The sequence below is a fragment of the Mirounga angustirostris genome, unplaced genomic scaffold (assembly GCF_029215605.1).
Source record: "Mirounga angustirostris isolate CCGP_5_RB_7025 unplaced genomic scaffold, mMirAng1.0.hap1 SCAF_8, whole genome shotgun sequence".
Classification (NCBI taxonomy): Eukaryota; Metazoa; Chordata; class Mammalia; order Carnivora; family Phocidae; genus Mirounga; species Mirounga angustirostris.
Window position 1 is genome coordinate 33,426,134 of NW_026991716.1, and position 70,290 is coordinate 33,496,423.

General features: G+C 51.8%; 1 protein-coding gene across 3 annotated transcripts; it reads left to right on the forward strand.

The window, feature by feature from the left end:
- The first annotated feature begins 7,615 nt into the window (after positions 1-7,615).
- On the forward strand, positions 7,616-31,374 carry FGD2 (FYVE, RhoGEF and PH domain containing 2). Of its 3 annotated transcripts, none has more exons than XM_045866813.3 (16): positions 7,616-7,871; positions 11,533-11,767; positions 13,384-13,464; positions 14,164-14,312; positions 16,283-16,439; positions 16,654-16,792; positions 17,335-17,393; positions 17,639-17,785; positions 18,526-18,585; positions 25,090-25,169; positions 25,255-25,285; positions 25,704-25,796; positions 26,412-26,543; positions 29,685-29,831; positions 30,381-30,527; positions 30,874-31,374. In XM_045866813.3, the coding sequence occupies exons 1-16, from the start codon at positions 7,807-7,809 to the stop codon at positions 31,087-31,089; spliced, it is 1,938 nt and encodes a 645-aa protein (XP_045722769.1). In that variant the 5' UTR covers positions 7,616-7,806; the 3' UTR covers positions 31,090-31,374. The 3 variants fall into 3 exon arrangements, with proteins under 3 accessions (XP_045722769.1, XP_045722768.1, XP_064453615.1); XM_045866812.3 differs by having other exon boundaries at positions 18,493-18,585; positions 30,874-31,370; XM_064597545.1 differs by having other exon boundaries at positions 7,617-7,819; positions 18,493-18,585; positions 30,874-31,368.
- Positions 31,375-70,290: the final 38,916 nt, after the last annotated feature.

The following is a 70,290-nucleotide window of genomic DNA, read 5'->3' on the forward strand; positions in this document are numbered from 1 at the left end:
TTCCAGGGACCCAGAGATAAATAAGCCGAGGTCCTGCCCTCTCAGGCTTTTGTAAGGACTAAGGCCTCAGGCAAGCTTTGGGCATATCCTTTGTTGTCTTTTCCCAAGTTCCTAGGACAGGGGCTGTCTGTTGGAAAGGAGGAAGGGAGAAAGCTGTTAGGAAGAAAGGAAGGAATCGTGCCACTCTTTGATGGGAGAACTGGATTTGAGTGGGCTCGTGCGTGGGGGGTTATGGAATAGCACTCCCAGAACCGTGTAAGAGGGAGCTTAGTAACAGAGCAGGTGCATTAGTGGGGGGCTCACAGGCAGAGAAGAAGTCCCGCTGTTGTGTGGGAAGATGGGAAGAGGTAGCTCAGGTTGGGAAGTGGGTCGTGGAAGAAAGGTCGCCGTGGGCAGGGCAGCGGGCTGTGCAGGAACAATTTGTTCTCTTGTTTCCTCTCAGAAGCCTGTCAGTCCTCTCCAAACCGCTCGTGTTTCCCCGTGAGCTGCTGTGGAGGCCCCAGCAGTCCTCGAGAAAAAAGCCCACAGCTGTGTGGAGAGAAAAGGAGTGACCCCGGGTGTGAGGCCCCACATGCTCACCGTGTGCTCACACCCTGGGCGTCCACTCGGGTGCGGCCTGGCACCGTTCCTGGGCTCTGGCCTTGCCCGGCTGGCTCCCTTCTGGCGCCCAGGCCCTGGCTCTGCGGAGAGGCCCCCCTCTCCTCCCCCAGAAACACAATCCCTCCCTCTGCCCCTTCGCAGCCTCCCAGGGGCCTATCTCCTGTCTCCTGCACAACCGCGCCTCCCTCTTCATTCCAGGTTTCCCAGGCCGCCTCCCGTGGCCCCACCTGATGCCGCCTCTGGTGACCTTGAGTCCTTCCTGAATAGTGGGGTGGGTGCCAGGGCCTGGCACAAACCTTGCCCAATCCGCGAGAATACCAACTTGGGAACCTGATCGTTTGCACGCTGAAGAAGAAAGAGCTGTTCTGTTCTTCACTGACGTCCCCGCGGCCACCCACGTCAGGGCTGACACACATTTGCTGTCTTGTCCTCAGCCAACTCCGTGGCCCGAGAGCAGCCCCTCCGCCCCGGCGGCCAGCCCTCGGCTAGCACACGCTGGCGGAGTTTGCTTTGGCCTCCCCGTGCTCCCCTCGGGGCTGAGTGGTTCTGCATAATGACACCCCGAAAACATGGAGGACCACCCAGACCACAAAGGGCAGGGGTGTACAGCAGCCGCATTGGGGAGGCTTTCTGAGAAAGGTGACGGGCAGGAAGGCAGACGGCCACCTGAGGCCTGGCACCCACGCCCGCTGAAGGGGGCCGGCGGCAGCACCGAGTCCTCCAAGAAGGCTTTGGTGGTATTTCCGCCCAAGGGACAAGTGGGACAATCAATTCTGGCTGTTTGGGGGAGGACAGGGGTCTATGAGGGACGTAGCTTTTTCCGCTTCCTCCCCCTAAGTCAGGGACTGGCAAGGCAGGCCATTGACACGGGTGGTGTGGCCTCTTCGCCCCCTTCCCCCCCAACCGCCCCCACACAGGGCCTCCCAAAGACCGGTAGTGGGGTAGAGGACAAATGGGGGGGAGGGGGCGCTGGAGGTGGCAGGCACGGGGTGGGGTGGCAAGGCTGCACCAGCGTCGAGAGCAGGTTTCAGCTGGCTGCCAGCATCTTCCCTGGAGTCACATTATCCCATGCTCGCCAGCCTGTCTGTCACAGGCCATTAAGCTCTCAGCAGGTGCTGTGCTTGCCTGAGGCCGGGGGCGGGGCTGGGGCAGATGCTTGGGAACACACCGGTCTGTCTCCTCCTGGCCTTGGCTCGCTAAAGAGAAGTGCTCCCCTCGGGAGTCTTCATCCCCCGTGTAAAAGCTATGCCCTTATGAACCCCTGGAGATTTCCTGTGTGTGCACACACGTATACACACACCACATCCACACACCCCAGACACAAACATATCACACACACACACACACAGCATCCAGGTCCTAAATTCTGACACTTCTTCCCTGGCAGCCCCCTCTCCCCGAATGCCCCCTGCTGCTCCAGGGCTGCCAGTAAGAGACCCTTTGGATGCCTCTAGTCTGCACACAAAGTCCTCTGCCTCTCAGGGCACAGCGGTCTTGACAGCTGGCCGTGACTGCCCAGCCCTGCATTTCCTGCTTGGGCATCCCTCCCTGCCTCTGTCCCTCCAGCTTTCCCCCTGTCTGGGCTGCAGGGGACTGAGCTCTTCCAGCCTCCTTAGGGTTTGAAAGCAGAGGAGTGAAAACATGAGACTTACCCATGCCAAGGACCCCAAGGGCCCTGGAGATGTTGCCCCCACTCAGAGGGAGACGTGTTCCTGCCCAGAGGATCAGGGACTCCTCTGCTTAAAACTCTGTACCCACTCCCCTTGGCTCACAATCACCTCAGCTCAGCAGACAAAGCCCCATCAGGGCCAGACCCCTGGGCTCCCCTCAGCCTGTGTCCCTCCATTCCCCAGTGCCAGGACACCCAGATGTGCTAGACTGTCTGCTCTTCTTCCCGGTCTAGCCTTGGTCTCTCAAGTCCACACCCCTTTGTACATGCTGTTCCTTCTGTTTGTTTTTAAGATTTTACTTATTTATTTTGAGAGAGAGAGAAAGAGCAAAAGCGGGGGTGGGGGTGGCGGATGGGAAAAAGGGAGAGGGACAAGCAGTCTCACCGCTGAATGGGGACCCTGATAGGGGCTCCATCCCAGGACCCCGAGATCATGACCTAAGCCGAAGTCAGATGCTTAACTGACTGAGCCACCCAGGTGCTTCTATTCCTTGTTTTGAATGCCTTTTCCTACCTTGTCCACCTGGAGAGTTAATTCATCCTTCCCTTCAGGTTGCCTCTGCCAGGAAGACTTCCTTAATAGCACCCACTATTGTCTGCAGACTTTGATGCCCTTTCTTTGGTCCCTTGTTCAAAGCATTTCCCACATTATATTTTAGTGGTTAACAGGCCCATCTTCCTCATTAAACTATGAGCTAAAGGGCAAGGGACTGAGTTTCATCTATAACTTCTATCCTAAGTCTGACACATGAGTAGGTGCTCAAGAAATACTTGGTAACTGCATGCATGAATTAATAATGTGGGGCAGAAGAGATCAAAATAAATAGAGAGGAACACCAGGTCTCTCAGGAGGGAAAGGAATGCCAGTGGTAGGTAGCAAGGAAGGCTTCCTGGAGGAAGCGAACAGGCTGTTGACAGATTAGAGACATTCCACGGAAAAGGAACTGATTGGTCAAGACGGGGTAACCATAGCAAAGGTCTTCGGTCAGGAGCAAGAATGTTTGTAGGCACCATTCCCTGAGTATCTACTCTGTACCAGGCCTTACTCTGAGCCCTTACATGTTACTATCCCATTTAATCAGCACAACCACCACGGGAGGTTGGCCCTCTAATGATCCCCATTTCACACATGAGGAGAAGTGAAGCTCAGTTACTGGCCCAAAGCAAATAGGTTGGATTTGACGAAAGAATCAGAGCAACCAGGAGTGATAGATATGGGATTTGACCTTCTATGACAGGGAAGCTACTTAAAGAGAATCTTTTATTTTTATTTTTTGACAGAGAAAGCAGGGTGGGAGAAGGGCAGTGGGACAGGGAGAGAGAAAATCCTAGGCAGGCTCCACGTCCAGCACGAGTCCGACCTGGGGCTCAGTCCCACAACCCTGAGATCAGGACCCGAGAGGAAATCAAGAGTTAGATGCTTAACCAACTGAGCCACCCGGGCGCCCCAGGGAAGCTACTAAAAGAATCGATGCCTCTGAGTCTAAGCTCCTCACGCGAGCAGTGGGGAAAGGAAGACGGATGTGAAATGGGGGAAGCAAGAATGGACTGAACCAGTGAAGAAGAGCTGGGGGTCTGCAGGATGGACGGGCCGCCACCTCCAAGCCCCCAACCTCGATGACCCAGGTGACCTGCAGAAGCAGCCAGCACTGTTTGTCCTGGAGCTAACCGCCCAGCTGTCCCGGAAGCTAGATAAGCTGAGGGAGCTGGGTGGAGAACCCACAGACCCGCTTCAACAAGTGTGAGCTACCCTGGCATGGCCTCCGGAGCCAGCATGGCGGTGGCAGCCCCTCCTGAATCCACGGTCAGTTTGCCGGGGAGAACATTCTGGAACTGGGTTCCGCTCAGTTCAGGTGACACAGCACAGAGCTACCGCTCAAGATCACAATCCAGACCTGGCAGAAATGGCTGGGAAGGTTGATCAGAGCCAGACTGGGAGGGTCTTGAGGGCATCCCAAGGAATTGGGATTTTTCTGGCTTTGAGTTGGCGGTGAGGTGGGGCGTGCCCCTGGTGATGTCCTGAAGGTGTTGGGCATACTCGGGCTGAGGGGGGAGGGCAGGAAGAGGTGCCTGTGGAGCCCGGGGCTAGGTTCTGAGTTGGTGGTGCAGGCTGTGGGTCAGTGAGGCCACAGGGCCTGCGTGGAGCCTCGGGTGCTGCCGAGGTGAGAGGCAAGTCAGGCAGGAAGGCCGGCAGTGAGGGGCTGAGGTCAGGGAAGTGGGGGCACCAGGGAGCCCGAGCCCTGCGAGACTGTTCGGGCATCATGGCTCTCCTTCCTGGGCCGAGGCAGCTCTGAGGCCCGTGCAGGTGGCCTCCTGCCCATGCCCCTGTGCACTCTCCCAGCTCCACGTGAGGGGCAGGTCGTGCCTAGAGTGCGCTCTAGAAGCCCAAGGCACTGAGGGCTGAGACAAGCCTCTGGGCTCAGGGTGTAACATTTGTCCGTTCCACGTGCCCCCTGAGGGCCCACTATGTTCTGGACACTGGGCCGGGCTGGGGATCCGGGCCTGGGGACATGCCCTGCCCACAGGGAGCCGGTGTATAGTCTGGCGGGAGGCAGAGGAAGCAACTGGGTCCTGCAGTCGAGGGAAGAGGAGCACCAAGGAGAGAGGCCTCCCCAGACCTGGAAGGATGTCCAGGAAAAGTGGGGCTTAAAGATTAGATCTAGGGCGCCTGGGTGGCTCAGTTGGTTAAGCGACTGCCTTCGGCTCAGGTCATGATCCTGGAGTCCCAGGATCGAGTCCCACATCAGGCTCCCTGCTCAGCAGGGAGTCTGCCTCTCTCTCTGACCCTCCCCCCTCTCATGCTCTCTATCTCATTCTCTCTCTCAAATAAATAAAATCTTTAAAAAAAAAAAAAAAAGATTAGATCTAAGCAAGCCCCTGGACCGAACCACCATGGATAGGAAATCCAGGGGTCAGCCCTGCAATCGGCAAAGTCCTGACCACGGGACTTGTAGGGCCAGCAACCAGTGTCCTCTTAGCTGCATTGTGTGGGAAAACAAAAAGAATGAAGTAAACCTGTGAATGGAAAGGGAGTTCATAGATGGGACGTTGTAACATGGGGACTTTATTTGAATCCTGATTTTTATTTTTATTTTTTTCAAGTTATTTACCCCCAATGTGGGTCTCGAACTCACAACCCCCGAGATCAAGAGTCACACGTTCTACTGACTGAGTCAGCTGGGTGCCCCTCGCTCCTAATTAAAAAAAAAAAATGATGATGGATGGGTCTGCTCAGGCTGCCGTAACAAAATACCACAGCCTTCGAGGCTTAAAAAGAACGCGAATTTATTTCTCACAATCTAGAGGCTTGAAGTTCCAGATCAAGGCACTGGGGTTCTATTTCAGGTGAGGTCTCTCTTCCAGGTTAGCCTCACATGGCCTCCCCTCAGAGAGTGTGCAGGCTGTGGGGAGAGGTGGGTGTGAAGAGATTGCTCTTCTTAGAAGGCCACCAGTCCTTAAAAGGACCTTACTCATATGACCTCATTTAAGCTTAATTACTTCCTGAAAGCCCTATTTCCCAATATAGACACCTTGGGGGCTAGGGCTTAGTAGATGAATTTTAGGGGAGGACTCAGTCCATAGCAGATGACATTTATGAGGAAATTGGCACTTTGAATGCAGACTCAGTATTTGATTATATTGAGGAATTACTGGTAACTCTCTCTTGGGGTATGGTAATATTGTTTTATGTATATACATATACATGTATATAACATATGTATGTATGTATGCATAAATAGAAAAATATTACCATATATGGATGTGTGCGTGTGAGTATATATATGTCTCCTTATCTTTTAGATACACACCAAAATATTTATGGGTGCAATCATCTGACATCTAGGATTTGTTTCAAGATGATAAGGGGGAGTGAATGTGGCTGCAGATGAGTTAGGGCTGGCCATGAGTTGAGGGTTGTTGGGTCTGGGTTATGGTTCATGGGAGTGCATTATATTATTCTGTCTACTTTTGCATGTGTTCTAAATTCTCCATAATAAAAAGTGAAAACAAAAAGTGAAGAGGATTGGGGCGCCTGGGTGGCTCCGTCGGTTGAGCATCCCACTCCTGATTTCGGCTCAGATGGTGGGATTGAGCCCCCTCCCCCCACCTTGGGCTCCGTGCTCAGTGGGGAGTCTGCTTGGATTCTCTCCCTCTGCCCCTCCCCCCACATGCTCTCTCTCCCTTTCTCTCTCTCAAATAAATAAATCTTTAGAAAAATGAATAAATAAATAAAATCTTTAAAAAAAAAAGTGAAGAGGATTAGTGAAGTTCAGGGTTGGGGGGAGGAGCCAGGCATCTGCTTAGAAGAAATTGCTCAGGCGAAGCTCTGAGCTGGTGGGGCAGGTGGGTGTGTAAGGACCCAGGGGTTTACAGGTGCTGGGGCATGAAGCTGTGTCAGGCATATCGCGTATCAAGATGACTAAGGCTCAGTCCCTACGCTCCACGACAAAGACGAGTCTCAATGGGGGGGCCTGCTTCAGGACCAGTGAGACTAGAACCCAGTGGGAGAGCCCTAAAGGCCAGTAAGGCTGGAGTCAGGGGAATACAGGCGATGGGCATTTGTTGTGGAAGGGCTGGGAGACTGGGTGATAGAGGAAGCTTCCAGCAGAGACAACCCAGCATGCTAAGAGCTGGGAAGTTTGAGGATGTTGCAGCAAGAATGTGGTCATTCCGGTTCTCAACCAAATCTCTGCTGGAATTGTAGGCCGCTCACCTTTGCTTTGGAAATCTGACTTCTTTTGTGTCCTTACTGGGTGACTTTGGTCAAGTTACTTGATCTCTCTGATCCTCAGTTTTTTCTTCTGTAAGATGGGGGCAGTAATAGGGCCTGCCTCATAAGGCTCTTGTGGGATTAAATGAGAAAATGCTTCTCAAGCACTAAAAAGAGTATGCGTTAGCTGTTACTGTCAGAGTTTCAGGGAGGAAGCTGCTCTCCCCTGGGGCAAGGAGGTGGAGACGGGTCAGCCATTAAAATGAGAGCCCCAGTGGGGAGGCGAGAACAGCTCTGTACTCCTCCCTGCTAGCCCTTAACAGGTTTGTGATCTATTTTTAATTAAAAAAAAAAAAGTGGTTTTCTCACAGCAGTGAGCAGCTGGTCAGATACAGAAAAGAAGTTGCTGAGAAAGCCTCAAGTAAAATCCACGGGGCCTTATGCGAAAGCATGGTTGGCCAAGATCAGCCATGGGCTGGCTCCAGAAACTACCTCTGGGCCCCGTTGCCCACTTAAGGTGGCATTTGGAATGAGGTGTGCAGGAGTGAAAGGTCAGACCCTGTGAGGGAGGGGTGGGGCCCGAGTGGGCTCCTCCCTCTGTGAGGAAGTACGGTCTTTCCCCTTCGGGGCTGTGGCTCTGGGACCACTTCCTCCTTCCTTCCTCTGAAGCCGGGAGCAGGCTTACTGAGCCCTCTGGAAAGACCAGGGCACATTCCAGGATGCCTTAGCCCCTCCGTGACCCCAGGTGGGGGTGGCTGAGGGTGCTGATTGGAGGCCTCCCTCCCTGCTTCAGGGGTGGCTGGGGACCACTGTGGAGGCCTGCAGAATGGAGGGAGAAAGTAAGAAGCTGGCATCTGTGTCCAATCTGGTGACTGTGTTTGAGAACAGCAGGTATGGGGTGGTGGGGGTGGCAAGGGTTGCCAGGGCCAACTGGTGGCCTCCCGTAGCTCCTCTGTCTGGCCAGGACCCCCCTCTGCCCACCGCCAGGCCCTGGAGCACAGACCCTCCCAGTCTCCAGGCTGAGGATCAGTGCCCCGGCTGCCTTGGGCCCTAACAGTGAGCAGTTCTCTCTCTGGGCCCATCCTGGACACCTCCTCCTGTCTGGGCAGGGCCTGGGTTCCTTGCCGCATAGAGGAGTGTGGTCAGGCCCCAGGAGCTGGGCAGCGGGGAAGGTGTGTGCACAGATATGTTGGGGAGCGTCCAAATGTGTGTAGTTATGAGTGAGCGTGGGTGGGCCCAGCACAGCGTTTGGGCTGCAGGACTCCACCCATTGCCTCTCCCTCAGAAATAATAGTAATAACTTACCGAGCACGCACTCTTTATAAGTAGGACAGCCATATAATTTATTATTCAAATCAGGGCACAGTTAAAACTGGAAGTGGATGCCATTAAATTTTTTTGGCAGAGGGGAGGGGGCAATAGGAAAAGCTGAGACTATTAGGCAAACCCGGATGTATCAGCAGCCTACCTTTGGGGTACTGTTCTAAGTGACTTGTGTGACTTTTTTTCATTTAATTATCTACCAGCCTCCTGGGGCGCCTGGGTGGCTCAGTTGTTAAGCGTCTGCCTTCAGCTCAGGTCATGGTCCCAGGGTCCTGGGATCGAGCCCCGCATCAGGCTCCCGGCTCTACGGGGGTGGGGGGGGGGGTCTGCCTCTCCCTCTCCCACTGCCCCTGCTTTTGTTCCCTCTCTCGCTGTGTCTCTCTCTGTCAAATAAATAAAATCTTTTATTTTTTTATTTTTATTTTTTAAAGATTTTATTTATTTATTTGAGACAGAGAGAATGAGAGAGAGAGAGCCCATGAGAGGGGGGAGGGTCAGAGGGAGAAGCAGGCTCCCTGCCGAGCAGGGAGCCCGATGCGGGACTCGATCCAGGGACTCCAGGATCATGACCTGAGCTGAAGGCAGTCGCTTAACCAACTGAGCCACCCAGGCGCCCTAAATAAAATCTTTTAAAAAAAATTATCTAACAGCCTCCTGAGGGTAGGTCTATGTCTATTCCCATCTCTTGATGAGACAGTGGGTGTACAGAGAGGCAGGGAGGCTTAGAAGGCTTTAGGTTCGTGGGTAGGGGCTTCCATCTGAAGGAAAAAAAACTGGGCCAGATGTATGGTGGTCATTGGTGGCCCTGGCAGGGGTGGTGTGTGTATGTGTGTGTGTGTGTTTATCTATCTGTCTGTCTGTCTGTGTCTGTGTGACATTAATCTACTCTTCAGGCATTTCTTTTCTTTTTCTTTTTTTGAAGATTTTATTTATTTGTCAGAGAAAGGGAGAGAGAGAGCACAAGCAGGGGGAGCTGCAGGCAGAGGGAGAAGCAGGCTCCCCACTGAGCAGAGAGCCCGATGTGGGACTCGTCCCAGGATCCTGGGATCATGACCTGAGCTGAAGGAAGACACTTAACTGACTGAGCCACTCAGGTGTCCCTCTGCAGGCATTTCTTAAACCCAGGACTATGTTAGGGACTGTTTGGAAAGACTCTGAGGTAGAAATTTGCTTCAGTAGATTTACTGGGGATAGTTTTCAGAATGACACCTGCCAGGTGCGAGATGCAGCACTGGGAGAAGTTGAACTGTGCGTACTTGCAAAAGAGGCCCCATCCTGTCCCAAGGAGCTCTGAAGCTGAGATGTCCCTCAGGTTGTTCTAATTGAGGCAAAAGCAAGTCCACATGGACTAGTCATTGGATATGGACTTGACCTGGGTTGAGGCAGCTGTCTTCTAGGGAGAGCAATTCCCAGAGAGCGGCCTAGTCCACGGCTGTCAGCCACCATACCGCCAGCAGCTGGGGGAAGGGAGCCTCAGTCCTGGACGGGGTGGGTGGGTGGCACAGCACAGCATCACCCAGGAACCATGGCGGACACAGGAGCTGTAAGAATGATCCCTGCCGGGAGGATTTCTGTCTTTGGACGTGAAGCTCATGGAATTACTGTGATGCCAGGTCACAGACAATAGATATCCGAGAGGAGTCTAGATCCTGTGCTGAGGGCCCTCAGAGCAGACAAAGACTTCTGTGGGCTTCATGGCAGATGTGGCATAGATGTGGGCCTAGAAGGGCAGCTCAGCTTCTTGAGCTGCTGACCTTACCCCACCTCTCCCAGGGTTCTTTGCCAAGCACGGTCTAGTTCAGCACCGAGGACAGCTCTAGGCACCGCCATCCTGGCCCACCACCCGCCCCTTGGGGTGTGGGGAGAGAGCACCACCCAGGCATGCCCGGTGGAGACCCTCGGCATGTGTGCTGTGCCCAGGCAACACTGGGCAGGAGGAGGCAGCCCGCAGACCAGAATGGGGTCAGAGGAGGCCTTGTCCGCAGGGTGAGAGCCACCCCTTACCATGTGAGGGGCCCCGTGCCAGCAGCCTTGGTTTTGGCTTTCTTGTGAGGTCTCCTAGCACCTTAGCTGATCTGAAACTGAGGGGTGAAAAGGAAACAGAAGCTGGCCTGGGGCACTTGGCGGGAAATGCAGAAGCTGAAACCAAATGTAGAACAGAAAGCCTGAGGCCCAGCTATTTCCGCGGGCTGAGGAACCGGGCACCGGGGTGCCAGACAGGGGTGGAAGAGCCCATGAGGAGCCACTGGGGACTGGCTTCCAATCCTCTCTCTACCGCCAACCAGTTGTGTGACTTGGGGCGGATATGTTGACCTTCTGGACCTGTTTCTCCTTGACTCAAATGGGGAGGGGCAGTTTAGGGCGAAGGCTCAGGAGCCAGCATGCCTGATCTGAATCCCATCTTTGCCACCCCCTAGCTGCAGGGTTACTTAGGCTGTCTGTACCTCGGTTTTCTTAGCTGCAAAACCAGAGTAATGAAAACCTTTCTCAGAGTTTTAGAGACTTTGTACCTGTCTGTGTCCTCCACCAACCAGCCCGTCTGTCTCATTGCAAGCCTTTCCATACCAAAGGGAATGGGCACAACCCAAATCATGGGATATATTCAGTAAGCGTGGCCTCTGTTATCTAAAGAATTTAACTAGCCTATAGACCCTGTAGGTAGGATAAACACACACAAAGTTACACTTCAAAGGCCCATTCCTGGAGGAACAAGGAAACTGCTTCCAGATTGGCTTTTCCCCCCACTAGAGGTATAGAGAGGGCACAATTCCCATTGGAAAGCCCCAGCTTTAGCAACTCTGCCCTTCCTGTGGTGTTCCATGGCTCCCATCTTCTCTCCATATATAAGTTACTAAGATTTTAGGGCCTTTCCTGCTGCAGAGACTAAAACCAGATGTGAGGCGTACAGGTGAGGGTGATCTGGGGCCACTTAGAAAGCACTGTATGCAGAGGGTTCCTCATCGCATTTTAAAGAGGGAAGTATGTAGTTCCACAGAAAACAAAAGTCTATGCTGACTCATTTTGAAGACTGGAGTTCCCTCCAAGAAGCTAATGGGGAAGGAAGTGGATGTTTTTTTTACTTAGCAAATTCCTCCTGAGTGCCAGGCACTCCGGGGCCACTTCAGACCTGTGATTTGCATTAACCACCCCTCGATCCCCACCAGGTAATTGCTATCCTTCTTCCTATTTTATAGCCAGGAAACCCTCAGATCTGTTTTGTTCACCTCAGGACTCCAGGAGCAGCATCCAGAGTCTGCAAGCTGGAGATTGAACATTGCCACCCTGGGTGCAGGCATCCCCCACCTGCAGAGCCGTGGAAGGAGCCCAACCTTGGGGAGACCTTTGAGGGGTCCGAGCCCAGGACAGTCAGCAGGAGGTACCTGAGCTCCCTGAAGAACAAGCTGTCCAGTGGGGCCTGGAGGAAATCTTGCCAGCCTGGGACCCACCCTGGGCCAGGGATGCAGGTGCCTGAGGGCTAGAGCAGAAGTGGGGAGCTGGGGGGACCCCTTCACTGACCTCCTCCCGGCAAATTCTCTCCCAGCCAAAGCCAGCACTTCCCCAAGTGGGGGTCTTGTGTCACCAGAGATCAGTTGAAAGCTAGATTCTCCCCTCTTAATGGCCTTAGATTAAATGCCTACAATGCACCCCACTGTTGGCATGATTTCAGTCCCCCTCACTGTGGGAGTCTTTTAGGCAAGGACATTAAAACTCAGCTTTAAGAATTTGTCCAAGGCCACACAATTTAGAATGGTCTCCATTTTGTGAACCTGGTACCCTTCCCAGGTGTGTCCTCAGTTTACCCACCGAAGGAGGCAAATAATCCTCCTTCGAGGGGGTGATTAATCCAAGTCCAGGAATATTAGTGCTAATCCTGCCCTTAGACTGATCCTGGACAGGTCACCTCCCTGGTCAGGGTGTCGGTTTGGTCATCTGTGGAGTTTAAGGGCTAGGCTGTATGATCCCGGGTACTCTGGAGCCAGACTGCCAGGGATCGTGCCCCAACTCTTCTGCTTCCTAACTGTGTGACCTCGGGCAAAGCACTTTAACATCTTTGTGCCTGTTCCCTCATTTATAAAATGGGGAGGGTGATCATAGTAGTATGTTCTGGTTACCAGTCACTGCATAACAAAGCATTCCAAAATGTGGTGGCTGAATACACTTTATTATTTCTCACAGTTCTGTGGGTTGACTGGAATGCTCCAGGATGGTTCTTCTATTGGTCTCACTTGGGGCTTGTGGTAGTCAGCTTGGGGCTGCCTGACAAAATACCACAGACTGGGTGACTTACCGGAACTAGATTTCCTTCCAATTCTGGACTGGAAGTCCAAGATCAAGGTGCTGGCAGGGTCGATTTCTGGTGAAGCCTCTCGTCCTGGCTTATCGATGGCTGTCTTCTAACTGTGTCCTCATGAACATACTCTCCTGGTGTCTGTCCCTCCTCTTCTAAGGACACCAGTCCTATTGGATTAGGACCTCACGCTTATGACTTCATTTAACGGTAATTATCAACTCAAAGGCCCTATCTCCAAATACAGTCATATTGGGGGTTTAGGGCTTCAACCTATGGATTTGGGGAGGGGGGCACAATTCAGTCCATAATAGGGTCTCTCCCATGACTGCAGTCAGATGGTGGCCAGTGCTGGAGTCCCAAGATAACTCAATTCTCAAGCCTGGTGCCTGGGCAGGGACAGTAGAAGCTGGGTTCAGCTGGGGTGCTGGCACGGCTGGGCCCTTGGCTCTCTGTCTATGAATGAGGTCTTTGGGCCTCTCCTCTCAACGTGGCCTCTCCATCAGGGCAGCCAGACCTCCAGATGTGGTGGTTCATGACTCCCAAGACACCGTAAGCTTCCAAGAAGTTTCCAGGCCTCTTAGGCCTTAGGCCCAGAACTGGCACAGCCTCTCTCCTGCTCCGTTCTTTGTTAAAGTGATCCCAGCACCAGCCCAGATGCATTGTGGGAGGGCATGAGCGCCAGTCGGTGGGCATTCACAGGGACATCTTTGGAGACTCACCCGGGGTCCCCATCAGAGGAGACCAAAGCTGTCTCTCTCCTTCTCCTTCTCCCCCTCGACCCACCTGCAGGAGCCTGAGGAAAAGAAGATCGTCCAGGAGCTCCTGGAGACAGAGAAGGCCTATGTGGCACGACTCCATCTACTAGACCAGGTCAGTGGTCAGAACACCACCCTATCCTGCCCCGAGCCTCAGCACCCAGGTCTCCTCACCCCACCTCTGTTGTCCCTTCTGTACGCCTCACCGGTGCTGAGAGTTAGGACCTGGGATGTGATCCGAGGAAGCTTCAGTCCTTTACCCCCGTTGGCTGGAGTTGGGGCAGAAATCAGGATTTAGGACATTCATGCCACTCACCATTCCAGCCCTGGTACTTGGGCTGGCCTCGCGTATAGCAGAGCACACATGGCCTTCACAGCCCCACACAGCATCTTCCTCTCTCACCCCCACGCCCAACATCCTCACCATTATTACCCCTTCACACGTTCTTAAGAAAGCCCCAAGCCAGAAGGTTAAATATTCGTGCATCTGGAACAAGATCTTTAGCTTGGTGAAGTCCAAGACCTTGGAAATGGGCAAGATGGGCCCATTTCTGACATTCACCAGCTGCCAGCCCCTGGCCAAGTCCCTGAGCCTCTAGGCCTTCGTTTGCCCATCTGTAAAGTGGCCAGAATACAGCCCTTTCTATCCCTTCCTGAGGCTGTTTTGAGGATGATGGGAGACTGAAAAAGCGAAAACATCCAGTAGACTGCGGAGTGGCCCCAAAACCCCCAGGCTGTGCCCGTCTCCCCCTGGGCGGGTGTGCGGGTGGCTCTTCTCTGCCACGGGCCTAGTGACTGGCCGTGGCGGCTGCAGGTGTTCTTCCAGGAGCTGCTGAGGGAGGCCCGCGGCAGCAAGGCCTTCCCCGAGGATGTGGTCAGGCTCATCTTCTCCAACATCTCCTCCATCTACCAGTTCCATGCACAGTTCTTCCTCCCGGAGCTGCAGCGGCGGCTGGACGACTGGTGAGAGGTCCTCCACGGACCCCTGAGCCCTGCAGCCCCGGCCGGGTCAGGGTGCTGCCCCCCAGGGCACAGGGGTTGGCCTGTTTGGCCCCCTACGCTTGCTGTGTAGCCATGACAGTCTCCTCCTCTGGGCTCAGTCTGTCTTCACAGTAAGGGGCTTGGACACATGAGCGCTGAGGGGCTGTGTGTGTGTGTGTATGTGTGTCCTGGGGGAGGGGAGGGGTCAAGTCCCCACTAGGCTGAGGGACTTCGGAGCCAGTGGAAAGAGCCAGTGCTAACTGAGGGCTTCCTACACTCCCGGCCTTGGGCTTCACACCTATGAACTCACTGAATCTTCAAACCCACCTGCTCTGCGATGATGCAAGAAACTCTTCATTTTCAGAGACGACCATTGAAGCATTTGGTGATGGAATTACTTGCTTTATGTATTTTGCTGAAGAAATGCTGTGAGGACTGAGGTGTCCTTTAAAATTCTTCAACCAAACAGAAATGTCTGTAATTGTTAAATCCAGTGTTGGATATATAGGGTTTCATTATTATTTATTTTATGAAGATTTATTTATTTATTTATTTGACAGAGAGAGAGACAGCGAGAGAGGGAACACAAGCAGGGGGAGTGGGAGAGGGAGAAGCAGGCTTCCCGCGGAGCAGGGAGCCCGATGCGGGGCTCGATCCCAGGACCCTGGGATCATGACCTGAGCCCAAGGCAGACGCTTAACCGACTGAGCCACCCAGGTGCCCCTAGGGTTTCATTATTATATTCTTTTTCCTTTACCTTGGCTTAAAGTTTTTCACAATAAAATGGTTGGTTTGTTTTTGTTATTTTTATTTTTTTATTTTAAAGATCTTTTTTTTTTTTTTTAAAGATTTTTTTTTTTTTTTTTTTTTTTTTTCATGAGAGACAGAGAGAGAGAGAGAGAGAGAGAAGCAGAGGGAGAAGCAGGCTCCCAAGGAGCAGGGAGCCCGATGTGGGACTCGATCCCAGGACCCTGGGATCATGACCTGAGCCGAAGGCAGATGCTTAACCATCTGAGCCACCCAGGTGCCCCTATTTTAAAGATCTTTTTAAAAATATTTTATTTATTTATTTGAGAGAGAGAGTGAGCAGGAGGGTGAGGCAGAGAGAATCTGAAGCAGACTCCGCTCTGAGCTCAGAGCTGGATGAAGGGCTTGATCCCATGGCCCTGAGATCATGACCTGAGCCAAAACCAAGAGTCGGACGCTTAACCAACTGACCACCTAGGCACCCCTGGGTTTTGTTGTTGTTGTTTTTAAAGATGACCCTATGCCTACCATCATTCTCATTTTTTCCCAATGGGAAAGTGGAGGTACAGAGAGGTTAGGTGACTTGTCCAAGAACACACAGCTAGAGTAAGTGGAATAGCTGGGAATCAAACTCAGGCAGGCCAGCTTCAGTGATCGTGGGGCCCCTCATCGCTCTGCTGTCACAGCCCCTGGCCTGACCTTCCGGCCCTACCACAGTATGACCCTCATCGCTCTGCTGTCACAGCCCCTGGCCTGACCTTCCGGCCCTACCACAGTATGACCCTGGATATGTTCTTACCCCTCTGAGGCTGCTCCCTCATCGCTAAGATGGGCCGATGACCACCCCCACACAGAGCTGTGAGAATTAAGTGGGATCAGACCTGCCGTGTGTCTTGGACAGTGCTTGGCTTGTGGTGTCATTATGTCAGAAGCCTCAAGTGGTTACAGGATATGTGTTGTGGGACCACTATGCTGGGTCTTTGGGTGGAAGAGAACAGCATCTGCCCTCAGGGGCTCAGAGTCTAATGGGGTTGGACCACACACGTGTGGGTGAGGATGATGTGCCCCCATGCCTGCACCCAGAAGGGCAGCGGAAGGACTGTTTGGGGTGGGGGGAGTTTAGAGAGCCTGGCCTAACCTGACCCTGTCAAGTCAACAGAGGAGGTCCTCAGGCTGAAGGCAGTACCTGGGTGGCCTTGTTGCAGGACCGCCACCCCCCGCATCGGGGACGTGATCCAGAAACTGGCTCCATTCCTGAAGATGTACAGTGAGTATGTCAAGAACTTTGAGCGAGCGGTTGAGCTGCTGGCCACCTGGACTGACAAGTCTGCACCCTTCCAGGAGGTGATCACCCGCATTCAGGTGAGGCTGGGTGAGGGCTGGGGCCGAGCCCGCACCGCCACCCCCAGTGTGTACTGGCTCAGTTTCCCCGAGGGATTTGGGGCACCTCCGGCTCAGCTGCTTGCACGGGCTCCCGCGCCAGCCTGCCTCGCCCATTCCCCCAACCCTCTTGGCAGCCCAACCCGCCCTTCCCCACTCTCACCCCACACTCTTCCTCCTCCCATCCCTCCCCAAGAGCAGTGAGGCCTCCGGCAGCCTGACTCTGCAACACCACATGCTGGAACCTGTGCAGAGAATCCCACGCTACGAGCTACTGCTCAAGGAGTACGTCCAGAAGCTGCCAGCCCAGGCCCCAGACCGGGCTGATGCTCAGAGTGAGGACAGCCCCCGGGAATGCACATGGCTGGGGAGGCCTGAGCCACTCCCCTTTATTGATTGAGCACCTGCTAAAATGGTCGGAATAACTATCAGCTATCAACATTGATTGCTGACACTTCATAGACATTATCTATACTATTAGCCATTTTTTATAGACACTAAGGCCCAGAGAGATCAAGTGACTTGCCCAAGGTCACACAGCCAGAAAGGGGCAGAGCTGGGATTTGAAGCTATGCCTGTATTATGCCAAAGCCCGTGCTCTTTCCACAGCACCCTCTGGGTCTGGCTTGGTTTGGGGAGCAATGAGATGGTCACAGAAGCCCAATGCCTAAGCCTTGTCTTTCAGTGGCTTCCAGTCTCTCCACTCTGGGTGGGAAATGGCCCCCATCATCCAGTCATTTCATGTGCGGGGCCAGGTTGGTCCTACGGTCACACATAGCAGGCCCTGAGGCCACTTTGTTAAGCCTCAAGAACTTCCTGCCTCAGCCCCCAGCCCCACATTTTCAGGAGGTAATTCTGGCCCTGCACCTCCCTTCAGAAGCACTCGACATGATCTTCTCAGCCGCTCAGCATTCCAACGCAGCCATCACGGAGATGGTGAGCAGCCGGCCCTCAGGGTGGGAGTGGCAGGCGTCCCCAGGGGCCCTGTACCTCCTCCCTGCAGCTCTCGGCCTCCCCCAGCCCAGCCTGGTCTCTCTCCCCTCATCCCCTGATCCCGCCCCGTGATACCTGGCCCACTGCTGTCCTTCCCCTTGCCTCCCGTCCCTGTCCACACAAGGCAAACCTTCCAGAAGCAGGTGGGTCCTGCCTGGCCGTGGCTGAGGGTGCACTCCCTGTCCCAGGAGCGGCTGCAGGACCTGTGGGACGTGTACCAGCGCCTGGGTCTCGAGGACGACATAGTGGACCCCTCCAACACCCTGCTCCGCGAAGGCCCGGTCCTCAAAATCTCCTTTCGCCGCAGCGACCCCATGGAGCGCTACCTTTTCTTGGTACGGGGATGCTAAGTGGCCCCCTTGCACTGGAGAGCGCAGTCCAGGGACCACCCCGCCCCAGGTCCTGCCTGCCTGGTGTCTACCTGGCACCGAAGGAGAAACAGGGAAGAGCCTGCTTCTCTGTCCTTCTCTGCTTTGGCACCCAAGTGACTTTAGACAAGTCACATGCTGCCTCTAGGCCTCAGGGATTTCCAACCAAGGGGTTTCTCAGATAGGCCCTAGGAAGCAACAGAGTCAGAACTGGAACCCAGTCTGTTTGGCTCCAAACCTTGAGTATTAAACCGTGCTCTAGGGAGTGCAAAGCAGGAGAGAATCACGTTAGCTGCTAAGAAGAACTACCCAGATTTGCACTAGAGAAGCCAGGGGGTCTCCTGGAAATCTGGAAACTGGTCCCGCCTGGAGGTCTGGGGGAGGGAGCTGCAATGTCCCATAAGCCCCTGCGGCCCTGAGCCCCCGTGAGAAAGGCCTTATAAGTCTGATGCCCACAGACGGGGCGACCCTTCAGTGACCATCCTCGTTGGATTGGAGGCTAGATAGGCAACCCCTTCCTCATCACACCTGTGACTCCTGTGAGCTGGCCCGGGACGTGGCGAGAGGACAGGGAGATGCAGGGGTGCTCCCCCCACTCGCAGGGAAGCCCTGCCCCCCACATCTTTCTTGCCCCGCCACTACACCCCCACTCACCATTCTGTGTCCTCTGGCAGTTCAACAATATGCTGCTCTACTGTATACCCAAGGTCATCCAGGTGGGCGCCCAGTTCCAGGTGAGGACCCGCATCGACGTGGCCGGAATGAAGGTGAGAGGCACCCCGCCCACTGTCAGGCTTCATCCCGAGGGTGGGCTCGAGTATGGGGAATAGAAGCAGGGTCCGTGCTGCGTTCTCAATCCAGGAACCTAAATCTGGCAGATCCTGGGCCAACATGGAGGTGGAAACCTTTGGGACTGGAGCTCTCCCATGTGGGCACCCACAGGCCTGGCCCACTCTTTGGGGCAGCGCCCACCCCGACCTGGCCTCTCTCTGCTTTCCCTCTCCACTACCCCAGGGCTTTGACAACTTTAATATGTGCATGAGGCCCCTGGGAGTCTTGTTAAAATGCAGGTCCTGATTCAGTAGGTCTGGGGCGGGCCTGAGACTCTGCATTGCTAACCAGCTCCCAGGGCACACTTGGAGTAGTAAGGGGCTACCCTGTCAGTTCCACCGCAGGACCCTGTGTGTCGTCAGCCAGAAATGGCTACAAATGAGTGGGGACAGCAGCCCATAATAGTGCCCACTGACTGGCTGGTCCCTGTGGATCGGGCCCTGCATCACCCCATCAGACTCTCATGTATCCCTATAGTGGAGGGGCTGTTATTTTCCTTTGCATTTGGGGTTTTTTTTTCTTCTTTTAAAAACAACACTTTTGCTACTTAAGAACATAGATGATACACATCCCCAAATCAAATATAAAAAGTGTATACAATGAGAAGTCTCCTCCCCACTCTATCCCCTAGTCCCCTTCCTGGAGACAGACTTTGCTTCTTCAGAGGCCTTCCGGGGGCAGTCTTTACAGACACCAATTAATAATATGTTTATTATTGCTTCCTTACTTACGTTCCACATAAATGGTGAAATCGTTTTCCATGAACACTGTTCTGCACTCTGCTTTTTTTCACTAAGTGCTACCTCTGGTGATCGGTGCACGTCAGTATCACTAGGAGCCCCCTCACCCTTCTGCAGGTAGCTGCGGAACATCCCCGTGTGTGCAGAGTACCGTGATTCATTCAGCCCACCCGCTACTGAGGGACAACTAGATCGTTTTCCATGAATAACTAAAAATGAATAACTAGGTACATGCCTGTGTGTGAGGATATCTGTAGTCAGTCCCATAAAAAAAAAATAAGGAAATAAACTGTGGCACATCTAGACAATGGAATATTATTCAGTGATAAAAAGAAATGAGCTCTCAAGCCATGGAAAGGCAGACAGGAAGCTTCAGTGCATTTTGCTAAGTGAAAGAAGCCAATTTGAAAAGGCTACACACAGTATGGTTCCAGCTATCTGACACTCTGGAAAAGGCAAAACTGTGGAGACAGTAAAAAGCTCGGTGGTTTCCAGGGGTTAGCAGGGAGGGAGGGACACATAGGTGGAGCACGGAGGATTTTAAGAGCAGTGAAACTATTTCGTGCAATACTATAGTGATACCTGTCATCACACATTTGGCCAAACCCACAGAATGTACAACACCAAGAGTGAACCCTAATGGGAACCGTGGACTCTGGGTGATCATGACGTGTCCATGTAGGTTCATCAATTCTAACAAATGTCCCGCTCTGGTGGGGGATGTTGATAATGGGGAGGTTCTGTGGAGGGGGCGGGGGGGTATATGGGAAATCTCTGTATCTTCCTCTCCATTTTGCTGTGAACCTAAAACTGCTCTAAAAAAATTGTCTTTTTTTTAATTAGTTTCAGGGGTAGAATTTAGTGATTCATCAGTTGCATAAAACACCCAGCACTCATTACATCAAGTGTCCTCCTTAATGCCTATCACCCAGTTACCCCATCCTCCCACCCCCTCCCCTCTAGCAACCCTCGGTTTGTTTCCTATGATTAAGAGTCTCTTATGGCTTGTCTCCTCCTCTGTTTTCATCTTATTTTATTATTCCTTCCCTCCCCTATGTTCATCTGTTTTGTTTCTTAAATTCTACATATGAGTGAAATCATATGATAATTGTCTTCTTCTGACTGACTTATTTCGCTTAGCATAATACCCTCTAGCTCCATCCACATCATTGCAAATGGCAAGATTTCATTCTTTTCAATGCCTGAGTAATATTCTATTGTATATATACACCACATCTTCTTTATCCATTCATCTGTCGATGGACATCTGGGCTCTTTTGATAGTTTGGCTATTGTGGACATTGCTGCTATAAACATTGGGGTGAGGTGCCCCTTTGGATCACTATATTTGTATCTTTGGGGTAAATACCTAGTAGTGCAATTACAGGGTCGTAAGGTAGCTCAATTGTTAACTTTTTGAGGAACCTCCATACTGTTTTCCAGAGTGGCTGCACCAGTTTTTTTTTTTTTTAAAGATTTTTATTTATTTATTTGAGACAGAGAGACAGAGAGCACACGAGAGGTGGGAGGGTCAGAGGGAGAAGCAGGCTCCCCGCCGAGCAGGGAGCCCGATGCGGGACTCGATCCGGGGACTCCAGGATCATGACCTGAGCCGAAGGCAGTCGCTTAACCAACTGCAGAGTGGCTGCACCAGTTTGCATTCCCACCAACAGTGTAAGAGGGTTCCCCTAAAAGTCTTTTGAAAGGAAACCAAGGCCAAGAAAGGTTATAATTTGCTTGGGGGTCGCACAGCAAATCCTGGTTTGAGCAATCAAACCAGGTAAAACAGAGTCTAGAGTCCTTAATCACCATACTGGACTGTCTCCTATTAAGGCTTCAACTCAGAGGGTCAAAGCTTGTGCAGAATTGCATTCATAGTGGAGTAAGTCAGGGAGGGGGGATCTTTCTTGACAACTCTCGGATCACTCATGAGCCCCAGTGTGTCCTGAGGGCTGGGGCTGGGAGAAGCAGAAGTCAAGTCTGGCCTATCTTGGTATGCTTCCATTTCCCCCATCCCGTATCCCTGTCACCCCCTCTCTTCCCTCTCCCAGGATCTGCCCCAGGAGGGAGGTGCAGGTAGGAGTTGAGCCAGGACCTTCCATTCTCTGGAGAACCCCTGGGCCTCTGAGAGCCCTCAGCAGAGAGGAACATGCCCTTGCTCCTGACTGGGCTTGCCTGGCCTTTGGGGCCCAATTAAGGGCCTGGAAATGGGGTGAAGCCTGAGCATGATGAAGTCCAGTGGGGGGAACTGGGCTCCCTGTGGGGATTCCAGCCTCCTCCCCGTGCCTGAGCTGACTGAGGTCTTTTTGTTGTTGTTGTTGTTAAGATTTATTTATTTATGTGACAGAGAGAGAGAGCACAAGCAGGGGGAGCTGCAGGCAGAGGGAGAGGAGAAGCAGGCTCCCCACAGAGTAGGGACCCAATGCGGGGCTTGATCCCAGGACCCTGGGATCATGACCTGAGCCAAAGGCCGACGCTTAACCGACTGAGCCACCCAGGTGCCCCTGACTGAGGTCTTTTACGAATGCAGCCCCTCACCCCAGGGCATCCAACTTCCCTTCCTGAGTGGTCAGAATGTCCCAGAGGCCAGGGTGTGTGCAGGCTTGTGTGTCCGTGAGCCTTGGTGAATGAGATTGAGAAAGGCAGGTTTATGGAGAGTAACAGATAGAAATGGAGACAGGCAACCCTGTCTTAGGTCTGGCAGAGACCCAAGCAGAGAAAAAAAGAGGCAGAGATTGACAAATAGAAAAGCCAAGAAATAGAGAGGCCAAAACAGTCCTAAAGAGAAAATACACAGAGACAGGACAGAGAGCATGAGTGCATGCCGGGTTCCTGGCGCCTGCCAACCCCAGTGAACACATTTCCCGCACGGAGTGTTGGATTCTCCAGTGGCTGCACGGCACCTTCTCCTGAATGGCAGAGGCCAGGCAGGAACCATCTTCCGAGTCTGCAGTCTGAAGGCAGGTCTGGCCTTTGACCCCCATGACGGTTCCCACTGGCCCATGACCCCCTGGCCGCCTCCTTTCTGGATAGCAGGGAGGCCTAGTTCTCAGCAGCAGATTCTCCCTCAGGTCCGAGTTGGTCCTAACGTTGTACCATCCCGCACAAGGCCAGTCTGGGAAGAAGGAAGGGTTGCAGGCGCATCCATACCTAGAGTCTCCATGTACAACTACGTAGGTTGGGCACTGCACAAGCACACCTGCCCTAAGATGAGCTCACCTCATCCACAGCCGACATCGTGGATTGTTTATTTACAATTCTCATTGTCCGGCAGATGGCAGTCAAGCGTCTTGTTCCAACAAAATCTGAATATCATGCAGTTTGCCAACAGATGTCAGTAAAGTGTTTTGAAGAAGGGGTGTCTTTTTCTAATTAGCACAAAGGCACTGTATGGGTTAGCAGGGGCCTGAACCGGCCTAAACCTGGGGAGTGGTCGAGACTGGGCACAGCAGATGCTGGAAATGTCCTCTAGAAGCTTTCATGCTGCCCCTCTGCAGAGGTGGTCCCGGCCCCTCTGCTTCCCCTTTTTCTACTTAAAAGCAACATATTTCTTTTTACCTCTGGGCCCCAAACCTTAGATGTCTCCTTTCTTTCCCTCTCCCCTCTCCCTCACCAGTTAGTCATGGAGTCTTGCCAGATTCCCCGATATCGTCCTCCAGGGAGAAACCTCTCTCTTCCCAGGTGCAGGCAGGCCCATTTCCCCCAGATCCAGCCCCTCTTCGTCCCTTGCACACAGCCGCTGGGGTGGCTTTCCCAGACACCTCTTTCCACATGAGCTTCTCCATTTATCAACCCTCAGAGCCTCCCCATTGCCATGGGTTCAAGTCCAAATCACATTAGGCCCCTTCTAGAGGGATCAGACTGATTCTGTGGGCCCAAAGGGTAGAGCGGGCCTAACGTGAGGAAGGACATACCCAGACTGTTTCCCTGGGACACGGTGGGCCGCCCTGAGGGTGTGCGAAGGCCTGGTCACCACATGGCAGGGATCCAGCAGAAAGGCTCAGGTGGCAGGTAGAACAACAAAGTTCCCCACACCAGGGCTCTTGTCTACGTCTTAGTTTCCCTTTATGACCCTTCACACTGGGACAGGTCTGTGCTTACAGGACTCTGGGGGTGGGGTGGAAATAGATGTTCTTCCCCCTTCCCCTTGGGGGCCAAAACCCTGAATTCGAATCCTCATTCTGTCCTTTAGCTGCTGTGTGAGCTCAGGCAGGTCTCTTGCCCTCTCTAAGCCTCCATCTCCGCATCTCCCAAATGAGCGGTAACATCTCTCTCCCAAGATCACTGTGAAGATTTTCTTTAACTTTTTCTTATGGAGAGTTTTAAGCTGGGAAAGTAGCACAGTGAACCCCTGTATGCTCATCTCTTGGTTTCAGCAATTGTCAACTCAAAGCCAGTCTTGTTTCTCTATCATCCCCTTCCTAATCCTCTTTCCACGGGATTATTTAAGAGCAAATCTCAGACCCATAATCATTTCACCTATAAATACTTCAGTATGTGTCTGAAAGAGATAAGAACTCTTTTTTTTTTTTTGCCATAAAAGGTGACAACAGGGGTGCCTGGGTGGCTCAGTCGTTCAGCATCTGCCTTTGGCTCAGGTCATGGTCCCGGGGTCCTGGGATCAAGCCCCACATCAGGCTCCCTGCTCGGCGGGAAGCCTGCTTCTCCCTCTCCCACTCCCCTGCTTGTGTTCCTGCTCTCGCTGTGTCTCTCTCTGTCAAATAAATAAATAAAATCTTTTAAAAAAAAGGTGACAACAGTACCATTATCACATCTAGCAAATTAATACTAATTATTCAATGATATTAAGATCCTTGTAAATGTCTTCTCACAGCTGATATGTTTGCATCACTTGGGATGTGTTTCTGACATCCCTTCTAATCATTACACATCCCCTCCTTCCTCTTTCTTCTCATGTAGTAATTGAAGAAATCAGCTCATTCTCCGGGAACGTTTCTCACAGTCTGGATTTTGCTGACTGCACCCCTGAGGTGTCACTCAACACATCCCACGGCCCCCCATATTTCTTGTAAACTGGCAGATAGCCTAGAGACCTCTGCAAGATCACCATTGGCTGCCACTGCCCTCGGGAGGCTTAGCGGCTAAGCGTTAGGGTTGATCACTGGGATCCGCAGTTGTACCAGTTAAATGCAACATGTATGGAGAGCCCTGAGCTCAGTGGCCGGCACGTAGTAAGGGTTCTCTCTCTGGCAGCCTTCACGATGGCCGTGGACTTGTGGGGTTCTGGGAGGACAGTGAAAGATGGGAAAGTGGGGGGTCTGTCGGATCTCCGGATTGGGCAACCAATTTCTTCCTTCACTGTATGAGATAGAGGGTCTTATTCTAGGCCTTAGGTCTGCTCTTGAAAAAGCTGTGTCCCCAAGCCCAATTTATGACCCAATTTCCATTTTTGGTGAATCCTTTGTTGGGAAATGTCACTCCGACCTCACATGGAGTCAACTTAGCTGCTGCTAAAATTCCAGGAGCCTTGACGTCCTGTTTGCTCAGAGTGCATCCTTGTTGCAGGTGCATTTGCCTGGCCCTGCAGATTTGGGGAGGCCGCGGAGAAGGTCCTGATCCCTGTCCCTCAAATTCGAATTGTTCCTTGGGCATGATCCACCTCCATCCACCCCACGGTGCCTGGAGGGGGGCAGGGTGTGACAAGTCTGATCGAGTTATCTCCCTCTGGTTCCCAAGCAGGTGCGGGAGCTGACTGATGCAGAGTTCCCCCACTCCTTCCTGGTGTCGGGGAAGCAGCGCACTCTGGAGCTGCAAGCCCGGTAGGCATGGAGCTGGGGCCTGGGCCAGGGTGGGAAAACTGGGAGCAGCTGCTCTCCTCAACACCTGTGTTCACTTTCCGAGCAGGTCCCAGGAGGAAATGATTTCCTGGATACAGGTATCAGAACATTCCAGGGCCTCTGGGGTTCTGAACCCAGCCTACCCACCCAGGCTGAGGGGGAGGGAGGGGAGTATGTGCGTGTGCGTGCGTGCATGTGTGTGCGTGCATGCGTGTGCATGCGTGCCCAGCTGCTCCCTGTGCTTCCTCAGGAGTCGCTCTGTGGTAGTTTGGAATGAGACCTTTCACTGCCTTGCTGGGTGGCCTTGGGCAGGTCATTTAATGTCCCTGAGCCTCAGTTTTCACATCCTTAGTCTGGGGCTAACAACTTCTCCTCCCCTGAGTCAGCCAGGGTGTGTTTAGAATCCAGCAACTGGGACCCAGTAGGCTTCCAGCAATGTCTGTTGACAGCGTGAGTGGACGGACAGATGAGCGAACCTTCCCTGCCGCCCCCTAACCGCTTCCCGTGCCCCCTTAGGCCTGCCAAGCGGCCATTGACCAAATCGAGAAGCGGAATGAAACCTTCAAGGCTGCGGTCCAGGGCCCTGAGGGAGACACCCAGGAGCAGGAGGTAAAGGAGGACTTTACATCCCTAGCTGAGCCACCAGCCTCACACAAGCTTAATCCCTCTCTTTGCTCTGCCCAGCCTGGCCTGGAGGGCAGGGGAGTGTCACCCACCAGGACTGATTTAAAGGGACCCGAGAAAGCCCACCCACCCCCACATCAGAGACTCAGTGCCAAAGGTTCTCCCATTAGCAAAAATGTCCTTTGGCGGCCTCTCTATGCAACCCTCCCTAGGCAGGATTTCCCGTCTAGGTGGCTCGGGCTGTGGGGCGGGCAGGTTTGGGTTGAAAGTGCCCAAGGAATGTTAAGACCAAGGGAAGGTGGGAGGCGGAGGAGGTGGGAGAGGGAGAGTGTCTGGGACTTGATTTCCACTCTGAGCTCCGAACTCTGGCTTGCTGGTGTCCTTGCTGAGTCCCTCGACCTCTCTGGGTTCAGCTTCCTTACCTGTACGAGGGGCGGTCATAGTACTTGACCCAGCGTTACAGTCTTTGTGAGTTCACATGGGAGCCCCTGGAATGCACAGCACACGTGACCCCTGCCAGCAGCAGGTGGACAGAGGGCCCCAGGGCCTCAGCACGTGGCCAGAAGGGGGTCCTGAAGCGCCCACCCTACCACCCGACAGCTGCAGTCCGAGGAGCTGGGCCTCCGGGCACCGCAGTGGGTCCGGGACAAGATGGTGACCATGTGCATGCGCTGCCGGGAGCCCTTCAACGCCCTGACGCGCCGCCGCCACCACTGCCGAGCCTGCGGCTACGTGAGTAGTCCCGGCAGCACCTGTCCGGTCCACCCCTGCCTCACCTGTCCCGCCTCTGCCTCACCTGTCCCGCCTCTGCCTCACCTGTCCCCCCTGCCTCACCTGTCCCCCCTCTGCCTCACCTGTCCCCCTTGCCTCACCTGTCCCCCCGCCTCACCTGTCCCCCCTCTGCCTCACCTGTCCCCCCTCTGCCTCACCTGTGTCCCCCCTGCCTCACCTGTGCCCCCTCTGCCTCACCTGTCCCCCCTCTGCCTCACCGGTCCCCCCCGCCTCACCTGTCCCCCCGCCTCACCTGTCCCCCCTCTGCCTCACCTGTCCCCCCTCTGCCTCACCTGTCCCCTTGCCTCATCTGTCCCCCCGCCTCACCTGTCCCCCCTCTGCCTCACCTGTCCCCCCTGCCTCACCTGTCCCCCCTCTGCCTCACCTGTCCCCCCCGCCTCACCTGTCCCCCCTCTGCCTCACCTGTCCCCCCCCGCCTCACCTGTCCCCCCTCTGCCTCCACCTTCCCGGCTCCTGGCCACTCAGGCCTCCCAGCCAACTCTGCCGGCTTGAACCCATGCCACCGAGAGGCGCTGGGCACTGACTCTGGTCCAGGTACGTGGGGGGCCTTATGTGGACCTCACGGTGGCCCCCTGTGATGCAGGGGCTTCTGTGATCCCCGTTCTGCACGTGGGGAAATGAGGCTCGCAGGCGTTAGACGAGGTGCTCGAGACACTCCCCAAAGCTGGCCCTACGCGTTCATCTGCTCTTACCACCGTTTCCCGAGAGCCCCAGACCCAGCTCCAGGAGACGGTCTCCCACTCTAGGTGGGGCGTGCACACCTCTCAGCCCCCCTCAGACCTGGCACCCACCACCCCACCAGCCCCAAGCCTGTCCTCCTGTCTTCTTGAGCGACCTTGGCTAACGGGCCCTTCCTCTCCGGGGAAGTCCTCGGCCCTCCAGCCCCTGCTCAGTTCTGTGGCTAACTGTGCCTCGGTTTCCTCACCTGGGCAGTGGGGATTATAATACCTGCCTCCAGGGTGATAGTGAGCTCTTCCTTTCCTTCCTCAACAGTTCAGGCGGGGCTCACTCAGAGGAGCAACACCAGCTGATTGAGGAAGGAACCTGTCCCCTCCTCTTACCAACTCAGGCCCGGTTATCAGAGGCAGATCTTGCTTGGCTTTTTAAGCACCTGCTGTACTTGAGCTGTTCTCTGTTGACCTGACAACCCCCTCCATTTACTCTGCAAACAGAGAAGCCCTTTACGACCTCAGTCTTTAATGAGGAGACAGGAGACCAGTCAGGCAGGTTGGGGCTGGTCAGGGAGGTGTCCCCAAAATGTATTACATGGCAGTTGGGGCATAGAGTAAATCTCAAGGACTGGGAACACACCTGTGTGTGTGTAAGCAATGAGAGCCAAATAGAAAGGTTCTGGGGATTAGCTACTGTTCTTGGTGATTCACGTTTGTAAATAAGGGTTGAGTCAATTCACATTTGCAATTTAGTAAGTAGTTCCTAAAAAATTATTTAAAATAGTTAAGAAATACAAAGAGGCACAAAGAATAACAATACCCATGTACCTACTTTCAAGGTACAGGGAAGAAATATAACATTCTGACAACTAAATGAAATGTACGATCCTTAATTGAATCATGGATGGGAAAAACAAAACCAGCCACAGAGGCCCTTACTGGGAAATTTGGGGAAAATTTGATCACGAGCAGTAATCCTATATCGATGTTAAATTTCCCAAGTGTGATCATGACATAATGAATAGGCAAGAAAATGCCCTTGTTCTTAGGAGACACCAGCTATTTATTTGAGGGTGCGGTGTCATGACAACTGTAATTTATACTCAGATGATTCAGAAAAAAACATATATATATAGAGAGAGAGAGAAAGCAAATATGGCAAAAATGTTAACAGTGAGTTTGGTGGGGGCGGTATCATCGTATTATTCTTCCAACTTGTCCGTAGGTTTGAAAATTTTCAGACTAAAAAGCTGGTGGAGGAGAAAATAAATACACTAGCAATATAAAAAAAAAGTAAATCTCAACAAAATAAAATATTCCCAAGGTAGTTGAAGCTCCCAGTGTGGGGCTCTATGAGAGATCCCTGGCCCAATTTCGGGGTTTCTCATGCCTGCGCATACCTTTGTATTCTGTGAGTCATCTTTTCAGTGGTTTGGGTGCCCAGTTTCTGTCTCCCCACCTGCCAGACGGGAATCCTGGTGAGGGTGGGGCAGGCCAGGCCTTCTCCTGTGGGTCCCTCCCAGGCCGTGTGCTGTGTTGGGCACCCAGATGAGCCCCCTGGTCTCTGTGTCTGGCCCCTTATTTCCAACCCTACATCCTGGGCTCACGGTGACAACCCAGTCTCCCTGGAAGTTCTATCCTGCAGCCCCCATGCTTCTCTCCGAGTCTTGCCATGCCTCTTTCTTCTGGCCTCCCCAGCATGATCCATGTTGGCCTGCCTGGGGGCTTTCTCCACCCTGGCCGGGGGGGGAGGGTGGGGGAGGCATTCCACCGAATGCACGTGACAGGCCTTCCTGGCAAAAACAACCAGCCCTTCAATTTTATATTAGAACACACTTGACTCTAGGATTGAGTGGAATGCAAAATTTGCATGAATCTTAAAGCTAAACCATGGAACTTTAGATACCTGTCCTGTTTGGGGAGGACCAGCTGCTGCCTGTGAGTGGAGTGGCCCTCGGCAGGTCACTGCCCCCTTGCTGTTGGGTGAGGATGAACGCGCCAGCGCTGCCCACCTGGTCGGGAGTCTGGGACGATCAGGGGAGATGGCAGAGGGGAGAGAGAGCTTGGAGAAGTGAATCAGATGCAGGGGTGTGTGCAGGGAAGCCCCTGGGATTAATAGCCACCCTCACAAAAGGGGAATTGAGAGGCACCTACAGGGGGGGGCCAGCTCTTGAGCCCCCAGCTGGGGGGAGCGCAGTCTGAGCTCTCCCCCAAAGCCATGGCCTCCAGGCTGGGCCTCTGCCAGCACAGGGCACCACCTGTGTCTGCGTCCATTCCTCTCCCGAAGTTTGCTCTGTCTTCCTCCTGTCCCTGGGTGCTCTCATGCCCCCACCTCCCAGGCCAAGGCACCAATGCCGCCCTCCCCTGCCTCACCTGAGACCCCAAGCCCCTCCTGCCCGTCCGCCCCCAGGTGGTATGCGCCAAGTGCTCCGACTACCGGGCTGAGCTCAAATACGATGACAACAGGCCCAACCGCGTCTGCTTCCACTGCTACACCTTCCTCACTGGAAACGTGCTCCCTGAGGACAAGGAGGACAAGAGGCGGGGCATCCTGGAGGTGAGGGCCGAGGGCCCCCACTCAGCAGATGTGTGCGGGCACCCCCCACGTGCTGGCCCTGTCCTCAGGGCTGAGCAGTGAGCCAGCCGTGGTCACACTCCCCATCCTCTGTCTGCCCACAGTCCCAGGGAGGTGGGGGAAGACCCCTGCACGTTCAGCTGAACGCAGCTCCCAGGTTTCAAGGCGGTTCCCTTCCGCGGACCTCTGCGCACTTTCCAGTCTTCCCCATTCCCTGCTCATGCCTTCCCTGCCCACTAGACTACATAGGCCTCTCCCTTCTCAGGCCCCAGTTCTGTTCCCTGGGGCAACTCACAGGTGATAAGCCCCCCCAGCACCTGCCCCAGGCTCGGGCTGGCTGGGGCTTGACCACAGCTCTGCCACCGACCACAAGGCCCTGATGGGACCTCTCTGAGGCTCAGGGACAAATGACCCCTCCTGGTAGGGGTGCTGCAAGGATTAGAAATAATGACTGTCAAGCCCCCGGTCCAGTGTCTGTCACACAGTGGGTGCTCCGTTCCCCAACAGTCTCTCTGTTTCTCTGGTTTTCAGAAAGGGTCCGCGACAGGGTCCGAGGAGAGCCTCATGTGCAGTTTCCTGCAGCTGGTCGGGGACAAGTGGGGCAAGAATGGCCCCCGGGGCTGGTGTGTGATCCCCCGGGATGACCCCCTCGTCCTCTATGTCTACGCTGCCCCTCAGGTAATGCCACCCCCAAACCTCGGCCTTCTTGCGGTATATATGGGTATGGGGAGTATTGTTGGCCCCATATGCCAGAGGAGGAAACTGAGACCCAATGAGGATGTGGTTCCCTCCAGCCAGAGGGTTAGTGGCTTTCAGAGCTGGGCCCAGACTCCAGGTCACAACAGCTTTGCCCAGCGGGCAGCCAGTCCTCCTCCTCCTGGAAGCCCTCCCACCAGTCCACCCTGCTTCATGGGTGTTTGGGGAGTGAGAGGTGGGTATGTGGCTATTACCTTCAGATTGGCTGTCCTAGGCGGTGGGGCTGACCAGAAAGACAGTGGCCCATGGCTCTCTCCTCCCCTCCCAGGACATGCGGGCTCACACCTCCGTCCCCCTGCTGGGCTACCAGGTGACTGCAGGGACCCAGGCAGACCCCCGGGTCTTCCAGCTGCAACAGTCAGGCCAGCTTTACACCTTCAAGGCCGAAACTGAGGAGCTGAGGGACCGCTGGGTGAAGGCCATGGAGCGGGCGGCCAGTGGCTGGAGCCCCAGGGGACCCAATGATGGAGACCTGTCTGACTGACCCCCAGCCGGCCCCTCTCCCCTTCAGAACCTGGCTCCTGGCCCGGGCTGACCCTGTGGCCTCTGTGATCCACCACTCTAAGCTGAGCTTTCAAATAACAGATTTCCAGGGACACCTGGCCAGCTCAGTCTGTAGAGCATGCAACTCTTGATCTCCGGGTCGTAAGTTTGAGCACTGGGTGTAGAGATTACTTTAAAAAAAATAAATGAACTTGAAAAAACAAGCAAGCAACCGATTTCCAGTCATTGGCGCCCAGACTGTGTATCTTGATCTGGGATTCAGAAAACGTGGGTCTGTTCCTTGGGGGAGGGGGTGACCAAGTATCCCTGTTTGCCCAGGGCTGAGGGGGTTCTTGGGGTGTAGGACTTACAGTGCTAATACCGGGAAAGTCCCAGATAACCCAGGACTGTTGGTTACCAGTATGGTTCTCCTCCTGGGCTGTATACATTAGCATCACCTGGGGAACTTCAAAAAAAAAAAACGATGAAGGGACGCCTGGGTGGCTGTCGGTTAAGTGTCTGCCTTCGGCTCAGGTCATGATCCCAGGGTCCTAGGATCCAGACCCATGTTGTGCTCCCTGCTCAGGGGAGTCTGCGTCTCCCTCTCCCTTTGCCCCTTCCCCCCACTCGGGCATGCTCTCTCTCTGTCTCAGATAAATTTTTAAAAATCTTTAAAAAAAAGATAAAAATAAATAAAAATAAACTAAAAATTAAAAAAATACCAATGCCCATATCCATTACAAAGATTTCCGATTTCATTGGTCTGGGATGAGGGAGGCACAGGAATGCTTTAGGAGTATCATCCTGAATCTCAGCTCGGGCTACCCAGATGAAGAGAGCGAGCAAACTAGCAATGGTGGAGCACCTGTCAAGTGCCAGACATGATAATAATTAGAATAATAAATAATAAACATCTACTGGGCCAGGCACTGTGCTGGGATGTGTCACGTGGATTATCTCATTTCACCCTCAAGAGTTATAATCCCCATTTTCCAGATGAGGACACTGAGTCCCGAAGAGGTTTACCTCGAGGTCCTACGGCTGGTGGGTGACAGAGCCGCGTCAAAGCGCTTTCCACCAGGCAAGCAGAGAGGGGAGGAGAGTGGCAAAGAGGGAAAAGGTGGGAGGAGGAGGAGAGGACGGGAACGCGTTTGTCTGGCCCAAGGCTTGGGGGTGAAGCTGCTTTTCCGTAAGGGACCACTAGGGGGTGGCAGTGGCCCCAGTGTGGGCCCTCACGCGCTGCCCCTTCTGTCAGGCCAGCGAGCCACAGCTGGGCTCTGCCCTTAAAGAAGGCAAGATGGCGGGGGGGGGGGGGGGGGGGGGTGCCTCTGGGTGGCACAGTCGGTTAGGCGTTCAGCTCAGGTCATGATCTCAGGGTGGGATCCACCCCACGTCAGGCTCTGAGCTCAGGGAAGAGTCAGCTAACATTTCTCTTTCCCTCTGACCCTCCCCACGCTCTCTCTCTCTCAAATAAATAAATAAATCTTAAAAAAAAAAAAAGGCAAAATGGACAAGCCATAGATCTTTGCCCCATTCCTGGCCCAACAGTTTGCCTGCCCCTAATCTGAGGCTACCTCCTTGCCGTAGGGTATTTTAAAAAGCCCAGGAAAACCTCATTGGCACAATCTCTCTGGAACCAGGCTGGCCATGAGTTCATTCTTTCATTGGACAAATATTTGTTGAGCATCTTGATAGGAGCCAAATGCAGTTCCCGCACTGGGGAGATAGCAGTGAATGAGATGGACAAAAATGTCTGCCTTCATGGAGTTTATATTCTTATATAACAAAATAAATATAATAAAATGTAGAGCCTATCAGATGTGATAAGTGCTTAAATAGAGTGACAAATCATCCCAGACTTTCCTAGTTTTAAAACTGAAACTTCTCAGGGGCGCTTCGCTGGCTCAGTCAGGGGAGCATCCAACTCTTGATCTCGCGGTCGTGAGTTCAAGCCCCATGTTGGGTGTAAAGATCACTTAAATAAATAAAACTTAAAAAAAAAACACAGAAAGTTCTCAGGTCCCAGGAAACCCCTCAGTTCCAGGCAAACCACAATAGTTGATCACCCTAGTGGAAGAAAAGAATAAGAAAGGAAACAGGAAAATGGTGTGTGTGTGTGTGTGTGTGTGTGTGTGTGTGTGTTTAAGTAAGAAAGAGAGCCACACAGATATCGGAGGGAAGAGCATTTTGGGAGGAGGGGACAGCAAGTGCAAAGGTCCTGAGGTAGAAGCCTACCTAGCACATGCAGAGAACCATGAAGAGGTCAGTGTGGCTGGAGCAGAGTGGGCAGGAAGGAGATAAGAGGAGAAGACATCCGATAATTGCTAAACTAGGGGTGAGGTCGGGGGAGTCAGATGCTGGCCCCGCTGAGAGCTGAGTGAGATGGAGAGTCATTGGGGTGGGGGTGGGGGGGACATCTGATTTGTTTTGACAGACTCCCTCCTGTCTCTTGTTGCATTAGACTGAACGGGGTGAGGGTGGAAGCTGTTTTGAGGCTGGTGCGGTAATCCAGGTGAGAGAGGCGATGAGAGGGGACTGGATTCTGGATTTATCCTGAAGGTAGAGCAGAGACTCCCTTACCGAGTGAACATGGCGAGAGAGGAGGAGGGAGCCAAAGGTGACACTGAGCTAGGCCTCTCATCTGAGAGCGTGGAGGATGGAGCTGCTGCTGACAGAGACGAGGAAGCCCTGGGAGGGGCAGGTCGGGGAGTAGCAACACAGCAGGTCTCGCCGTGGACAAGAGACAGCTGAGGCGGCTACTCATGGCCACGTCCAGCAAGTGGTCGGGCATCTGAGCCCCGGCACCAGGTCTGGGCTGGTAAGCATGGGAGCTGTCATCCCTGAGATGGGGTTCAAAGCGTGCGTGAAACAGGAGGAGACCCAAGTACACCCTGCACATCCCATTTTTTAACCGTGCACACGCCGGAATTCTGAGCTTGCCCACCCAGCAACCTTCTGACCTATAATTACCATCCCGAGAATTTCCCCCAAGGAGACAGGCTAGCCAGTGTGGCAAGACTCCTGGGAGTCATTTACAAGAGTTCCCCCAAGTTGAGAACTGCATAAATATCCATCCAAATGAGGAGACCTAGGTCCACAAACTGACACCCATCCACAGGGACTCACACAGCGGGAGAGCTCACGGCTGTTGGACGAGAAGGCTTAAATCTTAATGTGCTGCCATAGGAAGACAGCCGTGAGGTGTTAAGTGAGGAATAACAGCAGAAGGAGCTAACACTTCTTTTTTTTTTTAGATTTTATTTATTTGAGAGAGAGAGAGTGAGAGCAAGAGCTGGGTGGGGGGTGGGGGGAGGGGGAGAGGGACAAGCAGACTCCCCTCTGAGCGCAGAATCCGCACGGGGCTCGATCTAGGACCCCCGGACCATGACCTGAGCCAAAGGCAGACACTTTACCGACTAAGCCACCCAGGCGCCCCAGGAGCTAACACTTCGGAGTACTCACTGTGTGCCAAGCACTGTACTAAGGCCTTGGAGGAGATTATTTCATTTGATTCCTGATCACGTTAGAAGTAGATAGTATATTCAGATCCTCATCTGACAGATGAGGAAACCGAGGCACTGCTAGTTGAGTAACTTGTTTGTGGTCACATAACATGGGGTACAAGGGGCAGCCTTCCAAGCCACTGTGTGGTGGAACATTCTGGTCCTGCTTGGATGAAGACAGTTTATATCTGCACCATCTAAGGGGCTACCCAACATACTTTAGGAGGGGTTGGTTTGCTTTCTTCTTTAGATGCTTCTGTGGTGTCTGAATTTTTTTTTCAATAGCGTATATTACTTCCGTAATCCCAAGAACAAAGGTGGCTTCCCATGTTAAGGGGAAAAGAAAGGAAGGAACAAAGGAAGACGCACCTGCTCTGTCCTCCTTCTCCAGGGGCCCGACCTCTTACTGAGCAGGGTTGCTAAGGCATCAGTGCCAGGGCCCAGAGGCTGCGAGCCCCAGTGGCAACAGGGAAACGCTACCTGGAAACACCCAGTGGGAATGGGGTCACTTGTTAGTCCAAGAATGAGTATGGAAACATGGAAACACAGGGGGGGGCCTGCACGTGGCAGAACTCGGGCTCCCACCAGAAAGCCAAGGACATGGAGAGGGTGCCGTCCTCGAGGATCTTCTCCTGGGAGCTCAAATGGCCCAGTGGGACCCAGGGGAGCCCCTGATCTCTCTTGGCAGCTCCTCACCCTGGACTCACTCGCTCGCTGACACTGTGCGTCCCAGGCTCTGGTTATCAGGCAGCAAAGACTCTAAGGGCTTTGGATTTCTTCTATGAAAGGTCCCCACCTATAAAAAGCTGGAGGCTCCCTTAGGTGTCTGGCGGCTCTGGTGCCCATGCACCCCCACCCTGGAGGGGGAGCTCAGAGGGAGGAGGGGAGGCCGGCAGATGCCAGGGTGGGGCGTCTCTGGAGGGCCGGGGGGACCCGGGCGCCCCTCATTCATTCATTTCTTGCGTATTCATCAGTGTTAGAGTATTTCCTTATGCAGGGAGCCGCACACACCCAACATTTCACTTCATTCCGTAACGGCCTTTTGACATCATTTCAAGCACCCACATTTTACAGATGAGGAAGGTGAAGCTGAGCAAGGCTAAATAACTTGTCCCTGGTCACCCAGCCTATCAGGCAGGAATGAATTCAGATTCAGACCCGGGTCCGTGTGACGCCACAGTCTGGCCCCAGCTGGCCCTAGGGGGCAGCACCTCCCAGCGGCTAGTGGGTCCGGGCCGCCGCACGGCTCCGCCACTGACCGGTGATGTGGTCTTGGGCAAGACTTCGCTACTCTGTATGGGGCTTTCCCCACCCGTCAAAGAGGGATGAGCATGGTCTCTAGGGACTGGGGTGTCACCTGAATGAATATGTGGCCAGCCCTCAGCCCACACTACAGGCATTCAGGGCCATTAGCTCTCTCCCACGTGCGCCGCAATGCACCTATTTATGGAGGACCTGGGGATATAAAGTTGAAAAAAAATCATAGTTCCTGCTCTAAGGGAGTTCAGTGTCTAGGTCATTAACATCACTTGGGAAGCTTTCAATAATACTCCCAATGCCCAGGCTGCACCTCAAGCCCAAATAAGAACCCTGAGTTTGGCTGGGGCTGGGGCATCAGAATTTTCGAGCTTGCTGGTGATTCCGATAGACTGCCCACTCCGAAAAGGCAAGACCAGTTCTTGAGCCTGTGAGCTCTGGCTCTGGTCCCTAAGGGATGGGGGTGGAGGGGGGTTAGGTCGAGTGGGGGTGTGGGAAGTGTCCTTCCTGTGGCGCTAAATGAGTTAGGTTTATTGAGGTGTTATTTACATATAGTAAAATCCACCCTTCATCATATAGTTTTATGAGTTTTGACAAAAGTACCGTCATGTAACCACCACCACAATGAGAACACAGAACAGCTCCAAGTACCCAGAAGTTTCCCCGTGCTGCCCCTTTGGAGTCACCCCTTCCCCTCACCCCCAGTCCCTGGCAACCGCTGACCTACAGTTCTGTCTTTTTCGGAATGGCACATAGATGGGACCGTACGGTACGTAGCCTTTTGGGTCTGGCTTCTTTTCAGAACCATGTATTTGAGACTCATTCCTGTTGCTGCATGAATCAGTGGTGCGTTCTTTTTCGTTGCTAACTCGTACGCCCCTCACATTTTGTTTACCCATTTACAGCTGCAGGACGTTTGGGTTATTTCCAGTTATTCCAGCAATTAGGAAAAACGCTGCTAGGAGTCACACACATTCATGCTCGGGTTTTTGTGTGAACATACATTTTCATTTCTCTGGGGTAAATATCTACAATTGGATCACTGGGGGTGCCTGGGTGGCTCAGTCGGTTAAGTGTCTGCGTTTGGCTCAGGTCCTGATCCTAGGGTTCTGGGATCGAGACTCACTTCGCAACCTGCTCAGCAGGGAGTCTGCTTCTCCCTCTGCCCCTCCCTCCTGCTTGTGTTCACTCTCTCTCTCAAATAAATAAATAAAATCTTTAAAAAAAATTAAAATAAAAATAAAATTGGATCACTGGGCCACATGGTAAGCATATGATTAACTTTCTCAGAACCGACCAGCCTGTCTTCCAGGGGGCTGTACCTTTTTGCATTCCCATCACCAGTAATGAGGGCCCCCCTTGCTCACACCCTTCCCAGCATTTGGCACAGTCAGGGTTTTGTTTGTTTTTAATTTTAGCCATTCTGGGGTGGGGATAGTGCTCACAATCTTTTTAAAGTTTATGAATATATCAAAAATATCATGTTTTACACCTTTATTTTTTTTTTAAGTAAGCTCTTTGCTCAACGTGGAGCTTGAACTCACGACCCCGAGATCAAGAGTCATGTGCTCCACTGACTGAGCCAGCCAGGCGCCCCATGTTATACACCTTTAATCTATATAATTTTTATTTGTCAATTATACCTCAATAAAGCCGGGGGTGAGTTTATGAATGTAAAAAATACTAATAATAAGAGCCATTAATAGTAAATGTTTTGCAAACTCATAATCATTTAAGCATCTATTACGTGCCAGGTAGGATCCTAATCCTTCCAAAGTCCCAGGAGCAGCTGGTATTTGGGAAGGGTACCCATGAGGGTCTGAAAGGCTCAAATGCCAGCTCTGTTGTGGGCTTGCTGTGGGACCTCGGGTCCCACATCACTCAATCTCTCTGAGCTTCCATTTGTTTATGGTAACTAGACTGAGCAATGCCCTCTTGCAGATTTGGTGTGAAAACCAAAGGAGAGAAAGCAGGGACACTCCTGGCTCACAGGAGGAGTTCAATAGCTGGGAGTTGTTACAAGCCTTGTTCTTTATGTAGCTAAGTACCTGCAAAGTTTTGTTCCAGCAAGTCTGGTTACTTCTACCTTCATATTCTAAACGGAGCCCCTCCTCACACGTCACACCACACTCTGGTCAGAGCCACCACCTTCTCTCTGGAGGTGGGGGGTGGGGGTGCGGGGGTTCCTGCACTTGTGCCTGGTGGTCCTACTCCAAACAAAAGAGTTCTTCCCAGTTTGATCCCCCACCTCCACCACCCCCCTGTCCAGGGTCCTGGTCCCAGCCCTCCAGAGGCATCACGATTTGAAGTCCATCTGGTGTTTCCCTCCCACCACCCACCAGGAAACTCTTCCCCTGGATATCTGCATGCCACACCCCCCAACTTCACTCAGGTGCCTGCCTCACAGGACGGCTCCCTGTCCACCCGCCTTACCTAGAGCACCTTGCCACTTTGTCTCTTGCCACTGCTCACTCCCTTAATCACACCGCCATTATACTGCTTGATCTGGTTTGCAGTAAGACTAGTATCTATCTCCACCACTAAAAATGTAAGTTCCTGGGGGCCCCTGGGTGGCTCATTTGGTTAAGCGACTGCCTTCGGCTCAGGTCATGATCCCAGGGTCCGGGGATCGAGCCTCGTGTCACGCTCTCTGCTCAGCGGGAGTCTGCTTCTCCTTCTCCCTCTGCTGCTCCCCCTGCTTGCGCGCTCTCTCTGTCAAATAAATAAAATTAAAAAAAAAAAAAAAGGAACAACTCATTTTTACCGTTGGACACCCAGGCTGGCATCCAGAGAAGACCGACTGAAGCCACTTGTCCGTGCCTTGGGCTTACAACCCTCAGGGTGGCCCAGATGCCTGATCGTCTATTTTCTCCCCGGCCTGGCCTCGCGCTCTGTCCCGGGCCACCTGCCAGCTGGCCTTGGGCCTAGGCAAACAACGAGCCTCTGCAGGTTGAAGGCCAAGGTGGGGGTGACGACGCCTTCCTCCTGGCGCTCCTGGCCTGACCCTGGCCTCTGCCTGGCCACCGGCTTCCCGCTCTCACTGAGCCGTGTGCAGACATGCTGCTGCCTCTGAGCTTTCTTTTCACCCTCTTCTCTCCACGATGCTCTTATTTCTCATCTTTGCCATTCTCCTCATGCCCCTCTTTGGGAGTAAAAATGAGAGCTGACTTTTTAAAGATTTTATTTATTTATTTATTTATTTGAGTGAGAGAGAGAGAGCACGAGCAGAGGGGAAAGGGAGGAGCAGACTCCTCGCTGAGTGCAGAGCCCGACGTGGGGCTCGATCTCACGACCCTGAGATCATGACCTGAGCCCAAACCAAGAGTCAGAAGCTTAACTGACTGAGCCACCGAGGCATCCCAAGAGCTAAATTTTAAAGAGCACTTGCTATGTGCTTTCCACGTATCAGCTCATATAATGCTCACACCAGCTCCGTGGTACAGATGAGAGTAAGGAGGCACAGAGAGATTCAGCCACTCGCCCCACATCACACAGTAGGGGAGCAGAGCTGCCCCGAGATGCTCTGTGACCTCTCTGGGAAGCAGCAGTAAGCACATCAGACTTAGAATTTTAAAACACGGTGTTGAGGGGCACCTGGGTGGCTCAGTCAGTGAAGCATCTGCCTTCGGCTCAGGTCATGATCTCAGGGTCGTGGGATCAAGTCCTGCGTCAGACTCCCTGTTCTGCACAGAGTCTGCTTATCCCTCTGCCCCTCTTCGTGCTCGTGTTCTCTCTCTCTCTCTCAGATGAATAAATAAATCTCTAAAAAAAGGGGCGCCTGGGTGGTTCTGTCGGTTAAGCATCTGCCTTTGGCTCAGGTTGTCATCCCAGGATCCTGGAATCAAGCCCCACATCGGGCTCCCTGTTGAGCAGGGAGCCTGCTTCTCCCTCTCCCTCTGCCCCTCCCCTTGTTCATGCTCTCTCTCTCTCTCTCAAACAAATAAAATCTTTAAAATAAAAAAAAAAACAGGGGCGCCTGGGTGGCTCAGTCGTTAAGCGTCTGCCTTCAGCTCAGGTCATGATCCCAGGGTCCTGGGATCGAGCCCCGCATCGGGCTCTCTGCTCCTTGGGAGCCTGCTTCTCCCTCTCCCGCTCCCCCTGCTTGTGTTCCCTCTCTCGCTGTGTCTCTGTCTGTCAAATAAATAAATAAAATCTTTAAAAATAAATAAATAAAATAAAATAAAATAAAATAAAACCAAAAAAACCATGGTGTTGGGTCCTGGTTCTGTCACCCCCTTGTGACTTCAGTCTAGAGGCCCCAGCTTCCTTCCTCATTCATAAAATCGGATGACCAACACGTGCCCATCCATTCATAGGCTTGTTTCGGGGTCAAAGTATACAGTGGGTGTAAAAGGGCTTCAAGACAGTAAAATGCTGAGTACACGAGTGGATGATCAGCATATAGTTCTGCTTTCCAACTTTCATTTTCTCTTGCCTCTCGGAAGCCTTCTCTGCCTCAGTGGTGCCAGAGTGTGTGGCACCCAGTTAGGCTCCTTCCCAGATAGGGAGGCGCTCGGGAAGTGTGACTTCTCTTCCTCTCTTCTCCGCTGGGCTCCTATTTCCAAAGCTTTTCAGGAAGACTCACCACCTGTCCCCTTCTCCCACTACTGAGCACAGACTCAGAGGGTGGAGGGTTCGCCCTAGCAAGCTTCTTGTTTTTTAAGATTTTATTTATTTATTTATTTGAGAGAGAGAGAGAGAGCACGAGCAGGGGGAGGGGTAGAGGGAGAAGCAGGGAGCTGAGCAGGGAGCCCAAAGCAGGGCTCAGCCCCAGGACCCCAAGATCATGAATTGAGCCGAAGACAGATGCTTAACCAACTGAGCCACCCAGGCGCCCCACCCTAGCAGGCTTCTAATGCTCGGATCCAGACCAGCACTGGAATTAAATCCACAAATACATCTTAGACATTATAGTAGGAACCAATCAGAAATTATGCTTCATTTTCTAGAAACTGGAATAAGGAACCTTTTCAGAAACACATCTACTTTTATGGAACAAGGCAATAAATCCTGGTCTGACTTGATTTGTCTTTTTAAAAAATTATTTAAAAAATATATTTAATATTTTTTCATGAGAAGACATCACTCTATTGGAAATATAACTTAAAGGAAAGTGCACAGATCTTAAGTGTACAGATGGATGACTTTCGATGTTTGCTCACCCACATCACCACCACTCAGACCAAGACCCAGGGCATTTCCAGCACCCCAGAGGTCTGCCTCATGCCCCCCACCTCAGGCAATACATGCTCCCACAGTATTAATTTATTTTTGGTACAAAATTCAAAAGGGACAAAGGATAAGCTGAAAAACCTCCCTCCCATCCTGCTGTCAGACACCAGTTTTTTTCTCCAAAGAGTCAATATTACTGGTTTCTTACAGATACTTCCAAAGAAAAGAGACAGGTGCACCCACACACAAATGCACAAAGTTATGTTGTTATATTATGTTATCTTGTACGTGTATGCTCTCCTTTTTATACAAAAATTACTTAACTATGCAATTGTTGTGCACCTTGTGTGTTTATTTTGTTTTGTTTTTTTACTTAACAATACATCTTAAGACACTAGAATCATTTTAGAGACTCCTGGGTGGCTCAGTGAGAGACCAAAAAAAAAGAAGTGACTAAAATTTGGAAGGTAAACTGTGGTATATCTCAAAGGCCTAAATTGCTGGAGCTTATTAGTTTGGGGTGAATAAAAGGGAAAATAAATATTTTGTACTTTCAGATGCATTAAGCAGTTTTCCTGGGAAATTGGTCAAGAGAATCCACTGGTGGTGTACGAACTTCCCCGGGGGAGGGCAAGTCGGCCGTGCCAGAGGGCAGCTGAGGGGACTGGGCTGGGCTGGGCTGCGAGTTCCAGGAAGCAAAGTAGGGCACAGTCAGGAGCGGGAAGTCTAAAAGATAATCCAAATCAAAGTCTTCAGATGCATCAGCAAGGCCAAAGAGCATGAACAGGGCCCCAAACCAAGACACAGCCAACGGGCAGAGCTTCGGACCTGGACCGGCTGAGAACGGAGCTAGGAACGAGCTGGCAGGCACCAGGTTGTTGTCAAGAGCCGATCAAAGTTCCCTGGTGTCTGGGTGCACGTGCGCAGTGTGCCGACCCCCGCCGATGGACTTGGCCCCCGACAGAAATTAGCCCCACCCCTGTGCTCATGCCCCTTTGCAACGTGACTCTGCCGTTTCCGCCGTCACAGGTGGAATCCACGGCACCTCCCCTTGAGTCAGGGTTGGCCTTGCGACTTTGCTTTGACCAATAGGATGTGGTGGGGCTGATGTACAACCTCTGAGGCAGGGGGGTCCTGCTTTCTCTCTTTGGGAATGTTCCTTTCCTCTCCTCTCCTCTCCTTCTTCTTTTCCCTTCCTTCCTTCCTTCCTTCCTTCCTTCCTTCCTTCCTTCCTTTTGATTTCTTTCTTTTTCTTTTCTTTCTTTTCTTTCTTTCTTTCTTCTTTCTTTCTTCTTTCTCTCCTTTCTTTCTTTCCTTTCTTTCCTTCTTTTTCTTTTTTAAGATTTATTTATTTGAGAGGGAGAGTGTGCAAGCTCACACACACAGGGAGAGGGAGAGGGAGAAGCAGGCTCTCCACTGAGCAGGAAGCCCGTCACCTAGCTCACCTTTGGCTCATTATGACCTGAGCCAAAGGCAGATGCTTAACCAGCTGAGCCACCCTGGTGCCCCTTTCTTTCACAATGTTTCTATCACCGCGTGAAACCCATCATGAAAGACCCGACAGAGAGAAAAGCTAGGCATCCAGGCTGTTCACCGCCCAAGTGAGCTGAGCGGTCAGCAGACTCCAGCTACATGAATAAGACCAGCAGAGGAATCGCTCAGCCAACTCACAGACCCACAAGAAACAACAGATCATTGTTTTAAGTCATTACATTTGGGGATGGTGTGTTACACAGCAACAGATAACTTATATATCCCTTTACCCTTATACGGTTACTACATGAGTCTATAAAGGGTCTCTCATGTTAGGCAAGCTCAGAATGATGAGACCCAGAATTACAAATATCTTACGTGTTAATAATTATATTTTCTGAATCCCTTCACATGTAATTTAATGTCATGACAATCCAGTGAGGAAGAGGAATGTGGCCTATCTCTGTTAAACACATGAAACGGTGGCCCAGAAAGATTATATGACAGTCCCAGGATCACTCAGCAGGTTAGTAGGAATACTATTATGGACTGAATTGTGTCCCTCCCCACCTCAAATTCATATGTTGAAACCCTAACCCCCCCTTGTGACTATATTTGGAGGCTGGGCCTCTAAAAGAGGTAATTAAAGTTAAATGAGGTCATAAGAGGGAGTCCCAATCCGATAGAACTTATAAAGAGAGGAAGGGACACGAGGGATGCATACACACAGAGAATAGGCCATGGAGGACATAGCAAGAAAGTGACTGCAAGTCAAGGAGGGAGGCCTCAAGAGAAACCAAGCCCTACTGACACCTTGGTCTTGGATTCCCAGGCTCCAGAACTAGGAGAAAATAAATTTTTAAAAAATATTTTATTTATTGGGACGCCTGGGTGGCTCAGTTGGTTGAGTGTCTGCCTTCGGCTTGGGTCGTGATCCCAGAGTTATGGGTGAGTAACCTTAGAAGTGGATCCTCCGGTCCCAGTTGAGTCTTCAGATGACAGCAGCCCCAGCCAACATCTGACTGTGGCCTGTGTGAGACCCCAAGTGAGAACCGTCCAGCTCAGTCCTTCTCAAATTTCTGATCAACAGAAAACCTAAGAGAAGATAAATTTTTATTGTTGTTTTTTTTTGTCACTGTGTTTTGGAGTAATTTGTTATACAGCCATATAGAATTAACACACAACCTATATGTCCATCAATAAGGGACTATTTAAATATATTACAGTACATGCCTATCATGAAACACTGTTCAGCTGTTAAAAAAATGAGGAAACTCTTTAGGTACTGACATGGAAAGTTCTCCAAGATAATTCGTTAGGTGAAAAGTGCAAAGTGCAAAATAATATATAGAAGATGCTCCCATTTGTGAAAAAAATTATGTATATAGATATATGTATGTATAGAGAGAAATGCATATATATGTACATATGCATATTTATAGAGAATACACCTGTATTTTTTTAAAGATTTTATTTATTTATTTGAGAGAGAGAGAGCAAACGAGAGAGCACGAGTGGGGGCTGAGAGGCAGAGGGAGAGGGAGAAGCAGGCTCCCCACTGAGCAGGGAGCCCATCTTAGGGTTTGACCCCAGGACCCTGGGATCATGAACTGAGCCAAAGGCAGATGCTTAAATGACTGAGCCACCCAGGCCCCCTGAGAATACACCTGTATTTTATAATTGTGTGTGTATATATACATACACACATACTATATACACACACACACACACACATATATGTATGTATAATTTATATACATGCAAAATATCTCTGGGAAGAACATAAGACCTTGATAATAGTGATTGTCTCTGGTTGGGGAGGAGTTGGGTGACTTGAGAACAGAGGTGGGGAGATGCCTTTGAAATTTTGAACCTTGTGAATATATTCAAAAATAAAGTGTAAAATTTTTAAATAGTGTTTTCTCTTCAACTCAGAAATTTCACTTTTAAGAATTTATAGTAAATAATCATGGCAAAGATTTAGCTACAAGGATGTTGTCACCGCTTCATTTAATATCATCAAAACGATGTGGTGCCTGGCTGATTCAGCCGGAGGCGTGTGCAACTCTTGATCTTGAGGTCGTGAGTTCGAGCCCCATGTTAGGTATAGAGATTCCTTGAATAGATAAATAAATAAGCTTTAATATCGTGAAAATGGTAAACCACCCAAGTATTCAGCAATAGGAAGTTTGTGGAATGGCTTATGCCACTCTCATAATCTGCCACCAGCAAAAATGGTGCCAGAGAGAACAATTTGGTGCCCAGTGAAGGGATCGTGATAGAGTAATTGACAAGAAGTTATGAAATGGTAGGGTTTAAACTTATCTTTAAAGTAAATTTAACTGTATAAACGTAGCTGGAGATCAAAACACATGGATAGATACAGTGAGAGAAACCAAAATGTTAACAGTGATTATTTCTGGGAGGTCTGATTCTCGTTAATTTTGTTTTCTCCTGTTTCATCTGTGTTTTCAACAATAAATGTGCCACGTTTATAAAAACACAAAGGCTAGAAGTTTGTGTCTTTCTCTCTTTTTTTTTTTTTTTAAGACTCATGGATGATCTTATAAATAGCAGCTGTGGGTAGAGAATTTGAAACTTTGTTTTTAAATTTTTTTTTAAAGTTTTATTTATTTATCTGAGAGAGAGAGAATGGAGACAGAGAGCATGAGAGGGGGAGGGTCAGAGGGAGAAGCAGACTCCCCGCCGAGCAGGGAGCCCGATGTGGGACTCGATCCCGGGACTCCAGAATCATGACCTGAGCCGAAGGCAGTTACTTAACCAACTGAGCCACCCAGGCGCCCCTAAAACTTTGTTTTTTTTTGTTTTGTTTTGTTTTTAAAGATTTTATTTATTTATTTGAGAGAGAGAGAATGAGAGACAGAGAGCATGAGAGGGAGGAGGGTCAGAGGGAGAAGCAGACTCCCTGCCGAGCAGGGAGCCCGATGCGGGACTCGATCCTGGGACTCCAGGATCGTGACCTGAGCCGAAGGCAGTCGCTTAACCAACTGAGCCACCCAGGCGCCCCTAAAACTTTGTTTTTAAAGAGGACAGTTCTTGGGGTGCCTGGGTGGCTCAGTCGTTAAGCGTCTGCCTTCGGCTCAGGTCATGATCCCAGGGTCCTGGGATCGAGCCCCACATTGGGCTCCCCGCTCCGTGGGAAGCCTGCTTCTCCCTCTCCCACTCCCCTTGCTTGTGTTCCTGCTCTCGCTTGCTCTCTCTGTCAAATAAATAAATAAATAAATAAAATCTTTAAAGAGGACAGTTCTTCAAGAGCAAAGGTCACTAGACCTTCATCATTGAGTAGAGAAGGCAGCCTACCCCGCTAAGAAGTCCTAGCATTTTGGTTACAACATTGACCTCCTCCCAGCCTACTGGCCAGTGGGGGCCACGTCTAGTTGCTATGTCCCCCCAACCCTGATCAAAACTGGTAGGCAGGGTAGGCTCCAGAATTTCTAGAGGAAGGTGGTCATCACTGAGGAGTGATCTTGGGACAAGTCTCCAACCTGCATTTCCAAAGTCAGCACACTGTTTTCACTTCCATTTGTAGGTTAAAAATCACCGAGTGTTATGGGATGAATGTTGTCCCCCTAAATTTACATGTTGAATTTCTAGCCCCCAGTACCTCAAAATATGACTATATTTGAAGATAGATCTTTACAGAGGTAATTAAGGGGGTGTCTGACTCTTGGTTTCGGCTCAGGTCCTGATCTCAGGGTCATGAGATCAAGCCCCACGTCAGGCTCTGAGCTCAGTGAGGAGTCTGCTAGAGATTCTCTCCCTCTCCCTCTGCCCCTTCCCTGCTTGCATGCATGCTCTAAATAAATAAATAAATAATTCTTAAAATTTTTAAATAAATATATTCTTTTAAAAAATAAATAGATAAAGAGGTAATTAAGGCAAAATGAGGTCATATGGGTGGGCCCCAATCCAATATGACTGGTATCCGTAGAAGAAGAGGAGGGACGCCTAGGTGGCCCCGTTGGTTAAGCATCCACCTTCAGCTCGGGTCATGATCCCAAGGTCCTGGAATGAAGTCCTGCATCGGGCTCCCTGCTCAGCGGGGAACCTGCTTCTCCCTCTGCCTGCCGCTCCCCCTGCTTGTGCTCTCCCTCTCTCTCTGACAAATAAATAAATAAAATCTTTAAAAAAAGAAGAGAAAAGAAGAAGAGGAGATGAGGACACAGACGGCACAGAGGGAGGACTGTATGAAGACCCAGTGAGGAAAAGAGAGGCCTCAGTAGAAACCAGCTTTGCTATCATTTTGATCTAAGACTTCTAGCCTCCAGGATGGTAAGAAAATTCATGTCTGTTGTTTAAAGGACCCTTCTGGTGGTACTTTGTTACAGCAGCCCTAGCAAACGAATACAGCAAGTTTCCTAGAGATACACTCTTACATAAGATTGAGAAAATGCCCATTGTCCAGAGGCGCCTGGGTGGCTCAGTCAGCTAAGCGTCTGCCTTTGGCTCGGGTCGTGATCTCAGGGTCCTGGGATCGAGCCCCACATCGGGCTCCCTGCTCAGTGGGGAGCCTACTTCTCTCTCTCCCTCTGCTCCTCCACTCATACTCTCACTTTCTCAAATAAATAAATAAAATCTTTAAAAAAAAAAAGAAAGAAGAAAGCAAGCAAGCAAGCAAGCAAGCAAGCATATGCCCATTGTCCATAGCGAAGGGTATCATCTTCTGCTAGTAGCTCTGAGGTATGGAGCTGATGGTGATTATTGGGGCTCCCCTTGCCCCTTAGTGGCACCATCGCTGGGGCACGTTAGCATCCCTGGACTTCCCAGAAGTAATCCCAGCACCCACCCAGCCTGAGGGTTTGAGATGTGGTCTCCAGTTCCCTGCCAAGGCTGCAGCCCTACATGGAGGGGCAGCTTGGCCCTGAGGTCCCTGCACGATCTTGCCAGTCCCCTCTCCAGGGACCATGTGGGACCCTGACCCTCCTCCCAGAGAGAGCCTTCCTGGACCTGCCCACCACCTCTATCCCCAGAAAGGCTGGCTGCTAAAGTTCACCCCACACAGCCATCAGATCCTGGAATACAGTGGCTGGTCTGGAGGGAACTCGCTGTCACCACATCCCAGAGACTGCCCTTTGTGGGGCTTCAAAGGCCCTGGACATTCTTGGGGCACCTGGGTGGCTCAGTCAGTGAAGCATCCGACTCTTGATTTCGGCTCAGGTCATGAGCTCAGGGTCGTGAGATCGAGCCCCGAGTTGGGCTCTGCACTCAGCACAGTCTGCTTCTCTCCCTCTCTCTCTGCCCTTCCCCCTGCTCTCTCTCTCTCTCAAATAGATAAATAAATCTTTTTTTTTTTAAAGATTTTATTTATTTGACAGAGAGAGAAACAGCGAGAGAGGGAACACAAGCAGGGGGAGTGGGAGAGGGCGAAGCAGGCTTCCCGCTGAGCAGGGAGCCCGATGTGGGGCTCGATCCCAGGACCCTGAGATCACGACCTGAGCCGAAGGCAGACGCTTAACGACTGAGCCACCCAAGCACCCCGATAAATAAATCTTAAAAAAAGGAAATAGTAAAGGCCGTGGGCATTCTCACTCTCAAAGGCCACATCCCTCAAATGTATTCAAATGCACCCACGTGCCACATCACATATAATTTGCATAAACTATAGAAGCCGAGTTGCAGTTGTCTATTTAGCATTTTGTAGACATTTAATTATTTCATCTTTATAATATGCTTTTCTAATTTTGGAGCTAGTAAGAATCCTCACTGTGGCTCAAGTGTTTCCATGGATGTTTGAAAATCTGGCTGGTCCCGGGCACCGCAGCAATGGACACAGCTGTGGGTGGTCCCTGGGGCCCTTTCCAAGGAGGTCCAGCATGCACTGGGTGTGCCTGACCCATGAGGAGCCCCCCAAGCACCCAATGTCCATTTGCAATGCCCCAACCCCCTTTCAGAGCTGTAAGGTAAGAGGGCCACTCTTTTCCCGGCAGAGCTGGCATCTTCCTCCTCCTTAAACTTGCTCCTTGGCGAGCTTGCACCTTCTCTTGCTTCCAGCAGATTTCCCCTGGGTTGGAAAAGCCAAGGGCTAGGAAGTCCTTAGCCATCATAGAACCCAAACCTCCCCCACTACAGAGATGAGAAAACTGGAGCCCAGAGAAAGGAGAGTCTCCTTCAGGAGTACCCATGCCTTTTTGTGGAATTTGAATGCAGAACTGTGCCCTAGGTTGAGATTGAGGTTTGGCGATTGCTCAGGAGGAACCCTTGAAGCAGAGTGTTTCCAGCCTTCTCTGACCATTGCAAGTCCCAGGTTTGCTTTCATCCCAGGCCAGTGGTTTTCTCCCAGCTGTGCCGTGGCTTACTCTCAACAGCACCCCGCTGGGACCTTGGGGAAGGTGGGGGGGGGGGAGGTTTGCCCCAGGTGCTTTGTGTCTAGTGTTGCCAGATACAAAACAGGATGCCCAGTTACATTTGAATTTCAGATCAACAACACTTTTTTTTTTTTTTTTAGTATAAGGCTATTCCAAACATTGTTGTTGATCTGAAAATCAAATGTAACTGGGCATCCTGTATTTTTATTTACTAAACCTGGCCACCCTCTGAGCATCCTCTTTCGTTTGGGTCAGGCCCTTCAGACCAGCAGCTGTGAATTTTCCTGCCACCTCACCAGTGTGTGAGTCACCCAGCAGCAGACCTCCAGGCAAATGTTTTTGAATGGAACAGCATCACGGTTTGGGAATCCCCCCACTGTCCCCATAACACATGTGCTGGCCGAGAACGATGCCCGTGAGAGGAAAATAAGAGGGCCACAGGAGTTCCCACCACCTTGGGGACAGCCCCAGCCATGCTAGCTCTGGGAAGGCGGCTCGAGTTCAGCGGCTGGCTCTTCAGATCTCGGAGAAGCACAAACTGCTGGGAGAATCTTCAGGATATCGGCAGTCGGAGCTTTCCAGCCAACTCCTCTGAAGGTCTGATAAGTCTTTCTTCCCCGCCTTTCTGAGAAGAGTTCTACTGGGAAGAATGGGTGCATGGGCTGTGAGCTGGACAGGTGGCTTGACTTCAGGGATCACCACTGTATCTTCATCGGGGGTCACTGTGGGTAATACGGGAGGAAATTAATGCAAAATGCTTGGCTTACCATCAATAGTGGTTATTGTTCGAATACTCTAAAGGCTTTTGCTTTACCCCCAAGCCAGTGGGTCTTCCTGAAAAGGCTGCTCTCAGTTCTCTGGGCTCCCACACACTTTGTTCTCATGAAGCTTTGGCCCTCCAAAATGGGCACGTCCCCTGGACCAGAATCGGCATTCAGCTGAAGTCGTCTGTCAGTTCTTCATGTGGGTTAAATTTTTCAGTTGACCAGCAGAGCCCTGAGAAAGCGGGGCTCAGAAGAGGTTGGCTTTGAGGGTTGAGGAAATACATTTCCTACCCCGGTGTCCCTGAGGGAAGGCAGGCCACATTTGTGCCTGTCAGGGGGAGCCGGGAGGGGGCTTGGGGTTGCGTCCCTGGAGAGGAAAAAAGGAGGGGCCGTGGGAAAGGGCCTGCAAAACACACGTCCTCGCTTTTCTCTTCTGGAACTTCCGATACCAGGCCCCAACAAACGCGCTTTGGTTGGAACTGAGGTGGGAAAGCCCCTGAAGTGGAAAGGTCTCTCCCTTTAACATATGGCTCGGCCAAGGGCCCTTGGGTTGGGACACTCCGGCTTCTTAGAAAGAAACTGAAAGCCCTTAGGAGAAACTCCACCACTTCCCCTTCCTCAGTAAGAGGAACTTGGAGTTGCCCTGACAGGAAAGTCTTGGTGGGGTTTCTCGGAAGCTGCCACTGCTTCTCTACTGAGGAAAACCGCAAGCCGGGGGCCAGGCCGGGGGCCAGGCCAGGGGCCAAGCTGGTGGAGAACCAGCCATTGACAAAGTCATGGCCTTCAGCTAGGCTCCTGAGCAGGACTGGGGAGCTGTCAGCGTTTCCTCTCCAGCACCACCCGCCACCCTCTCCGTGGGGTCTTCATGCTGCTCCCTTCCCTCTCAGCTGCCAGGTTCCGTCCCCACTGCCTGCCCCCTCCCCAGCCTCCTAACCGAATCGCCCTTGTGTCTATGTTCTAGCTCCCCGACTATAGTCACCACCTGTCAAAACTCATGCATCTAGTTCCCACCCCTCAGAGACGCACTGACTCTCCAGTAGGGAGGGTACCTTGGGGGTACCCAGTGGGCACAGGGAGCAACATTCTGGAAGAGGCCACACCTCCTGTGCTATCTCAGACGGCCTACCGAGTGAAGAAAAGGCATCTACTGGACACACAGGGCTGCCTGACTTAGGAGTGGCTTCTGTTTACTTCATGCATTTCCAGACTGGACACAGGCTTCTCTCTGGGGACTGGGGTACCTCTCCCCCTCTCAGACATACCCAGGGGCAGCTGCTACTGCAACAAAAACGGTACATAGGCACAGATCACATCCCGGGCCCAACCTCAGAAGAAGCCGGACACCCTCAGGTCCTAAGCTTTCGTACACACGGGTCCATATGATATGGCACCAGAATTTGGCCGTAGCACCCTTGCCGAAAACCTTGCATGGCTTCCCGCTGCCTGGAGGACAGAGTCTGAGCTCTGTGGCCTGTGTAGAAGACTCTTTGCCAAGGGCCCCAGCTGTCCTCTCCGGCTCCTCTGAGCTCTGATCTATTGAGCCTCTGCCTCCTTCACTCAACCATCTCCCGCTCACATAAGACCTAGCAGGGCATGGATTTCCTAGGCCAGTCTTCGTTGCTCCCCCATCCCAGTTCAAATGGGCTGGGGCCTGCCCTCGGGACCTCACTGGCTGCACCACTCCCAGGACCCTTATCCACATCACCTTGTGATCTCTAGTCTCTTGACCATCACCCAGCCTGTAGGATCCTGAGGGACAGCGACTGAGGGCTTGGATATCTCAGTGAACGTTCTGTGAGGGAATAAATGAATAAACGAGTGAATTTACTGCTATGTGCCAGGCCGTGTGGCTGAGAGCCCCACGTGCCCACAGGCCCAGACATCCACGTGTGGATGTGGACGCCCACGTGCAGTGGGAGGAGGCACGTGCATGCCTGTCACGGTGTCCCCGACATGTGTCTATGGGTCTCTGCGTGGATACGCCAGCATCCGCGATGGCGCGCTGTGGGCCAGCAGGTGGCGCTGCGCCCTTCCGCGGCGGCGTCGGTCCTCACCCGCGCCGGGTGTCCACGCGGAGGGGGCCGCAGCGGGGGCACAGAGCAGCCTCCCTTACCCCACGGCGGGGGGGCTGGGGGGTGGTGGGAACCAGGCCTGCCTGGGTCTCACGGGGAATCGGTCTGGTCTTCCAACTGAGCAGCCGGGGCTCTGACGTCACAGTGCCCAAACTCCAGTCCAACCCGGCTCCGCGGCCTCTGTAAGCCCAAGGCCAAGCCGGACCTCGCAGGAGAGCCCGAAGCCCAAGCAACTGCAAGGCATAAAGATTAAAATAAAAGCATGGGCTCAAAGTTCCAGCTCAGCCTCTGGCTGGCTGTGTGACCTTGGGCCAGTCCCCTACCCTCTCTGAACTCATTTCTTCGCGAAGTGGGAATCGTGCCAATTTGTGAATGAGAGAATCGGTGTAAACCACGGGCCACAGTGGGGTTGTGCCACAAGGCAGTGGTTCTCAAAGTAACCTTGGAAGGCTTGCTAAAACACCGATGGCTTGGGCGCTCCTTGCTCAGATTCAGCAGGTCGAAGGTGGGGCCTGTGAATTTGCATTGCTAACGGGACTGCGGCCGTCTGGAGACCACACTCGGAGAACCCCTGGATCCAGGATGCTCACAGGCGTCAGGGGAGACAGGCAAGGGACAAAAGCGTCGGGCCTCTGGTGGGATGTAATGGAAGCAGAGGAGAAGCGGCAAATCCCGAGGGCTGCAGGGGCCCGAGGGAGGGAGGGGGGTGACCTGGGCAGTAAGAAGGGACCTGGCTCTGTTCCCTCCTCCAGCCCTGAGCAGTGGCCCTGGAGGAGGTGAGCCCCGGCGCTGGTCCCGCTGCCGGGCACCACATGGCTGCCGCCTCTCTCCGTTGAAGGGATGGGGCGATCGGGTCTCTGCTCCCGGCTTGGCCGCCGCTGGGCTGCCTCAGCTTCTGGGAACCCACATTTCTTTTCTGTCTTTTTTAAATAGTGCTTTTTAATCAAATTGTCATAAAGGCGACGCATGTCCATCTCGAAGCATCAGTACAAGGCAGAAACGTATAAAGAAGAAGTGGGAATAGAATCCAACATCCAGTCACTCAGAGATCAACCGATCTCTTCTCCGTGTCTCCGCGCCTCCTGCGCAATACTGCGTCCACCTGACGTTGTAGCCCACGTCTTGTCCTTTGCCATGAAAATGCTTAGGAAACATGAATTTAAGGACAGCGCAACAGTCTAAGTGGAGGTCTTATGACCTTATGAAATGTTGCCTGCATTTCAGGTGACTTCCCCAGGGGGGAGCTTCCCCGAAAGGGGCTCACTGGGTCAAAGAGCACGGAACGTGTTCTTTTTAAAATTTTACTTATTTATTTGTTTGTTTATTTTGTGCATGAAAAGTTTTAAGACTCTTGACACATAGGGATAAAGGGCTTCCTAAAACCATTGCGCAGGTTGACCAACCTAAGACAGGAGGGTGACGGCAGCTGCTGGGCCCAATTCACAACATTTGAAAAGAGCTGAGGCGGCCCAAGCAGCCGCAGGGAGGGAAGAAGGGCCCGGCACTGTCCAACGTCCATGCCAGCCCAGGCGGCGCCATGCCCCATGCCACGCTCCAGGTGACGGATGTGGCACCTCTAGCCAGACACGGCCCCAGGCAGAGCTGCCCTCCTGCTCCCCCAGCCGGGGTTGCTGCTGAACGCTCGCTTCCGTACCTCACGTCCAGTCTGTCTGCAAAGGCTGCTGGGACTCCTTTTATTTATTTTAATTTTTTATTTTTTTTAAGATTTATTTATTTATTGTAGAGAGAGAATGTGCACACGAGTGTGGGAGGGGGAGGGGGAGGGGCAGAAGGAGCGAGAGAATCTTAAGCAGACTCCCCGCTGAGCATGGAACCCAATGCAACCAATCTCACGACCCTGAGATCATGACCTGAGTAGAAATCGGGAGTTGGATGCTTAACTGACTGAGCCACCGAGGCATCCATACTGGAACTTTTAGAACGTCCTGAATGTGACCATTTCTTCCAACTCCACCGCTACCAACCTGGCCCATCTCTGCCTGGATGATTGCAGTAGCCTGTCACTGTCTGCCTGCCCACCCCCACCTCTTGCCTCATTGGAGTCTCTTCTCCACAGCAGCCAGAGAGATCTCTTTAAAACCTAGCCCAAACCAGGTCGACCCTCAGCTCAAAACCCCCCAGTGGCTCCTATCTCACCAGGGGTAAAAGCAAAGACCTTACTATGACCCATAGAAGCCTTTAAGGATCTATGCCTCCCCCACTCCCATGACCTCCCTGACTCCCTCCCCTACCTACTTGGCTCCCTGATGCTCCTCAGAGCACCCCATGCACACTCCTGCCTCAGGGCCTTTGCACTTGCTGTTCTCCCTGCCTGGCATATTTCCTCAGATATCCTCAGGGTTCCTCTGTTCAAATGTCATCTCAGAAAACAACCATAAGCAAATATGACCTATTTTGGAAGGGCCTGCCCTGACCACTGCCTCAAATAGCGCCCTGGCCACTCTTTGTTGCCTTACCCTGTGTCGTGTTTCTTCAGGAGTACCTCTCACTTACTTGATTATTGTCTGCTTGCTGCCTCCCCATCGCCAGCTTGCAGACAGAGCCCCACACATAGTAAGGCCCTGTGCGGTGTTCGCCGCACAAATGAGTGCGTGAGGAGAGGGAGAAATTCAGGACGGGGTATGAGAAACCTCTGCACGGGAGCTGGGAGACTGGAATTCCAGGTGAGCCCTTGCCACTCACAATCACTGAGACCTTGGGCAAGTCACTTCACTTCTTCAGACCTTGGTTTTGTCATCCATAAAATGGGCAGGATGATGCCAGGGCGGCCAGCATCACACGGCTGCTGATTAGACAACAGATGCGGGTCAGCAAAGCACAAGGCAGCCCTGCGCAGGCTGCCCCTCCCCTGTGAGGCTCTGCCCAGCACCCAGCCTCCCCCTCCCCGCCACTCCCTTGGAGCCCTGGCGGACCCCTCCATAGAGACGTGCGCAGTATGAGCGCCCTGCTGGTGTGGGCGAGCACGGTGTCCCGGGCGCGCTGCCGGCCCCCCCGCACTGTGTGCCCCCATCTCTGCACCCACCCACCGGGCACTGGGCCTATAGCAACTGAGCGGTGCCCCTTGGACATCTGATAACTGACCAACAAATACACTCGTTGAAAGCTCTAGATGCGTTACTGTGAAGTGAATGAATAAGGGTGAGGCTTTTAGACCTGGACAGAGGGCTGGGGTGAGGCTCTTTGGGTTCTGGGCCAGGAGGGGTTCTGGGCCAGGCGCCTGCAGGACCCTGACCTGAGAGGAAGGGAGGGAGGAGCTGATGGACAGGCCACCCGCTCTCTGGGACGGGGCCCGGCCAGCTTCGGCCCCAGACGTCTGCCACACAGCTGCATCTTCTGGGCTGCGGGGCGGAGGCCTGGCCACCCACCTGCATTCCTCGCTCTGTCTACCCATGATCTCATCCTGGCCCTGCAGCCGCCCACAGGGCAGGAGGCTTTGCCCCACTTTGCAGATGAGAAAATGGAGGCTCACGGAAATGGGCTCTGGCAGGCACTCTGGCGGGCCCAAGGCTCCGGTAGGGCAGGTGGGATGTGGTCCACGAAGAGTCAGTTTTAAAAGCCCCATTGATCCCAGCCACACGCTTGATCAACTCTGGCCAGTTGGGAGGTTGACTCTGCCGGGCTGCCCAGGGGGCATCCAGCCAGGCCCAGCTGCCTTCCCTCTGTGGGCTCAGTGAGCCAGACAGGGCTAGCTGACAAACAGGCCCGGCCCAGGAGGGGTGTGGGACGCAAGGAGCGAAACTCCTTTTAGGAAGGAAATCTTGGAGCCAAGGTTGAGAAACTAGCGTCTGGCCAAGGCCTAGGGGTGGGGGAGCTCAGGTGAGCCGACTCAGTCCTCAGGAATGGGTGGGGTCTCAAGGGGAGGCGGGCACTTCCTCCAGCCCCAGCCCAGGGTCCTGTTCAATCCTTATTAAGGAGTTTCCTGGCGACAGGCAGTGACCTGTCAGCTGCCCGTGTGGGAAGCAGCTTGGCGTGGCCCTCACCATCTCATTAGTGGTGATTCACCCAAGACTCACCTGGCTGTTGGGGACCTGTCCCACTGCCCGCCAGAACCAGCTCGGCCGGCCCCCTCACAGGGCCAGAGACCTTGTTCCTTCAGCCCGTTTTCCTCTGTGGCACCTGAGGCAGAGCCTGCCAGGCACACAGTCAGACGCAGATTCACTCATTCAACCAACAGATATTGATTGAGCACCTACTGTATGCCAGGCACAGTGACAGGTGCTGGGGATATGGAGTGAACCAGGAAGACCCAAATCCCTGCCTTCCTGGAACCCACAGTCTTATGGGGAAAGATAGACAGTAAACAAATAAATAAGTGAATCACACAAGCTCTTGAGGGTGGTGAGTGCTAGGGAGAAAAAGCAGGGAAGAGTGTGAGATGGAGGTCAGTTTTAAATAGGGGATTCTAGGGGACCTCTCTGAGAAGGTGATATGCTAGCAAAATCTGGTGAAGATGAAGATAAGGAAGGGAAAAAGGTATACCGGGAGCAGCAAGTGCAAAGGACCTGGGGTAGGAATGTGGGGGTGGGAGACCTACTGAAAGAACAGCAGGGAGACCAGTGTAGCTGCAGCAGTTGGCCAAGGCTAGAGCCATGGAAGATAGGGTCAAAAAGGTAGGGGCTAGTTCAGACTGTGCAGGGTTTTGTAGACCTTTATAAGAACTTTGGCTTTTACTCAACTAAATTCTGTAAAAATACTCCAATTCCCCACCCTCACCCTTCTGCCAGTCCAACCCAAGACCAGCGCCCCCGGCTTCTCCTGCCTGGCTCAGAGCTCAGAGAGTTAAGTGAAGGGTCAGAGGTGTTTTCACGGGGAAGGGTCTCGAAGGAAGAGTTTGCTGAGCTGAGGGTTGCTGCCTGTGGAAGATATGTGAAGAAGATGCTTCTTTGGGAAATAAATACCTACTGCAGAGGGATGTTGTGGGGAAGGAAGAAAAGGGAGTAGAGGCCAAACAAGAAAGGGGAGGCCAACCTTGCCCCACTGTCTGCCCCAAAAGCCTGTCTTTCTAGACTAATCTAGAACATACCCCATCTGACACTCTGCTACAACCCCCTCTCACCTCTGGGCCTTTGCACATGCTGTTCTCTCTGCCTGGGAATCCTTGCCATCCTTTGCCTGGTGAACTCCCACTCATCCTCCATGAAGTGGTCTCTGAGACCCCAGGGTAGATGCCCCTCCCATGGCCCAGCACGCCTCTGATGAAGCACTTTCACCCTGGGTCATATCTGACCACTGAGGGATCTTGTTTCTCCATGGCCGTGGACCATGCTGGGGTTTGCTCACCTTTATATTCTCTGAGCCCAACAGAGTAGGTGCTGAAACAGAAGAGTGAATGAATAAATGCTCACCAGGATTTGGATCCCTTAGAGGTTTTGGAACAGAGTGACAAGATTAGATTCACATTTTTGGAAGATGACACTGACTCAGTTTGTGTTGGTGTGGGGGGAATTGGAGGAGGGTGACAGCTTACAGGCTACTGCAATAGTCCAAGCAGGAGCAAAAGAGAGGTGAGGAAGGACAGAACCAGGATGCTAGCTGCTGGGAACGAGAGGAGGAGCAAGATCTAGGAGAAGTTTTTATTTCTTTTTATTTTTTTTTTTAAGATTTTATTTATTTATTTCAGAGGGAGAGAGAGAGCATGAGCAGGGAGACGGGGAGAGGAAGAAGGAGACTCCACGCTGAGCAGGGAGCCCGATGCGGGGCTCGATCCCAGGACCCCGGGATCATGACCTGAGCAGACACTTAACTGACTGAGCTACCAAGGCGCCCCTAGGAGAAGGTTTTAAAAGGGACATCAACACTGGCCCTGGGGCTGATGAGGAGGAGGAGGGAGTAGAGGGCAAGGTCTTCTTTTTTCGCCATCCTTCCTTCTATCCTCCCGTGGACAGCTACTACTTCCTCAGAAGCTATATAGCACCGTGGTTATGAGCCTGGCTCTGGGTTCAAATCCCATTTCCACCAAAGACTTGCTATGTGACACTGGAGCGGGGGTTGACTCAATCACTCTGTTCCTCAGTTTACCCGTCTGTAGAGCAAGGATGACAACTGAGAATTAGTTACTGCGTTTCGTTGATCCTAAGATTGCTATTTTAACATTTCTGGAATCAGGGTGAGTCTTAAAATCAATGGCACACCGTGGATTAATTGCCAGCATCCTTTTTTTTTTTTAAGATTTTATTTTTAAGTAATCTCTACACCCAACGCAGGGCTCGAACTCACGACCTGGAGGCCGAGAGTCACACGCTCCACCGACTGAGCCAGCCAGGTGCCCCTAACTGGCAGCATTCTTTGGTGGTAGGTACATCAATAGCGGTGTGTCTGAAGACTCATGAAGCCTCAGATATGATGGAGAGATCAGCACCCGGCACGTCATAGGAACTGAATAAACAACAGCTGTTGTTATTACTGTCATAATTTGCTTTCTGGAGGACTGTTTGCAGCAGTGACAAATACTCTATCAGGGTAAAGAGAATTCATAAAAAGCTGTAAAGGTGAAAATTTTTTAGTAATTTCCCCCAGAAAAACACCCAGAGTCTAATACTTCCTCTAAAAGATTCCATAGAATTCTGCCAAAGTTCCAGAGAAAACTTCAGAAATTCCTCCTGTACAGTGGGGACCGGAAGTCCTGGCTCCCTGACCGGCAGGGGGAACCAGGGCATGTCCCCAGATGACTTCGGGGGTGTTCCCTGCGTCCTTGTGAATTTTCCTGAGTCACCATTACTCACTGCCCACAATCAGGGCTCTGCTACCTTCCGACCAGGGGCCCGATGCCCTGGGATCAAGAGCCATCCTCAAACAAAAGTGTGATTACAGAGCGTTCCGCACGGGGCTGGGAACCGTCTGCCGCTCAGGAGCACGGGGTGACCCTCGCCGGGTGTCTTATTTTTGGCTTCCCGGGGTTGTGTTCCTGCCTACTGACTTGGCAAATCCTGGGTGACTCGCCTTGTTTTCTCTCCTCACTTAAATACATGTCTGGAAAAAGCCTCCACCCCCACAGACACTGCTGCTTAGAGTGGAAACGGTGACAGGCCGGGTGGAGGAGGAGAAACCAGGCGGCTGAGTCCTGGAGCCTCCCTCTCAATGAGGGGGAGGAGGGCTGGCCCAGCTGCTGGGGCTAGGGACACTCCCAGGCCCGCCTCCCGCCCCTGCGGGCTCAGCCAGGGCCCCCGTCCCAGCTCTTACTCTCTCCTCCTCTGGGGTGACAAGAGACCGTCTCGGCCACAGACACCGTGTCAGGCTCACGAGTCAAAAGTCTCTGGTTTGCACCCGGGGTCAGGAGGCTCTCAGCCTGAGAACACAGGAGCCTGGTGACCCACAGGCACGGTGCATGTGCTGGGCCACGCAGGGGGTGGGCGGAAGGCGCTCAGTAGCGGCTCCTGCCAGGTCTCGGCCGGCTGGGAGGCAGGACACTCTCCCGGGGAAAACGAGGGACCCAGCCATCGGTGGTGGGTCTCTTGGGAGGCCCTTTGGACAGGACGACTGCCCTCAATCCTGACCCCCAGACACCAGGCCCCACTTTAAAATGGGCAATGACAAGCGGCAATGATAATGCCTGTCTCCCCAGGTTGACACAGACAAGGAAAGAGCTCCCGGTACCACAGCCCACCCCAGCTGCCCCCACGCTGATGGCATCTTCATACCAGAATGCTAACTCTCCAGCAGATCGGTCCATTTGCAAGTTCTCTGGAAGCTCTTCTCCAGGCTGGAACAGACACCGGGCTGGTTTCAAAGCCTTGGGATGCTCCCTCACATTCCTCCCATTTACACTGGGAAGCTGGAACTGACAAAGAAGAAGGCAGGGCTACTCCCATGCCCCAAACTCCAACAGGAGTGCAGAAAAGCAGGTGGCATCCGAAGGGGGCTGGAAGCAATGTCCCCTCTCCATCAGCTCTGCCGTGCTTTGATCAGAAACGTCTTTATTTTATGTAAAGGTGCTTTGCAAATCCCAACCCTCCCCACTCCAGATCAGTACTGAAATGAGCTGTTTCCTTGTCTGTCTCAACCATTAAAGTCTAACTTCCCGAAGGCAGGGCTGTGTCTAATCCCACCCTTGATCACCTGTCCCCCGCACGGGGCCAGCACATAGTAGGCCAGTCATGAACACGCTGGATGAAAGCAGCTGTACTCGGTGCCCAGCACTGTGACGCCTCCCCGACGCCTGTGTCAACCTGGGGAGACAGGCATTGTCATTGCCGCTTGTCATCCCCATTTTAAAGATGAGTAGAGGGGCACCTGGGTGGCTCAGTCGGTTAAGTGTGTCTGCCTTCAGTTCAGGTCATGATCTCAGGGTCCTGGGATCGAGCCCTGCACTGGGCTCCCTGCTCAGTGGGGAGCCTGCTTCTCCCTCTCCCTCTGCCCCTCCTCCAGCTTATGCTCTCTCACTTGCTCACCCTCTGTCTCTCAAATAAATAAATAATCTAAAATAAATAAATAAATAAAGATGAGTAGACTGAGGCCCAGGGAAGTAAACAGCCTTGTCTGCGGTCCCACGGTTAACGGGTAGCAGATCTGGGCTTTTAACCAACATCTGTCAAACCCCAAAGCCTTCACTCTTTTTTTTTTTTTAAAGATTTTATTTATTTATTTGGCAGAGAGTGAGAGAGAGAGCATGAGCAGGGGAGAGGCAGAGGGAGAAGCAGGCTTCCCGCCGTGCAGGGAGCCCAAGGTGGGGCTCGATCCCAAGACCCTGAGATCATGACCTGAGCTGAAGGCAGACACTTAACTGAGCCACCCAGGCGTCCCAAGTAGTTCCATTTTAAAGATAAGGAAACTGAGACTCAAAGAAGTTCCATAACTTGCCCAAGACCACACATTGAGTAAGTGGGGGAGCCGGTCGCATTTGAACCCAAACCTTATCTCGCTTTACAAGCCATGCACTGACCGCTGCGCACCCCATCTCTTTTGGGGAGACACCACTGGCCCAGCTCAACTGCACAGCCAGCTTATGTACTCTCTCTGCAGAGCCCCCCATCTGGAACTTTCTCTTGTCTCTTCTGGGCAGCACCTGAGCTTTCCATCCAGCTTCCCAAGTGTGGGCTCCTCCTGCACAGCACCCCAATGCAGGCCGCCTCTTTATTTGGCCCTCAGTCATGCCTCGAGGCCCTGCAAAGCTCCTTCAACAGAGCCAAACAGCCCCGGCTTTGAACTTGTCAACAATTTCTTCACCAAAGGTAACCTTGGGAGAGATGTCAGGAGTAAGATAACAGCGGTGAGAGGCCACTGAGGAGGGTGACAGAGGCTGCTTGAGGGGATCTGGCTCCCTGAGAGGACCTTGTTTCCTCTGTGGCATCTTTTGAGCCAAAGTGAAGATAGTGGCAGGCTTGGTCTGCCTTCGCAGCTCACGTGTGCACCTCTCCAGCCACAGGCCATGGGTGACGGCTCTCAGCAGGTCAAAAGCATTGGTGTCCCTGCCCCACTTGGAAAGTTCTCCAAGGATTGCAAAGAAAACACACTCCCTTGACCAATGCCGGGTCAATCTCATAATCAGACTCAACAGAAGCATTGCTGGAGCAGTGAGAAGAAATTATAATAGTTTTACAAAAAGAGAACCTGTTTACTCACACCCATTAGAATGGCTAATCTTAAAAAAAAAAAAAAAGGTAACAAGCATCAGCAAGGATGTGGAGAAATTGGAACCATTGTGCACCATTGGCGGGATTGTGAAATGGTGCAACCACTAGGGACAACAGTCTGGAGGGTCCTCAAACAATAAAAAACAGAACTACATATGATCCAGCAATCCTACTTCTGGATCTCTATTTAAAGGAATTGAAAGCAGGGTCTCAAAGAGATATTTGCATACCCATGTTCATTGCAGTGTTATTCACAATTCCACCAAGAGGTTGAGGTAATCCAAACGTCCACCAAGGATGAATGGATAAACAAAAGGTGATCTATCCACACAATGAAATATTACATAGCCTTCAAGAGGAAGGGAATCCTGTCACCTGCTATAGCATGGATGAACATTGAGGACATTATGCTAAGTGAAATAAGCCAGACACAAAGAGGCAAATACCACATGATTCCATTTACAGAAGGTAGCTAAAGTGGTCAAGCTCACAGAAACAGAAAGTAGAATGGTGGTTAGCAGGGGCTGGGGGGAGGAGGGGAAATGGGGAATTGTTGTTGAATGGGTATAGAGTTTCAGTTTTGCAAGATAAAAAAGTTCTAGAGATTTATTGCACAATAATGTGGATATATTTAACACTCCTGAACTGTATACTTAAAATGGTGAAAATGGTAAATTTTACATGTTTTTTTTTACCATAATTAAAACTAAATTAGGGGTGCCTGGGCGGCTCAGTTGGTTGAGCATCTGACTCTTGGTTTCAGCTCAGGTCGTGATCTCAGTGTTGTGAGATCAAGTCCTGCATTGGGGCTCCGCATTCAGCAGGGAGTCTGCTTGTGATTCTCTCTCCCTCTCCCTCTGCCCCTCCCCCAACCCTGAGCGCATGCGATCTCTCTCAAATAGATACATAAATCTTTAAAAATAAATAAAGTTTATAAAAATAAATTAAAAGTAGGGGAATCTTGTTAATTTCCTCACTTTGGAGATTATTTATAATATTGACTGTGCTAGACACTTTATATGCATTATTTTCATCCTTACCATGACTTAATGTGGCAGGCATCACTATTTCCTTTTCACAGCCTAGGAAATTGCGGCCTGGTGAAAGAAATGGACTTATCCACAGTCTCTTGAAATTTACTGAGGCGAAGAGCCCCATTTGTACTCGGGTTTGTCTACCTCCAAATTGGGGCTCCAGCTGCCTCACGCTCACGACCGGTGGAATGTCTCCTGATTCAAGTTGCCAGTCATTGACAGAAAGAAGACAGACTTTTCAGGGCACCTGGGTGGCTCAGTTGGTTAAGCATCTGCCTTGAGCTCGGGTCATGATCCCAGAGTTCCAGGATCCAGTCCTGCATCGGGCTCCCTGCTCATCGGGGAGTCTGCTTTTCCCTCTGCCCTTCACCTCATGTACTCTCTCTCTCTCTCAAATAAATAAATAAAATCTTAAAAAACAAAAGCAAAAACAAAAACAGACTTTTCATGTGAGTGTTCCATTTCCCCAAATTGAGCAGAAGTTCCTTGGTGACAAGCTACAGAGATCTATTTCTTGACCTGCTAGGGGAATTAAGTCAAGGACTGAGCACGCATAGTTAGTGGGGAACCAACACTTGAGAACTAGCTGAGTTTTTTAAACTTCTCAAAGTGCCAGAAGGGGTCTTCACAGAAAATACGATTTAAGCACTTTAGCTCACAAAGCATTTTCACATACTTTAACCTTTTTGCTCCTGATGGAATCCCTGGGTAAAAGAGATCCTTGGGGCGCGTGGGTGGCTCAGTTGTTAAGCATCCGCCTTCGGCTTAGGTCATGATCCCAGGGTCCTGGGATCGAGCCCCGCATCGGGCTCCCTGCTCGGCGGGGAGCCGGCTTCTCCCTCTCCCACTCCCCCTGCTTGTGTTCCCTCTCTCGCTGTCTCTCTCTCTGTGAAATAAATAAATAAAATCTTAAAAAGGAGAGAGAGAGATCCTTATCATTTCCATTTTACGGAGGAGGGAAGCACAGCTCAGAGAGGCATGTTCAAGGTCCCACAGCTGGGATTGCAATTACCGGAGGTATGACTTGACAGGTGTCTTAGGACCCTGAAATCTGTGGTGCTTTTGCAGGCGGCCTCGTAAAGTTAGAGCCAGGCACCCTATCTCACTCAGCGTTCTCTGTTGATCTTGTGCTACACTCACCTGCTGACCCAGAGGGTGGGCCTTGACCTCCAAGGCCAAATAAACTCTGGACAGTCCGTGTGAAGGCTGGACGTGACTTTCTTGAGATTGCAGTTGTAACATCAGTACTCAGCCAAGTAGCATGTGCCAATGAGTGAAAGGCCGGGGCATTCCCAGCTCCAGGAAAGTGCTGGTCAGAAGGGGTGGGGCCGGAGTCCAGCTAAGCAGGGAGGCCGGGCAGCTGGTGCAGGGCAGGGAGGCACAGAAGAGGTCAAGCTTGGGGAGATAGCTAAGGCCATCATATCGATGGGAGACGACTGTGTCTGCCACCCGGGGGTCAGAGATTTGTCAGGAGGGGCTGGAGCGAGCAGAGCAGAGGACCAAGGCTGCTTGTTTGTCCTCCGCTCTATTTCCCACCGTCTTGCCAAGGGTGAGCAGCTGCGAGCCCAAGGATCCTGGCCCTCCAGTGAAGGCAGGCGGTGGCCCGCAGGTGGGGGCAGCAGGATGGCCACTCGGTGGCCAACCACATCTGTTTGGTCCTTTCATAATGGCATTTTTCCCCGATACAAAAGTATCTTGTGTTCACGATTAAAAAAAAAAAATTGAGGACTACCAAAAAAGCCACATATGTGCGAAATAAAAATCACCTGTAATCCTCTCTTTTTTTTAACTGTTATAAGGGACGAAAATTAAAAAGCAAATGCCCTCAGAGCACCTGGATGGTGCAGTCAGTTGAGCTTCTGACTCTTGGTTTCTGCTCAGGTCATGATCTCGGGGTCCTGAGATGGAGCCCCACGTCGGGCTCCCAGCTCAGCACTGAGTCTGCTTGAGATTCTCTCTCTCCCTCTGCCCCTCCCCCCTCAAAAAAAAAAAAAGCAAACGCCCTCTCCTCTGCCCCAACTGTCCCCTCCCCACACCTGAGGTCATCAGTGGTGGTCGCTTGATAGGTTTGGTTAAGTCTCCTTCTCTCTTTGCTTCCCTTTGGAGGGAAGGATTTTCCCAGCAAGGGAAGCAAAAACTCGGGTCACTGGTGTCAATGACAACATAAACGTCCATTTTATCCTAACGTTGGTAACCAGGTGCCCTGCCTGGGAAGTATTCTGGCTCGGTCCACTCTGGATGCTTCTACCTCCCCCCGCTCCAGCCACACTTAAAACCTCCCCGCGAGGAAAACCAGAGGAGGACAGCCCTGGGGTTTGACCCCCAGGAGGCTTTGCTGTCCTCCAAACCCTGCGAGATCACTGACACTGTAAATTCCACCATGAGAACGTCATCACTTCAACAGAAAGCTTCACTTTCCCGGAAAATACAACTCCCTCATGGGAACTCTGAATCTTTTAAAAGTGTGGAATAGACAGTGTGTTGTGTGTTTTTTTTTCCTGAGGACACAGTTTAGGGTTGGGGGGGGTGGTTAATGATAGTTATGGTTTCTTTTCCTGATTATAAAATAACACATTTGTTGTAGAAAATGTAGAAAAAGAGAAGAGCATGAATAAGAAAACAAAACAAAATTTGTTCACAGCACCCGAAAATAACCACCACCACCATTTTTTCTATAAAAATCTTCTAGTTTTTGGGGCGCCTGGGTGGCTCAGTCATTAAGCTTCTGCCTTCGGCTCAGGTCATGATCCCAGGGTCCTGGGATCGAGCCCCGCATCGGGCTCCCTGCTCTGCGGGAAGCCTGCTTCTCCCTCTCCCCCTCCCCCTGCTTGTGTTCCCTCTCTCGCTGTGTCTCTCTGTCAAATAAATAAATAAAATCTTAAAAAAAAAAAAAACCTTCTAGTTCTTTTCTATGTAAATTGTGTGGATGTAAAATGTATGGATAAAGGTACACAAACACATTTGCACACACACATACCAATTATGCCAAATTGGCATTTTTAAAAAATACTTTATCACGTCATTAAATATTCTTTGATCACATAATTCTTAATGCATACCCGCGTGCTGTCACATAAATACATCCCAGTACAGCCCAGGGAGCCAGTCCCCGCACCGCTGAGCATACGAGCTGGCTCTAACTTTTCTGTCCTCTATGCAGCGCGGCAGTGAACATCCTCGCGGAGAACTACTGCGAGCAGGTTTCGATCACAGGATCGAGGAGCACACACAGCAAAGCCGGCGTCCGGGGGCCAGGGGCCTTGGAGTAGAGAGTGTCTGCCCCGGGGAAACCTGCAGAACACCGAGACTGAGGGCACCCCACCTTCCCAGACTGCACAGCATGGCCCGCGGCTGGTCTGCGCTGGGTGGCACGTGAGACATGACAGGCAGGTGCTGTTTGCTGGCCAGCTTAAATGCCTTAGTGCTGTCCTCCTTCTATAAAAATAGCTCGCATTCTCTGATGGACAGTCTGCACGGTTCTCTCCGAGGGCAGGCCACAGCCACAGCCCCCACAGGCGCAACCGCCGGCTGCCGGGCCACGGGAGCCCACGCCCTGGCCACCAGGGCCCCGGCCAAGGTTGGGCCTGACACAAAGCTGCCATTTACAGGCTGGATGTGCAGGAGGGCCTTGTGGGCGGGGCAGCTCAGCATTCCAGCTCTGCCCAGGGCGGGGGGAGGGGGGGGGCTTCTGGATTGGACAGTGGCTTCCCAAGCCGGCGCCCCCTCCCAGGGATGCTTGAAAGCCAGGGGACCATCAAGCGGGCAGAAGGTGAGGGCTGCTTGAGGAGAAGGCAATGGACAGGAGCCAGGAGGTGGAAGCCAGGAGGCAGCAGACGACATCAGGTGGAGAGAGTCCATTACCATGTTTGGTTTAAGCATCCAAGGACTCCAGAAGGAGGACCCAGTTGTACCAGAGGGCTACTCCCTGTCTGAGGAGACCGCCTCCTGGGCTTCTTACCTTCCCAGCACAGCTTTACAATAAAGCCTCATGGGGTGCCTGGGTGGCTCAGCCTGCTAAGCATCCAACTCTTGGTTTCGGCTCAGGTCATGATCTCATGGGTCGTGGGATCAAGCCCCACATCAGGCTCCATGCTCAGCTTGGAGTCTATTTGGGATTCTCTCTCCCCTCCCCTGCTCATGCACTCTCTCTCTCTCTCTCTCACATAAATAATCTTTTTCTAAAAAGAAGTTTTAATAAAGCCTCATTGCTGGAAGTAACCACAATGGGTCCGTGTTCCCTGCAGCCTGCAAGGGTCTCTCTGGACAGCACCTTACAGTTTATGGGGTGCCTTCCCAGCCAGTCTGTCATCACAATGACCCGGGGAGGGAGAGTGGCTTATCCCCATTTTACAGATGAGGAAACTGAGGGGATATGAGTCTGCTGGCAGGTCAGGGGGCAAATACTCAGAGCCAAGTTTGCTGACTGCACATCCAAGCTGTTCACACCACACCAAGTGGCATCTCCTCCCCTCCCCACAGATGTCCTCAGATGCTGCCAGAACACTGTCACTAGCCCTCTCTGCTTGAAAGTGAACTAGCCTCAGTTGACCTCATGTGTTTCAACTTGTCTACTCATCTCAATGTTGTAATGCATGAGGACTGGACTCACAGGTTTTCTTGTCCACAGTGCCCAGCACACGGAAGATACAGCAGGTGCTCAATAGCTGCTGATGGTTCCAAAAGCCGTTTTTCAAAATGTAGAGCCCACATCCCACCCTGAGGATCTGGAATGGGCCTCTCGGCAGCTTTGAAAAATCCCCCTGGGAGTCTGATTACATTCCAACTTGAAAATCAGATATACAGGCGGCTTATCCAGCCCCCTTGACTGCCAAAAACACATCTGTGAACCAGGAAATAAGCAGAAATATGTAAATAAGTAACTTATTAATATGTAATAAGTAAATATGTAAATAAGTAATAAAAAAAGATTCAGTTTGAATCCCATAAATTCCATGCACAAAAGCTAAAGCATGCTTGTCTATAAAACAAAACAAAAACTGCTCTGTGCCCATATACCCTTACTTTACACAGAATTCTAACAAGGCTGGTCACTTGGATTCTCAGCCCACAGTTTGTTGGAAGCATGCATAGGAAGAGCAATGAGAAACTGAAAGTTGATAGTTTGAGAATGGAGGTTTCAAAATAGTTACAAACATCAGTAATCATAAACATGCCCTTTATCAAGAAGAGTTATCAAGACAAGGTTCAATTTATATACAAGCCATTTCAGAAAAAGCTTCTGAAGAGAATGGTTTGGGTGTTTAAAGGGAAGACTTCCAAGGATACCTAGCTGGCTCAGTCGGGGAAGCGTGCGACTCTTGGTCTTGGGGTTGTGAGTTCGAGCCCCACATTGGGTGTAGAGATTACTTAAAAGTAAAATCTTTAAAAAATATATTTTAAAGGGAAGAGTTCCAGTTGCCCAGAAGACTCGCCATGTGCTAAGACTCGCCAGTCCTCCCTCCGTGCTCCTATGTTGTCAGTCCTGCCCGCAACAATTACCTCATCACACTGCACTGAGAGGGACCATCTCTCCAACGTGTGTGTTGTGTGGTAGTTAACAGCAGGACCTCTGGAACCAGATTCACAGGGTTCAAATCCTGGCTCTTTCACTCTAAGCTGTGTGACCTTGGGCAAGTTAGTTAACCTCTCTGTGCTCATTTCCTCATCCATCAAATGAGGATAATAATAGTAACCCCCAAACTTGATGTCCAATCGGATACATGTAGAGTTCTTGTACATGATCGTGATGAGAGCAGGGACTGAGTCTTATTCAGCTCTGTATCCCCACCTGTCCCCTAGTTCATTACTCCTCAAAGTGGGGTCTAACAGCAACTGGGAGTTGTTAGGAATGCAGAATATCACACCCAGACCTATTAAATCAGAACCAGCATCTTAAGATTTTGCGTGCACATTAGAGTGTGAGGCTCTCAATGGATACTGCCAAGTGAACAAACAAAATTTGGCATTATTGTATACAGAAGTCCCAGAAGCATCCAAAGGACAGAGAAGAGGGAGCAGTGGGGGTGGGGGCAGGGCACTTCAGGGGAAAGAAGAGGAACTCGATAAGGAGAAAGTCGGGGAGGCTGGGCACTCAGAAGAACTTGGTTCAGCCACTTTCCCAGCTCTGTAAACTTGCGCCTCAGTATCCTCATTTGTGAAACTGGAGGGGCTAATGCCCACTTTACAGACTGTGACCAGGATGAGTGGTAAGTACATAAAACGCCGCAGGCTGTCATTACTCACAGCCCTCCACCTGAAGCCCTGGGGTCAGACACGTGCAGGTTTTCAGAGCTTTCCAGATGCCAGAAGGGTCACATGATGCACATGCTGACTCTACATAACACCCCAGCAGGGTCTGGGGCAGCACCCTCAATTAAACACAGCGAAGTTTCTGTGGAAATGTATGATCAGTAAGAGACATAATAAAGACTTTAAATAACCTCATGGGCAGGCAGACCAGATTTGCAGCCAAATCAGTTATATATCAAGCTCACTTTTTTTTTTAAGGCTGGTTTCTAGAGCTTTCAGATTTCAGAATTGCAGAAGAGGGAGTGTGAACCCGGATGACAAAGGAGGAGGGGCAGCCCCGGTGGGGACCGTGGGGAGAACCTGCCAGTCTTAAAGCAGGATGCAGGGAAGGACCAAGCAGTTGTCTGCCTGCAGGGGTGAGGAGAGGGCAGAAGGCAAGCCATCAGACGCTTTGGAGATAGGAGGGACCCTGACACATGGACTGTAGGAATTTGTCGAGGTTAGGGTCTGGGCAAGAGTGTGACCCAAAGACAGAGCAACAGATTGGTCAGACTTGCCAACACACAGGAAGAGGGCATCCTGGAGTCACCTCTTGGCCCCACTCAAATCTCCCAGCCTAGAAGGAAGAGCCCAGCATGCTCCACCCCCTCCAGAAACACCCAGGGAAAAGATTTTAATATTCTATCAGACTGCCAGGGACAGTCCATAGGGTCTTACCAATTACATAGGAACATGTAAAATTATCATAATGTAAATAAAAAATAAGCATAGTAAGAGTTCCACTGTGTGCCTGGTGCCATGAACAAGTTAGGTATGAATTATTGTTCCATTTTACAGAGGAGGACACTGAGGCTCAGATCACCTAAGGAAGTCCAGGGTCACATGGTTTGTTCATCCAATGCCAGTGCCAGAATGACTTCCGTGAAACCACATGCTCACGGGACCACTGTGGCCAAAGCAAAGAAACGGACAAGTCAGAGGGCTGAGGTCTAGGAGAGGGATCATCTCCTGCATGCAGCCCCAGAGACACCTGCTTCAGACTTTGGTTCCCTTGATCTTTGTGAATCCTTCTATGTTTTGGATGGATCTCTTGTAAGCCCCAGACAGTTTGTCCTCTCTCCATTCTGACAATCTTTATCTTTTTGGGGGAGCATTTAGCCCATTTATATTTAATGTAATGATTAATGTATACTTGGGATTAAATCTACTCTGTGCTTTCTATTGGTTCTGTCTATTCTGTGGGGCTTTTTTTTCCTATTCTATTTTTTTCCCTTCTTCTGGATTTATTATATTTTTTGCCATTGAATGTTTCCCTCTATTAGTTTGGAGGTTATTCCTCTTTCTCTATTTGGCCCTGCCCTCAACATTTTGAGGATTATGTAAGATTAGATAGATAGATATAGATAGATAGACAGATAGATAGGTAAGAAAGAGTTTTGTATCTCTAGTAGGATAGTTTGAGATGATCTTGTAAAAACAAGAGCTTTGGAGTTAGACAGGCCTGGGCTGGAATCCTGGCTCTAGCACGTTCTATTTGCGTGCTCCTTCCTAGCTGTTTTTCCCCGAGTCTCAGTTTCTCTGGCTGTAAAGTGTGTAAAATGTCACAGAGCTTATTGTGACACTTCAGTGAGTCAAGGAAGGCCAAGTGTGCTGCCCAGGACTTGGCACTGAAAAGAGGCTTGATGCTCCCCTGTCCTCTCTGGCCTTTGCTTCTTTGTGTCCCAGAAGAACTGGCCCTGGATGAAAGCTGCTCAAGAGCCTG

Excerpts from the sequence above, each read along its gene's own strand:
- FGD2 (XM_045866812.3), top strand. The coding sequence starts at position 7,807 with ATGGAGGGAGAAAGTAAGAAGCTGGCATCTGTGTCCAATCTGGTGACT. Across the intron at positions 7,872-11,532 it reads ACTGTGTTTGAGAACAGCAG|GACTCCAGGAGCAGCATCCA; the intron begins GTATGGGGTGGT and ends TGTTCACCTCAG. Across the intron at positions 26,544-29,684 it reads ACTGCCGAGCCTGCGGCTAC|GTGGTATGCGCCAAGTGCTC; the intron begins GTGAGTAGTCCC and ends GTCCGCCCCCAG.